This window comes from Bufo bufo, chromosome 1, assembly GCF_905171765.1.
Source record: "Bufo bufo chromosome 1, aBufBuf1.1, whole genome shotgun sequence".
Taxonomy (NCBI): domain Eukaryota; kingdom Metazoa; phylum Chordata; class Amphibia; order Anura; family Bufonidae; genus Bufo; species Bufo bufo.
Genome location: NC_053389.1, coordinates 68,962,474 through 69,034,562, shown reverse-complemented (window position 1 = coordinate 69,034,562; position 72,089 = coordinate 68,962,474). Strand labels below are relative to the sequence as shown.

Sequence of the window (72,089 nt, the reverse complement as noted above, 5' to 3'; positions counted from 1 at the left end):
GGGCGCAGACAGGGGGGGGGGGGGCAGACAGGGGCCGGGGGGGCGCAGATAAGGGCCAGGGAGGCGCACACAGGGGCACAGAAAAGGGCCGGGGGAGGGGTGCAGAAAAGGGGGGGGGGGGGCACAGATAAGGGCCAGGGGCGCAGACAAGGGTCAGGGTGGTGCACACAGGGGCCAAGGGGGCACAGACAAGGGCCAGGGAAGTGCACACAGGGGCCACAGGCCAGGGCAGACCCAGACAGCAGACCGGGCCCAGATGGGCGCAGATAAGGGTTAGGCCAGGGATGTGCTGAAAGAGCCAGGGGTGCAGGGGCCAGGGAGGTGCACACAGGGGGCCACAGGCTTGCGCTGTCTGACAGTAAGATGCACGGGGGGGTTGCCGCACTGTATGTGAAGGGCCTGGACAATAAAATCCTGGACAACTCCTTTAAAGGGAACCTGTCACCAGGATTTTGTGCATAGAGCTGAGGACATGGGTTGCTAGATGTCCGCTAGCACATCCGCAATACCCAGTCCCCATAGCTCTCTGCGCTTTTATTGTGTAAAAATAAAGTTTTTATCCATATGCAAATGAACCTGATATGTGTCCTGTATCCAGAGATGAGTCAAGCGTCAAGGAGCCCAGCACCGCCCCGCGTCCTCCGAATCTCCTCCTTGCTGGCTGACATCACAGAGCTGGAGCGCCGAAATCTCGCGATGCGCGAGCTAGCGAATGCGCAGTGTCGGCATCATGTTCATTCCCTGTGCTGGCATCAGCACAGGGAACGAACTACGCATGCGCTAACTCGTGCATCGCGAGATTTCGGCGCTCCAGCTCTGTGACGTCAGCCAGCAAGGAGGAGATTCGGAGGACGCGGGGCGGTGCTGGGCTCCTTTCCGCTGGACTCATCTGCGGATACAGGACACATATCAGGTTCATTTGCATATGGATCAAAAAGGTTTTTTTACACAATAAAAGCGCAGAGAGCTATGGGGACTGGGTATTGCAGATGTGCTAGCGGCCATCTAGCAGCCCATGTCCCCAGCTCTATACACAAAATCCTGGTGACAGGTTTCCTTTAAGGGTCACACACGGCAGAATTTTCACAGGAACTGGATTTGTTGCAGCGGAATTAACCCTTCAATATACACAGTGGAAATCCACAGCATAATTTGATACGTAGGTTTTGTATATGCAGTTTTTTTTTTTTCCTGCAGCGTGTGGATGACAGTTTCTAAAATCTCATCCATTTTGCAGGTTCTGTACAAAACTGCAGACTTGCCACATGTGAGAAATGTGTAACATCCTGAAGTATGTCACTAAAACTTCTGTTTCCCCGCTACAATATGTTAGGTGTGTATGTATTGTCATTCTGTGTAATCTAACTTTGCATTTGCCATTATATGTATTTTTAGGCCTGTATTATATATTTGCTGTAATTTCAATGTACACCAGCAGGTGGCAGCAGTATGTAGCAGACCATAGTCAGTTAGTATCTAGCCTGGAATAGTCCATTCCAGCCTAGGCTCCCCTGTGTGAGCAGAAGTGGGCTGGCCCCATGCCCTGTCTCATGAGGAGGAGAAGGAAGTTAGGGAGTGTGTACCAGCCCCCTCCTTGGGGTGGCTGTGTTGGTAGGAGCTCCCAGTTACAGGAATCCCAACCTAGGATCCAGCCTCGGCTGAGGCCCAGGATCACCCTTCCCAGCCTGAGTCATCTACCTCAGTGCTGGTGACAAGCAAGCAGCCACCTCCAGATCTACAGATCTCCAGGAAGCCATTCCCTGCGAGCAGTCCTGTGAGTACTTATCCAAAGACCAGGAGAAGCCAATTTCCTCCTTCAGCTAGTCAGGCCCAAACTAAGCAGACTACAGACAGAGCAGAAGACAGACACCTGCCAGATCTACTAGGCATATGATAAGAAGCAGAATACATATAGATTCCTGCCACATATTGCCAATACCTGCTGGGACCCAAGACTATTGCTGTATCTTGTATGGATTCAAAGCTGCATTAAGTAAAGAGGAGTTGGATTATATTTCCTGTCTGGATTTCAATCATTCCTCAATTACTCCTACTGACCACACTCAATTTTATTGCATGTGAGCCAGGATTCAGGAGTCCAGCCGTATCAAGGTAGGAGACACTATTCCCCCTCTGGCATTCCTCACCTGGTACGTGAGCTATAACATCTTAAAGGGCCCTGTTACAGTACCTGCGAAAGCTGCAATTGGCGTCACGAACTACTACACATATATCCTGACCCACTGCATAACTGACCCACTGACCCAGTGTTCTGCTCATTGCAAATGGACAACAATTCTCATAAAGGTACTTTCACATTAGCGTTATTCTTTTCCGGCACTGAGTTCCGTCCTAGGGGCTCTATACCGGAAAAGAACTGATCAGTTTTAACCCCATGCATTCTGAATGGAGAGCAGTCCGTTCAGGATGTCTTCACTTCAGTCTTTTTGCCTTTTCAGGACGGAGATAATACCGCAGCATGCTACGGTTTTATCTCCGTCCAAAATCCCGGAACACATGCATTTCCGGAACACATGCCGGATCCATTTTTGCGGTCTGTGCATGCTCAGATCGCAAAAAAAAAAGTGAAAAAAATAAATGCCGGATGCGTTTTTCCGGATGACACCAGACAGACGGATCCGGCATTTCAATGCATTTGTCAGACAGATCAGGATCCTGATCCGTCTGACAAATGCCATTAGTTTTCATACGTTTTGACGGAATCCTCTGCTGCAAGTGTGAAAGTACTATTATCTGTGTATGTTTTATATCTGCCCTGTGATCATTGTATTCCACGTGATGTGGGCATCGTAGGGGGGTCTAAACATCCCATCCCTGACCACCAGCATTCCCACATAACCAGTATCTAAGCTTCTGGGACAACCACATCGGCCATGTGTGGTATCAAAATGATCAGCAGGATATAATATACATTTTTAAACCATGTTGGCTCCCGAATATCCATTAGTGTGGCCAGGAAGCCATGTTTTAATAATATTTCATGTCTGCCAGCCGAGTAAGAGAAATTGGAGCAGGCACAGGCAAGGCCGGACTGGGGATAAAAACCAGCCCTGGAAACAGTTGCACACCAGCCCCACAGCATTGCGTCATTATTTACTTGTTTATAAAAGGGGAAAGCGTTCATTTTAAAACACGTGTGTAAACACGAATATGAACTTTGCCCCACGATAGCTCTTTTGTAGAACCCCCATTGTTCATATTCTCACAGTGTTTTCCCAACCAGGATGCCTCCAACTGTTGCAAAACTACAACTCTCAGCATGCTCAGACAGTGTTTTACCACGCCCTTTGACCCGCCCCTTTTTTGTTGGCCACCTATTTAATGATTGTTGCATGCAACATTTTACTTGACCAGCTATTTTAGATATTCTACGGCAGTCCTGTTACAATCCCCCCAATGGGCCTTTCGGCCAAATAATAAAAATATTTATAAAATCTCACCCATATGCTGCAAAAAAAATAAAAATCTGCCATGTAAAATCGATAATAAAGATCAACCACAAACATAAACATATTTCACATGAAAACTTACCGTTACTTGGCTTGGCCCTTGGGGATCTTGGACGCTACTTTAACACTTTGGCCGGGGGCTCGGCGGAGCTGATGTTGTGCTTTATCCTAATGAGAAAGATTTCATAATAAGGATTTGGACAAGGGGCAGAGGGATAGCAGAGCAGGGAGAGGCTGGTGATGCTACTAGGGGGTCATACCATGGGGGAGTAATAAAGCCCACCATAATGCCCCCCCCCCCAGTAGAAATAATTCTCCTTATAATGTGCAAAACATACCCCCTTGTAATGCCCCCAGTTGAGCTAATGTTACCATAATGTGCCAATATAAAATATCCCTTCTCAGTGCCCCCGTAGATGACCCCATAGTGCTCCCCCCCTTCCCCCACCATAATATGTCCTAGTATAAAATGCCCCTATACAGAGCCCCCCATATAAAATACCCCTTCTTTTTAGCCTCAGTAGATGCCCCTATAGTGCCCCTCAATCATGTGCCAGTAAGATGTGCCCCAATAGATGCCCCCCAATCATGTGCCAGTAAGGTGTGCCCCCATAGATGCCCCCAATCATGTGCCAGTAAGATGTGCCCCCATAGATGCCCCCAATCATGTGCCAGTAATAAGAGCCCCCCACCATCATGTGCCAGCAGCCAGATCCCCCCCATATCATGTGCCAATAGCCCCCATATCATGTGCCAATAGCCCCCATATCATGTGCCAATAGTCCCCATATCATGTGCCAGTAGCCCCCATATAATGTGCCAATAGCCCCCTTATCATGTGCCAGTAGCCCCCCCCCCCATCATGATCCAGTATTGTACCTATATTAAAAAAATAAAAAAATAAACACTTATACTTACCTCCAGCGATGCGATGCAGGCCTCTTCCGGCCTGTGTCCCTCGCTATACGGCTCAGGCGGCGCGATGACGTCATCGCGCCGCCTGCACCGTCCTCTGATAGGCTGCCAGCACTAGGCCGGCAGCCTATCAGAAGAACAGGAGGGGACAAACCTCTCCCTCCCCTACCGCAACATAGACATCTGTATCGCCGTCCTCTATGGAGATGAGCGCTTCCACAATGGAAGCGCTCATCTCCTGCTGCTGTGCCCTGCCGCCGGCCGCCCCCACTTGCCACCAGAGCCGCGGCCTTGCGGCAATCAGGCCTGCCGGCCTATCGGGAAATTTCCCGATATCCCGGCAGGCCAGTCCGGCCCTGAGCACAGGTAGTGAGGGCCATGCCAGATGGCTGGGACACAATAGGAGGGAGACTCCTCTCAGCTCCAGCCTCTGCCGAACGGGGATAAAAATGAACTATTGGGAACATTTCTTTGACACAATTTGGGGATCCGATCAACAGTGGGTTGCGCTCCACTTTCCTCCTGTCCCCGGAAACCAGAAGGAACTCTGACCGCACAATTCGTTGAGTAAGAACCTTTCTGCTTTTTATCCTTTTATTTTTATACTGTTTTGTGCAGGTTTATGTATGTCTTATCTCTTAACTTTTTGTAACTAAGCACTGTACCTTTTTAGTACATTAAAGCACATCTTTATGGTTTTGCCTTGTGCCCTGAACGAGTCCAGTAACCTCCATTTTTTTTTAAGTGTATGAGTGCGGTTTGCGTTACCGTGTATTTGCTATAAGTGTGGCCTGTGGTACTGTGAGCCTGCTTGCGAGTGGGGCGCTGTGGGGTTTTTCTATGAGCCTTTAATTAATCAGTGTATTGATTTACAGGTGCAAGAAAAAGTATGTGAACCCTTTGAAATGATATGGATTTCTGCACAAATTGGTCATAAAATGTGATCTGATCTTCATCTAAGTCACAACAGTAGACATTCACAGTCTGCTTAAAACTAATAACACACACAGAATTAAATGTTACCATGTTTTTATTGAACACACCATGTAAACATTCACAGTGCAGGTGGAAAAAGTATGTGAACCCCTAGACTAATGACATCTCCAAAAGCTAATTGGAGTCCAATCAATGAGATGAGATTGGAGGTGTTGGTTACAGCTGCCCTGCCCTATAAAAAACACACACCAGTTCTAGGTTTGCTTTTCACAAGAAGCATTGCCTGATGTGAATGATGCCTCACACAAAAGAGCTCTCAGAAGACCTACAATTAAGAATTGTTGACTTGCATAAAGCTGGAAAGTGTTATAAAAGTATCTCCAAAAGCCTTGCTGTTCATCAGTCCACGGTAAGACAAATTGTCTATAAAATTTTCCAATATAATCAATTTTTTTCCAGGAACAAAGTAAGGGTTAACTGCCAAACAAAACTCAAGATGGGTTGCCCTGATTCTGTAGTTTGCAGAAACACCCCATATGTGGTCCTAAACTACTGTTTGGCCAAACTGGAGGACATAGAAGGAGGGGAACGCCATATGGGTTTTGGAAGGCAGATTTTGCAGGACTGGTTTTGTTTATACCATGTCCCATTTCAAGCCCCCCGTTGCACCCCTAGAATAGAAATTCCAAAAAAGTGACTCCATCTAAGAAAGTACACCCCTCAAGGTATTCAAAACTGGGTTTACAAACTTTGTTAACCCTTTAGGTGTTCCACAAGAGTTAATGGCAGATGGAGAAACAATTTTGGAATTTCTATTTTTTGGAAAATTTTCCATTTTAACCCATTTTTCCCAGTAATAAAGTAAGGGTTAACTGCCAAACAAAACTCAATATGGGTTGCCCTGATTCTGTAGTTTGTAAAAACACCCCATATGTGGTCGTAAACTACTATTTGGCTAAACGGCAGGACATAGAAGAAGGGGAACGCCATATGGTTTTTGAAAGGCAGATTTTGCTGGACTGGTTTATTTACACCATGTACCCTTTCAAGCCCCCTGATGCACCCCTAGAGTAGAAACTCCATAAAAGTGACCCCATCTAGGAAACTACGGGATAAGGTGGTTGTTGTTTTGGGACTATTTTAGGGTAAATATGATTTTTGGTTGCTCTATTTTAATTTTTTTTGAGGCAAGGTAACAAAAAATTTAATTCTAAAATTGTTTCTACATTCGCTATTTAGTTTTGTGGAACACCTAAAGGGTTAACAACGTTTGTAAAGTAACCTTTAAATACCTTGAGGGGTGTAGTTTCTTAGGTGGGGTCACTTTTTTGGAGTTTTTAGTCTAGGCTACATCAGGGGGGCTTCTAATGGGACATGGTGTAAATAAACCAGTCCATCAAAATCTGCCTTCCAGAAACCATATGGCGTTCCCTTCGTTCTATTCTCTGCCGTGTGGCTATATAGCCATTTACGACCACATATGGGGTGTTTCTGCAAACTACAGAATCAGGGCAATAAATATTTCGTTTTATTTGGCTGTTAACCCTTGCTTTATTACCGGAAAAAAAGGATTCAAATGAAAATATTGCCAAAAAATGGGTGTTTTGGCACCGTTTTTATTTAATATTTTTAACACTGTTCAGGGGTTTGGTAAAATGTTATTTTTGTAGGGCAGAGTCTTATGGACGCAGCGATACCTAATATGTCTACATTTTAAAATTTATTTAGATTTTACACTATATTATCATTTTAGGAACAAAAAAAAATATTTTAGTATCTCCATAGCCTGGGAGCTACAGTTTTTATTTTTTTTGGGCAACTATCTAATGTAGGGGCTCATTTTGTGTGGAATGAGATGGCGGTTTTATTGGCACTAATTGGGGGTGCATATGACATTTTGATCGCTCGCTATTACACTTTTTGTGATGTTAGGTGACAAAAAATGGCTTTTTTTACACGTTTTTTATTTTATTTTTTACGGTGTTCATCCGGGGGGTTGGGTTAAATGTTATTTTTATAGAGAAGATTTTTACGGACGCGGCAATGCCCAATATGCATGGCTCTCAGACTTTGGAGACACTAAGCAGGCATCCTCAAACTGCGGCCCTCCAGATGTTGTAAAACTACAATTCCCACCATGCCCTGCTGATGGCTGTAGGTTGTCTGGGCATGCTGGGAGTTATAGTTTTACAACATCTGGAGGGCCGCAGTTTGAGGATGCCTGCACTAAACTGTTTCCGTGTCTCCAAAGTCTGAGAGACATAGTTTTTTATGTTCTCTAGGGGACTGTTGGGGATTATAAAAATGTAGTACTCCATGGAAGTGTGATACTCCCTGAAGCAATCGATAATGCAGAGGCCCGGATGATCGGGGCACGTGTCACATTGAGTAGTGGTGTCCTTCCGTATCCCCCTCCTGTGACACACTCTGCACTTTTTTCCAGTATGGGGGACCACACCTGGAAAGTGTTGGCCAGGGATGATCCAATTCCCTAGGTGCTCCGGCCTGCTCTTTCCCGGTCTGAAAAAATCAGGGCCTTGAGGACTGCCTCCTAGAATTGGAGGAATGTCCCTGTGTTGCCAGCGCTTCGGGATAGTACAAAAGCGTTGTACATGGCAACCTGTACCAAGTAGACCGCAACTTTTTTGTACCATGCCCGGGTTTTGCGCATGGCATTATATGGCTTGAGGACTTGATCAGAGAGATCAACTCCTCCCATATACCGATTGTAGTCGACGATACAATCGGGCTTGAGGACCATTGCCGTGGTACCTCACACAGGGACAGGGGTGATGCCGTTACCGTGGATTGTGGACAGTATAAAGACATCCCTCTTGTCCTTATACCTGACCAGCAACAGGTTTCCACTGGTAAGGGCACGGGTCTCACCCCTGGGGATAGGTACCTGGAGGGGGTAGGCAGGGAAGCCGCGTTGATTTTTCCGCACAGTCCCACAAGTGGACGTGGATCTGGCGGCAAGGGACCTGAACAAGGGAATGCTAGTACAAAAGTTATCCACGTACAAGTGGTAACCCTTATCTAACAGTGGGTACATAAGGTCCCACACGAGTTTCCCGCTAACACCCAGAGTGGGGGGACATTCTGGGGGTTCAATACGGGAATCTCGCCCCTCGTACACACGAAATTTGTAAGTGTACCCTGAGGTACTCTCACAAATTTTGTACATTTTCACGCCATACCTCGCCCGCTTAGTGGGAATGTATTGGCGGAAACGGAGTCTCCCCTTGAACGCAACGAGAGACTCATCAACCGCGACCTCCCTTCCAGGTACGTAGACCTGCGCAAATTTGGCCCTGAAGTGATCGATGACCGGCCGTATCTTATACAGACGGTCATGGGCAGGATCACCTCGGGGGGGACATGCTGCATTATCTGAATAATGCAGACATTTCCGGGTGGCCTCAAACCGGGGACATGTCATGGCCATACTGTAGAGTGGGGTCTGGTAGAGGACGTCCCCACTCCATTAATGCCTGACACTGGGTTTTTGCACTAGACCCATGTGCAGCACGAGGCCCCAAAACGTCCTCATCTCGGCTGCACTGACCGGCGTCCAGCCACCGGGTCTAGCCAAAATGGAGCCTGGGTGCTGAGCAACGAACTGTTGGGCGTACAGGTTCGTCTGCTCCACCATCAGATTCACAAATGGGTCACTGAAAAAAAAACTAAAAAAGTCCATTTCAGTGAAGCCCATTGTGGGAATCTGGATTCCTGGATTGCCAACAAAATCCGGAATCTCAGGCTCAAAACACCAGCTAAGTTCACCGGTAGGGGGCTCCGGTGGGCTTATTTGGTGGGCCAGGAAACCAGTACGAGCCCCAGGGCGGCTCGTACTAGGGTGGGCCACAGGGTCCCTAGCATGTGGGGCCCCTGTCTCCACCGCCTTGGTCGGCTCGTCATCAGATGATGATGAGGAGGATGCGGATGACAAGAGGAACGTGGGGTCATAGTCATCCTCATCCTCACTGGGGCTCTCTGAGTCGGAGGCAAGCTGGGTGTATGCCTCCTCCACAGAGAACATCCGGCGGGCCATGGGTATGTGCGTGTGTATGTGCGTGCGTGTAAAACTCTTGTGGGGGGGGGGGGGGGGGGGTCAAGTGGCAGTGGTGGGTCTAGGGTCTCACAGCTAAGTGCTGTGGACCCCAACCACCAGAGACAATAAATCAGATAAAGTTTTTTTTCCCCTACCTAACTTTTCCCTTCTATCCCTGCCTAATCGTGCCTCTCCCTCACTGACCCTAACCTACCTGGAGGGTGATGGGTGCCGACAGGGGGTTTGCAGGAGCTGGTGCTGGACGGTGCAGGTGCAGCAGCAGGAAGAGGAGGGGAGAGAGGAGCGCCGGGAGTTTGAATCTCCCGCCTCTCTCCAGCACCAATCAGCACCAAGGACAGCACCAATCAGCACAGAATCCCCCAAATGCTCGGACTGTGATTGGTGGTGTGTAATCACACCACCGATCACCGTCCTTTTCTGGTTCATCGGGTCACCGGAGACCCGAATGGACCGGAAACGCAGCAAACCGCAGGTCCTTAAGGACTCGGCAATCGTGGCATACCGGTACGTCCTAAGTCCTTAAGGGGTTAAAATAAATATTTTTTTATGTAATTTTTGCCATTATTATTATTTATTATTAAAGCACCATTCATTCCATACATATGATAAGGGGTGCACATACATAATACAGACAATTGCACTAAGCATGAACAAGACGAGGTATAAACTGGTACAGAAGGAGAGAGGGCCCTGCCCGTGAGGGCTTACAATCTACATGGTATGGGAGAAGGACACAGTAGGTGTGGGTGAAGTTGGTCATGGCGGTATAGAGGCAGCAGGGTCACTGTTTGTAGGCTTGTCTGAAGAGGTGGGTTTTCAGGTTTCTTTTGAAGGATTCCACTGTAGGTGAGAGTCTGATATGTTGGGGTAGCGAGTTCCAGAGTATGGGGGATGCACGGGAGAAATCTTGGAGGTGATAGGACGAGAGAAGGAGGTCTTGGAGGATCGGAGATTGCGTGTGGGGATGTATCGGGAAAGTAGCTCAGAGATGTAGGGAGGGGACAGGTTATGGACGGCCTTGTATGTATTTGTTAGTACTTTGAAGTGAATTCGCTGGGCAATGGGGAGCCAGTGAAGGGATTGGCAGAGGGGAGAGGCAGAGGAGTAATAGGATGAGAGGTGGATTAGTTGGGCAGCAGAGTTGAGGATAGATTGGAGGGGTGCGAGAGTGCTAGATGGAAGGCCACAGAGGAGAGTGTTGCAGTAGTCTAGGCGGGAGATGATGAGGGCATGTACAAGCATTTTCGCAGATTCAAAGTTAAGGAAAGCGCGGATGGGGGAGATGTTTTTAAGTTGGAGGCGGCAGGTGGTGGATAGGGCTTGGATGTGCGGTCGGAAGGAAAGGGCAGAATCCAAGGTCACTCCAAGGTAGCGGACTTGGTTGACCGGGGAGAGTGTGCAGCCATTGATCGTGATAGATATGTCTGTTGGGGGGGTTGAGCAAGATGGCGCAAAGATGTTGAGTTTTAGAAAGCGAAAGGCAAAAAAGGACGATATAGAAGATAGACATTGTGGGATTCTTGATAGTAAAGTGGTGATGTCTGGACCAGAGGGGTAGATTTGTGTGTCGGCAGCATAAGAGTGATACTGAAAGCCATGGGACTCTATGAGCTGTTCCAGGCCAAAAGTGTAGATAGAGAAGAGCAGGGGTCCTAGGACAGAGCATTGCGGGACACCAACAGAGAGGGAATGAGACGAGGAGGTGGTGCGGGAGTGGGAGACGCTAAACGTACAGTCTGTGAGGTATGATGTGATCCAGGAGAGGGCCAGGTCAGTGATGCCAAGAGATGAGAGAGTTTGCAACAGAAGGGAGTGGTCAACAGTGTTGAAGGCAGAGGACAGGTCAAGGAGGACAGGTCCCCCTCTGGTATATCACTGTCCATGTTGTGGGACTATTTGTGCACTTCTAGTAAGTATTTGGTGGCTGCAAATATGACCTGAAGGTTTTTTAGTTTCGCCTCCCATTAAAGCGAACTTGCGGTTCGCGAACATTTGATCGCGAGTGTGCGATCGCGAATCATCCCGGCCGATGTTCGTCCATCACTACTTGGGGCATCGTGTGAGAGGTGGTACCCTCCAGCCAGAACATGAGAAAGTGGAGGGCATTATTGCTTGGCCAAACCCCAAAACCTGGCGATCGCAAGATATTACCGAAAATTTGTGCCAAGCTATAGTGCAAACGACTTCTCTGCCCTAAAAGCTGCCCTAGCCAGCTCCCCGGTGCTACAGGCCCCTGACTTTACTCGCCGGTTTGTGGTGCAAACAGACCCTAGCACCTATGGCCTAGGTGCGGTCCTCAGCCAAGCGAATCAGAGGTGAAGAACTGAAGAACATCCGGTCGTTCACCTAAGGGCTCTTTCACACTTGCGTTGTTGTGTTCCGCCATAGAGTTCCGTCGTCGGGGCTCTATGCCGGAAGAATCCTGATCAGGATTATCCCCATGCATTCTGAATGGAGAGAAATCCGTTCAGGATGCATCAGGATGTCTTCAGTTCAGGACCGGAACGTTTTTTGTCCGGAGAAAATACCGGAGCATGCTGCGCTTTTTGCTCCGGTCAAAAATCCTGAACACTTGCCGCAAGGCCGGATCTGGAATTAATGCCAATTAAAGTCCTGGCAGCCATGGTAAAGTGTAGTGGGGAGCGGAGGAGCAGTATACTTACCGTCCGTGCGGCTCCCGGGGCGCTTCAGAGTGACGTCAGGGCGCCCCAAGAGCATGGATCATGTGATCACATGGACACGTCATCCATGTGCATGGGGCGCTCTGACGTCATTCTGGAGCGCCCCAGGAGCCGCACGGACTGTAAGTATACTGCTCCCCCGCTCCCCACTACTACTATGGCAACCAGGACTTTAATAGCGTCCTGGGTGCCATAGTAACACTGAACGCATTTGAAGACGGATCAGTCTTCAAATGCTTTCAGTTCACTTGCGGTGTTACGGATCCGGCGGGCACCTCCGGCAAATGGAGTGCACGACGGATCCGGACAACGCAAGTGTGAAAGAGCCCTAAGCCGGAAGCTGCTGCCCAGAGAGGTGGAATATGCCACCATGGAAAAGGAGTGCCCTGCGATTTTATGGGCGCTGCAGAAGCTGCAACCTTATCTCTATGGGCGCAACTTCACAGTGATCACGGACCATAATCCCCTGAGTTGGTTGAACAGAGTATCAGGGGACAATAGGAAACTGCTCCAATGGAGCCTAGCCCTGCAACAATATGACTTCTCCATTCAGCACCGGAAGGGCAGTGACCATAGCAACACGGATAGGTTGTCACGACAAGGAAAACCTGCTGCACCGATGTGCTTGGGAACAGACTTGTAGTCAGTTCCCGTGGCACATCATAAAGGGGGGAGGTGTGAGAAATGGACAATTCTCATAACTTTTATTATCTGTGTATGTTTTATATCTGCCCTGTGATCATTGTATTCCACGTGATGTGGGCATCGTAGGGGGGTCTAAACATCCCATCCCTGACCACCAGCATTTACACATAACCAGTATCTCAGCTTCTGGGACAACCACATCGGTCATGTGTGGTATCAAAATGATCAGCCGGATATAATATACATTTTTAAAATATGTGGGGTCCCGAATATAATATTTCATGTCTGAGTAAAAGAGGTGGAGCATGCACAGGTGGGACACAATAGGAGGGGGACTCCTCTCAGCTCCAGCCTCTGCCGAACGGGGATAAAAATGAACTATTGGGAACATTTCTTTGACACAATTTGGGGATCCGAACAACATTGGGTTGTGCTCCACTTTCCTCCTGTCCCCGGAAACCAGAAAGAACTCTGACCGCACAATTCGTTGAGTAAGAACCTTTCTGCTTTTTATCCTTTTATTTTTATACTGTTTTGTGCAGGTTTATGTATGTCTTATTTCTTAACTTTTTGTAACCAAGCACTGTACCTTTTTAGTACATTAAAGCACATCTTTAATGGTTTTGCCTTGTGCCCTGAACGAGTCCAGTAACCTCCATTTTTTTTTTAAGTGTATGAGTGCGGTTTGCGTTACCGTGTATTTGCTATAAGTGTGGCCTGTGGTACTGTGGGCAGGCTTGCGAGTGGGGCGCTGTGGGGTTTTCTGAGCCCTTAATTAATCAGTGTATCGATTTAAATGTCAGATGGTGGCAGCGTGTTGGGCTGCATGAGAGGCTGTGTCTGTCAGGGTGTGATCGAGGCTCAATCTGAGGCCTGTGTGTAGGGGCGTAAGAGATTGAATGCGTGAAATAGATCGACCATTGGCAGTCGCACCTGGGTCACGTGACAAGGCGGTTCCCGTACCTGACACCACATTACAAGCTGGTGGCAGTAGTGGATCCAAAGCATATCTGTCCTGTGTGGACGTACCCCATGCATCACGTGACCCGACACATAGGTGGCACGTCACTGTTGCGGCCAGTCATTGGCTGCAGCAGTCACGTGACCTGCGGGGCAGCGATGGAGCCAGAACCCAGCAGCAGGGTTCAGGTATGTATAATTACTGCCACAGTGCTGGCCATGCTGAGGGGTCTGTAGAAAAGGTCCACGGGGTGAACAACCTTTATAAAAGGTTATGTTCCCACACAGCAGATCTGCAGCAGAAAATCTGCAGCGTAACTACACACACAAAATCTGCAGCATATGACAGGACCAGTGGAGATTTTAAAAAATGTCATCCACACGATGCACAAATAATATGCAGCATAAGTCAATCCATGGTGCGAAGTTTACATTTATTCCATGGATTTCTACTGCACATTTAACCCTTTGCAAAAGGTGCAATCTGCACGTAAAACACAGGCAGATTTTGCCACGGTTGCATCACTGATTTTAGGGTACCTGCACAAGGGCGCAGGTCAACGTGCGGATTTGTATACATTTATGCACGCAAACTACAATACAGAATAACGGTTTTTGGTGCAGATTAGATGTGGATTTTCCGCAGATCTCAACCTTCCATTGAAAAGGGTGAAATTTGCACCAAATATTGCACAAACAATTGACAGGCAGAGGATTTCTAAATCCGCACGGCAGGTCAGTTTCCACACTGGCGTTAGCCGTGCCGCGGCCGGATCTCCGCCGGTCCCCATTATAGTGAATGGGGCGGGCGGACTTCAGGCAGCGCATGGTTGTACACGGTAGTTCCAGATCCGGTAGGCGGTTCCCCTGCCAGAACGAGTAACGCCAGTGTAAAACAGGCCTCAGAAAAAAAAAATAATATGTCTAATCTCATACACTTTGCTGATACAGTTTATGACGCTGCATTTTTTTCCACGCGAGAATCCACGTGGAAAAAACGCATGTAATCTGCACCGCATGCAGGTGGCCTTGGTTACCTGTTAGAAAACCCAAAACTCCAACATTCCTAACTTGGAGAAATACAAAGTGTTATCCACAGGAAATAAGAATATTGGCCCAAACCCAGCACAGAAATGTCACGCCCGAGTCTTAAACATAGAAACTAAATTCCATTTTATTCCAAAAGAAAGTTAAATTACATTTCTCTCTTTACTGAAAAATAACCACCAAGCATTAAACACTGTCGCAGTAATAAATTCCTCATCCGGGGCAGGACCCTGGAACTACACGCATTAAATAAAGCTTTAATGTCTCTTTTCAGGGAGTTTTGAACCCAATTTATTTTCTTGAGGCAAGGCCTAAGCACAAATGTCTTCTTCTAGATCTTGCCGATATCTGCTTTCCATGCGACATGGATCATCTAAAGATCCTACTAAACAAACGCAACAAAAACATAAGAACCAATAGTAATTTGGGAAGTTAGCAGCAGAATTTGACAGGGGACAAGCTCTCTCCTACACTATACTTGGCCGATTGTAAGAAGAAAAAGTGCAAAAAGTCCCCAAATGCTGTCTGAAGGATGCTTAAAGGGGGGATCCAGTCCTATAAAGTGGTGGCGTAGTGCTAGGATATTCCATCCCTTTATGATCAGTGGGGTTCTGACTACCAGTGGTCAGATACAAGGAGCTGCAGAACTGGGGCAGCGCCGCGTCCTCCTGGCCATCAACATCCCGGCCACCTGCTGTGCAGGGAACTGCAGCTCGGCTGCATACAACTGAATGGGAATGGCTGCAGTTCTCTGCAAAGTTGGGTGCTAGAAAGAGAGAGAGTGCAGGGAGAATGAGGAGCGCAGTGGTGAACCAGAGCTGCAGCCCCTTCTTTTTCAGGATCTCTGCAGGTCCCAGAGGTCGGAAGTTTATAAAGTGATGGCAAATACTAAGCAAAAATGCCATCATGTTACAGGATGACAAGTGTGTGGCGACCGCAGCTCGGTGGACCTGAAGTCAGTGGAAGCAGTGATTTCTGATGCTGTAAGTTCTGGCCCGGTCATGGGTCTCCTTGTCCCATTATTAGATGAAGCAGCGAGTTTTGGGTCAGCTGAGACGTGGTCAGTCCGGGAAATGTGTCCATCACGGACCACGATTCATGGTTTGTGCACGCAGTCTAATAAGACAGTCCTGGCACCCACTGCTGTTAGAGTCACATATCTATGACCTATGTGACCCCCTACAGTTTTTAGCCTCGGAAAAAGCCTTGTGGACCTAGCAAAATATAAAAGGGGTGTGCAGTGCTTTCCAATCGCCAATGCCACTTTGTTCTTGCAATTATGTTAAAGGTGTTTCTGAGATCTAAAAAACTTGAAGGGTGCCCGAGGATGAAAAAAAAAAAAATAATACTTACAGAAGGGGGGGGGCCTTGGGGGAGAACTAAAAGCGTCCCCAAATTGTTTCCAGGTCAAATTAACAAAAGGTGGGACAACATGAGTAGGCGAGGCCAGCTACCATAGTGCAGAACAAAATACCGCTGCCTCATCGCAGTATTCACCTGTATCACTCATTAGGATGGTGATGTAGTTGAATTCAGGAGGACACCTGTGGCCACCAGCCAGGTGCAAAAGTCCCTGAAGCTCCTACAGTAATTAGTGCTGAGCATTAGATCGCCATGTACCTGGCTGGTGGCCATGAGGAGGGCTTGAACGGCCTCCTGAGCATTTCCCCTCCCAGAAATTTCCCTGTAGGGTCTATGGCCAGTCCGTCCCTGAATACTCACCTCGTCTGGTTCCAGCGCTGTGCCTCCTGTTCCCACCGGAAGTGTGACACGCCGTCTACATGCACGTCACTGCAGCCGACCAATCCATGGCTTTAGCTGTGACGTATGCAGGAAAAGTATGTGACTGCTGAGGCCATTGACTGGCTGGAAGCAATGAGGTGAATATAGAGGACATGTCAGTATGGCAGGAACAGGAGGTGCAGCAATGGTTTTTATTTTTTATTTTTTTCAGCCCATATCCAGCCACCACTAAAATTTTTAGATCTTGGACAACCCCTTTAAAACACAGCTGTTGGACATTGGTGTCTAACTTTAGTGCTACATTATGCCACCAGAACCTATGAAGAGACAACCCCTTTAAGAATGTTCTTCCCCCCCTTTCAGTTTACACATTCTTGTCTCTACACCATTACACTGCTCCGGTTAGTCTCACATTACAAGAATTTTCTGATGTATGGATAAAAAAAAAATGCATCCATATATTTATCGGTTTATCAACTTTTAATATTGATGACCTATCCTCAGGATAGGTCATCAATATCAGATCGGTGGGGGTCCGACGCACCTGGAACCCCCGCCGATCAGCTGTTTGAAGAGGAGGCCCGCGCCGAGCCAGCGCTGCCTCCTCTTCACTGCTTGCCTTTTTGCCGTCGGTGAGCAGGTGTAATTACACCCAAGCCGTCCGATTAATTTCAATAGGACGGATCGCTCCTATACAAGTATATGGGAGCGATCCGTCCCATTGAAATGAATGGGACGGTTAGGTGTAATTACACCTGCTCACCGCTGCAGAGGTGACGGCGAGAAGGCAAACAGTGAAGAGGAGTCAGCGCCGTCATGGCGCGCGCCTCCTCTTCAAACAGCTGATCGCCGAGGGTGTCGGACCGCCGCCAATCTGATATTGATGACCTATCCTGAGGATAGGTCATCAATATTAAAAGCCCGGAGAACCCCTTTAACTTAAAATACTGGTATTCTGCAAACCGAACCTCTCCCAGCATCCTGGGTATCTTAGATTTCAAGTCCACGATTTCCATCTAAAGTTAAAAAAAAAAAAGGAGATGAAAAAGCTCCGAAAAAAAATGGTGCCCTCATCCTGGGAACGCTCTAGTGGATGCACAGGATAATACTATACAATGGTCGCCAATAGCTCTCAGATTCATGCTGTTCCTCCTCACATCCAGCACCAGGAGAGTTAGTTGTTGGACCTTTGCCATAGGAAGTATCAATGACCTTTTGCTTTTTCCCCGCCATTGAGCGAAGCTGGGATCAGACTGCTAACAGCTAGCCGACGTCTGTTCTTCATAACCCTCCGTTTTCATGTCATTGAGTCCCAGGTCCTCATTCTGTTCATACGATCGCTCGTACTTCTCCACCTTCATTTCGGGATCCTCCTCTGGTGCATAAACATTCTGCAGAAAATGATCAGGCTGTGGGTGAGATACAGACAGCAGTGCCGAGATACGTGGCTTTTTACACTTGGGAACATGGGGGATACCTGGAGATAGCTGTTCCCTGCTGGATCGTCCAGAACAAAATGAGCCTTCATCTGTCCCTCTATGATCTACAGGGGAAAAAAAAAATATAAAAAAAATGATAAGGAATTACAAAGTCTAATAAGCAGATGAAGTAATGAAAGGGCATCTGTCAGCAGTTTTGTACCTATGACACCGGCTGACCTGTTACATGTGCACTTGGCAGCTGACGGCATCTGTGTTGGTCCCATGTTCATATGTGCCCGCATTGCTGAGAAAAATGATGTTTTAATATATGCAAATGAGCCTCTAGGAGCAACGGGGGTGTTGCCGTTACACCTGGAGACTCTGCAACTGCCCCGCCCCCTGCACTTTGATTGACAGGGCCAGGTGTGACAATATTTTCACTGCCTGGTTCTGTCAAAATGCAGAGGGCGAGGCAGTTGCAGAGAGAGCAGAGCATCTAGGTGTAATGGCAACGCCCCCGTTGCTCCTAGAGGCTCTTGCATATATCAAAACTTCATTTTGATATATGCAAACGAGGGCTTCAGTGCACTGAGGGGGGCTAGCACTGGAAAGCCGGGTTGCGCTGAAGCCCCCCATTTGTATAAAGAATAAAAGTCTTTTTTTTTTTCAGGAACACCGCAACTAATTTTCACAGGACAGGTATCATTGTAATCTGCAGGATCAACTCTACTGGGCTGAGTTTGGTTTAGTAGGGTTGATCCTGCAGTCAGCTGCTCTTTAATCCCTCAGGTTATTACAGTTGCATGGATACTCAAAAGTTTTTTTTTTTGCCTGTGTGTAATGTACAGTATGCAAAGAAAATATATTTTATGCTAAACCACTTTAAAAAAAAAAATGTTTTAGGACTTTTCTATTGCATCTTTTAAAGGGGTTGTACAGGAGTAAAACATTGATTGCCTATCATCAGGAGAGGTCATTGATATCTCATCAGTAGGAGTCTGACTTATGGTGCCCTCGGTGATCAGCTGTTTGAAGAGGCGTTGCAGCCCCTTCCTAGCTCAGTCCTATCCAAGTGAATGGGTGTGGGCTGCAATACCAAGTACAGCCGCTATACAGTGTATACACCGTGCCTGATGAGCTGTGAGGAAGCCACAGCCTCTTCGACCAGCAGTTTTTGCGATACATGCGGATAAAATAAAAATAAGTCTATATGCAGACTATCACTCCTGAGTTCCATCAGCTGACGGCTCATGTGAAGCCTTATCTCTCATTTCCTGACCTCAAACACTCATAGCTAAACACTAAGAATATGGCTTGAATGAGGTCAGGAGATCAGAGATCAGGCTTCACATGAGCCATCAGCTGATGGAACTCAGGAGGGACAGTCTGCACAAAGATAGATTTTTTACTGTATGTGTCACAAAAACTGACGAAAATGTTTAATAAACTATTAAAAAAACGATGTTCAGCCCAAAATGAATAAAATGCAATTGTTAAAAGCTATATTACATCATCCACATTCTTTTGCATTATAATTAGGGATGAGCGAATCGACTTCGGATCGATTCGCATAAAACTTTGTTTCAATACTGTATGGTGCGGCCGCTCAGTACAGTATTAGAATGTATTGGCTCCAATGAGCCGAAGTCATTACTTCGCGAAGTCTCATGAGGCTGTAAAAAACCTTTTCGGATGAAGGGCAGCACTTGGCGTGTACTGAGCAGACCTTGAACGGACTGCAGAGTGGGTCTCCCATCACCTCACTGGGAAACCTGGCGACCAGATCAAAGGAGGAGTCCCCTTTGGTCATGTCACCACTATGGCTTAAACACACAGAGTTTCCTTCTGTAAGAGGCCACTTTAGGGGAGGTTAACAGGTTAAAAAAAAAAAAACACAAAGGCGCCTCCAATCTATCTCAAAACTGAAGCACAACTAGGGTTTCTAAATGTTTTTCCGACTTGCCCGACAAGTAGGTGGGCTTAGTGGAACGGGGTGGGACATAACTAGGAAGGGTGTGTGGTGTAATATGCAACATTAGAAAGCCAACTAATACTTGGTATAGAGTCAGACAACGTATCTATTAGAGTGATAAAAATGTATGGGCTCTGATGAGTCGAAATAAGTTATTCGCAAAGTCATGCGTGACTTTGTTAAATAACTTCGGTAGTTGATTTTTAAAGTGGCATCCGAAGCTCGCTTCGCTCAACACTAGTATCTATCCCTGCACCAGATCCATCCTCCAGCCTGAGCCCCTGTGATAAATCCGGTGCAGGTCTAGACACCGTTCTGAGCTTATGCCATGAAGACATATTGTACATGATCAGTACTTATTTACCTGGTCAATTTTTTTGCCAAATTCCTGCAGTTTCCCCTTCCTGTCGGACATAGAGCTGTCACCAAGAGTGAAGGGATTTTTGTCAACCACCTGTAAAAGGAGAACACGAGCAAAGTCAGAGGCTGCAAACTCATATTATGCCTTCTACATGGCCTGCTAGGACCAGTGCATTTTGACCTTCTCTATTCCCTACTCGGAATATGGCTAAGGCCTGTTTCACATCTGCATTAAGCAGATCCAGCAGGCTGTTCCCGGCCCGTCACAGCCTTATTCACTATAATGGGGACTGGCGGAGATCCGACCGCAACCCGGAAAATATGCCAAGCAGTGGTCCGGACAAATACCACTGCGCCATTACAATGAATGGGGCCGGACGGAATTCCGGCAGCGGACAGCAGTGACGGATCCGGCAGGTTGTTCCCGGAACAGCCTGCTGGATCTGCTTAACGCACACGTGAAACGGACGTTAGAATATTTTCTGATTATTTTAAATCGCCTGCGTCTGCTTTTACACCGGTTTCACAAGAGTATTACGGAGTGAAATCCCAACCCAACAGTATAAACAGCCCCTTCAAAAATCAGCATTATACAGCTAAACTGCGTGAACACGTACCAGTGTAGTGACTCAAGTACCTTTACATCATATAGCGATTCAGAAGTTAACCAACCCATGGTGGGGTCCATACTTACTAGGTTTGTGCCGCTGGGTTTCCACTCTATTGCTCCCCGGCCATCTCTGCAGCTCCGCTATGCTCGGGCATCAACATCCTGTTGATGGACGCCTGATGTCCGCTGCAGGCCATCAATGGCTGCGACTCCTGATGCATGGGTCACCGCTGCGGCCAGTGATTGGCTGCAGCGGTCACGTGGCACCAATCAACAGAATGTTGAGGCAGGAGCATTGCGGCCGGGGAGCAATGGAGCCAGAAAGAAGCGGCAGGGTCCAGGTAAAGTACGAACCCCACCATGGGTTGGCCACTCTCTGAGGTCTTTTTCACTCTTGGATAACACCTTTAACTGGTGGCTTTCTTACATAAATAGCACTATGCCAGCCCACGGGTTGTGTCTGGTATTGTATATAGCTCAGCTCCACTGAATGGGATTTAGTTGCAATACCACATACAACCTGTGGAAGATGAGGCACTGTTTTTGGAAGAAAGCAGACTTTTTTTTTTTCCCAAGATGCTATTTCATATAAACTCTAGATCTCACATATGAATGAAAACCGTACAGTATTACAGATAGACTCGTCCATTACCAGTTCTCTGATGTCCTTCAAGAGTCCCTCCACAGTGGTAAACTTCCCTCCCAGCGCTCCCATCCCCAACTCAAACTCCAGCTCCGGAACGCTTACATTGCAGGTCTCGGACTGTCGGATAAAAAGAAGTAAAGTTATGTACGGATTTCTATGGAACTGTGGTACAGGAAACCCTACAACTGCACGCAGTACACCCAGAACAAGTGTGCAAAACATCTTAAAACAGGCTTGGGTATACTAAAGGGTGCCTATGAATTTAGTGACAGGTTAGACGTTTTGACTGGTGAGGGTGCGGGTGCCGAGACCCCCACGGATGGATAAAATGACTGCACAGAAGTGCTCATCTTAGAGCATTGCCCCTTTGTTTCTAACTGTCTCTCCTTGGAGGGTGCAGCAAGTGGAGTATAAATTCATAGAAAATCCATGGGGGGAGTTTTATCAAGCCCCTGTTCCAGAATAGTGGCATCAAGAACGTGCACTTTTTTTTTTTTTGTAAAAACTTGCGACTTCCCTTTTACACCGCGATTGAAACTTTTTAAAAACGTGTGGGGCTTATAGAGCGTGACACAGTTAAAATGACTTTTACGGGTTTTCTACCTCAAGTAACCCCCCGAAATGTATTCTGGGGATTCGATTTCAGATTCTGGCGCATGACCCTGATGAAATCCACCGAAACTATTAAAGGGGTGGGCCCATCTCAGACACCGAAGGTATAGCGCTAGGATCAATGTCAGACAGAAGCAGGTCTCAGAGGTGGAGCCCCCTCCCTAAGTGAAGAAAGTAATACCGCACATGAGCAGCGTGCTCTCCCTTCATCGCTGTGTGACTTCCAAAAATAGCGCACTCAGCTATTTTCGGAAGTCCCATAGCTGTGAATGAAGAGCGCACAACTGCAGCCGTCACTCCATTCACTGCTATGGGAATGCCAGAAACAGCTGAGCCCTGGCCGGCGCGGCTTGCTCTGTCCTCTTGATAGGAGTGGGTCCCGCACCTATCTGACATTGTTGGCACACCCTAGCGATATGCCATGAATGTCCCAGACAGGCCAAACCCTTTAAGAGGCATAACTCTCTCCCCTCTCCATCTGAGTCTGTACACCACTTCGGTCGGCTACGGAGAAGCGCCAACCAGGAAGGTAAGTGCTCAGCGGAGCCTTGCTGACCCTTCTTTTTAGCAATCGGGTGGGGTCTCAGCACCGGTCAAAATGTCTCACGTGAAAAGTCTTTTCAAGTGATAAGTACCTTTTCACTATTGCATACAGATAAAATGCTATGAGAACAAAAGTACTTACCTTGAGGAGATCTCTGGTAAGATCAGACGGATCTGTTATGTGGAGTGTTATTTTAGTACCAAGAGCTTCAATAGCGCCTCCAGATTTGACCTAGAAGAAGAAGCATGCTGCACAATTATATGGGGCGACAGGTCACCGCTCCTAGAAGATCACTGCTCGGGCTGGTCGGTGTCGCCACTACAGGTCCCTCCACAGACAGAGAACGGAAGAGCTTACAGGATGTTCATACCTCGTCCAGTCCCCCTTCCCCCTTCTCCCTGCCAGACTTCGGCGTATATACTATGTCGAAATTGATGAGATGTCTACATCTCATGAATGTGAATCCAATGTGTGACCATAACCTTATATAATAATTTAGTGTGTGGCATTAAAAAAGGCACCGTTGAAATGATACAAAATAAAAATTCCACCAAAAGTATTAATAAAATGTGCCTTTAAAATGGGGTTCTGTCATCAGATACGTAGTAATCAAACCGTCTCACCTGAGACATGCGTTTGACTTGATGTTCTATAATATGCAAACGAGCCCCTAAGAGCAATGAGGGAGATGCCGTTGCACCTTGTTGTTCCCACAAGACCTCAGGGCGAGGCGCGAGTAGGTCTTCACTGCCTGGCCCCGTCAGTCACTGGTGGAGGCATGGCATAAGGGGGAGAGAGAGCAGAGCCTTTCAGGAGCAATGAGGTGCAACGGCACCTCCCTTGTTGCACTTAGTGGCTCATTTGCATATTATAAATCAAAAATTCTCTCAAGAATGCGGGCAACTAGGAAGATGGGACCAAGACCCCAACGTTTAACTGTCAAGCGCGCATGTATCAGGTGACACGGTTTTACTGCGACGTATCTGCCGACAGAACACCTTTCAAGCACAGAAGAAAATGTGCGTGAACAAGCCCTAAAGGAGTTTTCCAACACATTTTACTAAACTAATTGGATTACAATCCGCCAACTTGGTGTAATGTGAATTGAGCCAAAGACACCTCATGCTTACAAGAGTCCTGAGGCCCTTCTGTTGTATCGATAAGTACAAGTCCCCGCGGTCAGACTCACACTAATCACACCTTTATGGCAGATCATTTTTTGGTAAAATTAAATATATACAGACACAAAAAAGGTGTAAAATGTTCTCATCCTTGGTCTGGAAGTCTTTAGATTAATGGAATCCTTGATTTTTATCCATGAATATCTATAATAGTTTGAGATCCCCAGTGAAGAGGTGGCGTCTTCATTTCCTGAAGGATGCCAAGTTATCATCTTCCTGACCAGCTTATTCCTATAAGGCCAAGCCTCTGGTATATAAATTAGTACGGAATAGATGTTTAATTTCATAACTGCAATAAAACCAGAAATGCAGGATAACTTTTCTATATCTCTTCATACTTCCAATGAGAAGCAGAACTGACCTCATTGGTCCTGTGGCCGCAGGCATCGCAGTTCGTGGCCATGATAATGACGTCTTTGAAGTGAGGGATTTCTGAGAACCAGTTAAGGAAGTTATCCAAAAGGTATAAGTACGGTATAAGCTAGTTAATTCCTACCGTGCACACAGCAGTACAACAAAGCTGTAATCACACTGCAATCCCAGTTCTCTAAAGATAATGAGATAACCCTGATGTTCCATTCTACACAGCAAAGCTCAAAAGTGCGCAGGAAGTTTCAGCCCATTATACGCTCCATACCCCTTCCGTAGCGGTCAACCAAATTCTCGTTTGGCTGAGATATATTTAGCGAGTCTGCTGAGGATTCTCCAGAGTGGAAAATTTGGGGTGGATCTGGGCAAAAGCCGCCATCACAAAATTTGCCAGGCTCGCGGCAGGTCTTCCGTTGCTTTAAGCCTTTGAATTGCAAAGGTTATAAGCCACAGGTAGAACCTGCAGCGCAAAACCGACATGCTAAGAACTGAAAACCCGATCAACCACTTCACTGCTACAGTAAACGCTGTGGATTTTCCGCATGCAATCCCACTGCAGTGCTGTTTCTGGAAGGACGACATGAAGGATACGCACTAATTTCATATTGGTTGCCGCAGGAGCATTGCACTCAGGACAGTTCGTTTGGAACTGAAGAACCTGTAAGAAAGAATAAAAGCATCGGCAAATATAGTGTATACTCTCATAACATAAAATACAAACCACATATATATGATGTCCTAAGAACTATAAGGATTAAAGGGCTTGTCTCACTTCAGTAAGTTGCATTTATCATGTAGAGAAAGTTAATACAAGGCACTTACTAATGTATTGTGATTGTCCATATTGCCTCCTTTGCTGGCTGGATTCATTTTTCCATCACATTATACACTGCTCGTTTCCAGGAGTTGTAGCCACCGCTGCAGTGCAGATACCGGGTGGCCAGGATGGGAGCTGCTGCAGGTGCGTGTCTATGTGCATTCCCACAGAGAGGCCAGCGCCTTTTCCAATAGTGTGCAAGCACAACCACCTCTGCTGGATTGGAGGGTGGTCGTAACGCCTGGATATTAGTAGTGTATTATGTGATAGAAAAGGCCGCGGTGCTACTGCCAGCGCCGCTGCCTTTTCAAACAGCTGATCGGCAGGGGTCCAGGGTGTCGGATCCCCGTCGATCAGATGCTGATGATCTATCCGGAGGCTTGATCATCAGTTAAAAAAAAACTGCAGAACCCCTTTAACTAAAGGTCCCTTTACATGGGATGACAGAGCAGCAGATTATCGGGAAGGAAGCGTTCCTCCGCGATGATATGCTGCTCGCTGGTGAAGGAGACCGATGCATTTACACGCAGCGATCTCTTCCAGAGTATGGGGAGAAGCGATCGCTAATGCCATCGCTCTTTCCCATACAGACTCATTGTTTGCCGACAGATCGTGTTCACACGGCACAATCTGCTGCCGGCAAAGGACAATATTTGTGTACACACGAAATCGGATTACCTGATGTAGGAGTGCTGCTCTGCCGAAAACCACCAATACAAATGTGTGTGTAGGGACCATAAAGGAAACATCTGTACTACTAATAAACTACATGCGAGTATTCTGCACTGCCCTGACTACTCCTCCTACCTCTACCCAGTCTTACCTCATCCTTCAGATCTTCTGGCTTCTCCTCACCATCCTTCTGGCCATCCAAGCTCTAGAATCAGTAATGCAATAAATCCTTACTCTCATAGGACACACAGAAAGGAAAACGCAAAATCCTAATAAGATGCAGCTTTATAGCCATGGGGTAAAACCATCCATGACTGGACGTAGTGTCTCACCTCTATTCCTAGTAAGGAGTTCTGCTCTCCGCTCCTCCTGTAGTGTGTAACTGTAAGGGCGTCATCTTTCTGGGGGACAAATGGATTTTCTACAAAACTGTTCCCAGAGGGGTCATCTATGATCTAGGAAAGGAACAATGTACCGTATATCAGACGTGATCCCTGTACAGTATACAACAGCGGTACCGATCCTCTTCTTATCACAAATGGTGAAATAAAAAATCTCTGTTGTAGTATACTTTATAGTGGTTGGCCCATATCGCTAGGCTGAGCCCCCAATGTCTGATAGGTGTGGGTCCCACTTCTTAGAACAGAGCCCGCAAAGTGACAGGGTAACACCGCGCATGCGCAGCCACCCTCCACTCATTTCTATGGGAGTGCCAAAAATAGCTGAGATACATGCTTGGCTATTTTCGGAAGTCCCACTGAAATGGATGAGATGCGCACTGCGCAAGCGCGGCAACCATTCCATTCACTTTTATGGGACTTACAGAAATAGCCGAGCCAGTGCTCAGCTATTTTCGACACTCCCATAGAAATGATTGGAGGGCGGTGTGCCCTCCGTCTCCTTGCAGGCTCTGTTCTCAGGATAGGTGCGGGTCCCAGAGGCGGGACCTGCACCGATCAGACATTGGGGTGTATATACTAACGATATGCCACCGATGTGCAAGATTGGACAATCCCTTAAATGGACAACAGGATTGTTCTTTTTGATTACTGGGACTTCACCAATCCAGAAACGCATGGTTCTTTGGATCCCGCTGGTAGCCGGAAAAATGTCAGCCCGTGTGTGGTCAGCCGTTTTCATTTCACCATGGAAAGCTATGGACAGCAGCAGAGTTCTCCTATGGTGGCCCTCCACTTTTGAGACCCCCTTTCCCCACTTATAAAGTCCATATGCCCTGGACATATTGACATGGATTGCTCTAATGCTTAATAAAAAATACCCATTAAAAACGCAAAAAAATGGACAGTGTGTGCAGCCAGGGTCAAATATCAATATACAAGTAGCAAAGTCACAAAGGGGATACCACCTGCACTATACACATATTAAAGGGGTTATCTGCGATTCCTTTATTGATGGCCTATCCTCCAGACTCAGACCTCTGCTGATCACTCCTGTGAGAGCTGCTGCCTCTTCCTAGGCCATCGGTCACATAGCCTATGTGCCATTCAGTCCCATTCCAGTGAATGGGCCCAGCGCTGTGCTCGCCATGCTGTGAGAAGGCCGCAATGCTCGCAATAACATCTTCAAACGGCTGATCGGTGAGGGTGCCAGGAGTTAGACCTCCAACGATCAGCTACTGATGACCCAACATCAATATCGAACTCTCGGAAAACCACGTTAACTTACCCAAACTCACAGGATTAAATCCGGCCAGATAAAGTGCGTATATTTTTATAAGTATCAGAGTACATGGATAGTTATTTATCTATATGCGGTGTTGAGCATTTAGGATAAATTGTAGGTTCGATTGGATTATGCCTGGTTTAAAGGGGTTATCCGAGAATTTCATACTGATGACCTATCCTCAGGACGTCATCGTACATGGGTCACATGGCCTTGGAGCAGCTCAGGCCACAGTGCTTGGAGGAGCTCCAGTAAGGGCCGCGGCTTTCTCTGCGGGCTGATCTGCGGGAGCCCCCCCATCACATATTGATGTCCTATCCTGAGGAGAGAACATCAATATGAAAATCCCAGATAACCCCTTTAAATACTACAGGTGGTGCTGCCTTATATCCTAGATTTCTTGTTTTTTTACCCCTGTAAACACATCTGATTGTTCACCGACACTTGAATCCACTTACAATTGTGAAGGGAGTCTCCCCATTCTTAAGGCTCTGAAGTTTGGAGATGAACTCCTCAATCTTTTTCGCAACTTGTGCGTTCTCAGCCTAGAAGAAAAGCATATTCAACGTGACACACTTACACACTGATCAACTCGGTGGCAGCGGAGGGATCATTAATTGCGTTTGTTTTCACCTCTTATGTATGCCATCGTACAAAATGCATCGCCCACAGGGTCCCATTGTATACATTTATGATCTATAAGGGCCTATTGACACAAATATATTTCACACCCATGTGGAGTCCCTTTAAACAACAGAACGCTCACAAACCCTCACATGCGGTTCTTTAAGGGACCTGATCTGAGGCGCTCACTGCATGTCTTATTCTGCTCCGTTTTTGCAGACCAGACTAGCCCATCAGAGTGAGAAAGAAAAAAACGGACAGCACATGAGCATCATCTGCTATACATTTTATCACACATCCATCTCTATGCAATACTAAAAAAGCCAAACCAGGAAACTTTTTTTTTTTTTTTTTACATCATGAGAAAAAGAAATAAAAGGATATAAAAAAAGAAGCGCACAGATGTTCATCCGGATGCAAAAGATGTTTTTTATGGACTGAAATCAAATAAGTTCATGTAAATAAGGACTGAAGCTTTCAGCGGTTTAAGGTTTGCTCATCTTTGTGGTGTTTTGTCCGACTTGTGTGCAAAAAAAAAAACAGCTCTAGATGTTAGCTGAAAGACTATGGGAATTTCAAAAACACACGCGCCATGCGTTTTTTGTTAGGGGTGTGGTTTTTTTTTTTTTTTATGAAGTACGTTTAAGTAATTTTTTTGCAAGTGTTCCTCCATATCCTTCTCTACAAGGAAAAAGCAAAAAAATAAAAAACACAATTCAAGCATGAGACGGTAATCGTTTTTTCATGAGCCCATGACAGCACCCTTGAGAGACCGCTTCCATCCAGGACAGGAAACAAGAACTTTCGTGGAGAGCTCTTAAGGAGGGGCTCTGCCCCTGTAGCACCAGTTAATTGTGAGAACTTGTCCTAAACATATTAAAACACATTTTCTTTTTCCTTTTTTTTTACTCTGTACATATATACCGTATATATATTTACATAAGTATTTCATAGATATGAAACTGAAAGCCTAGGGTGGGAATAAATCCCGGGTGCCGTCATGGGCTAAAAACGATTACCGGTAAGTAATCCTGAATTTCCCCTACGCCCATGACAGCACCCTTGAGAGAAGACTAGAATAGAATAGCTGAGGGGGGCTACCGCTTGTAACGCTTTCCTACCGAAGGATAAACGATCATTGGAGTCTAAATCTAATTTGTAGTGTGGAAAAAAGAGATTTCCATGTAGCTGCCCCACAGATTTGCTCTAAGGATGCATTGGCTCTTTCTGCCCATGGAGTAGAAATAGATCTGGTTGAATGAGCACCGAAACCAAAAGGTGGTTTCCCCTGCCGAGGAATAGGCCAAAAGGATAGCCTTTACTATCCATCTAGCTAGTGTTCTAGAAGACACCTTGTTTTTTCCCCCCAAACTGCACAAACAGTGTGGATGATTTCCTCCACTGACTGGTGATATTCAGATATTGAGACAGGCATCAACACTGATCTAGACAATGGAGCCTCCTTTCCTTCTCATTCTTAGGGGACTGACACAAAGATGGGAGAACAATATGTTGGGACCTATGAAAAAGAGAGACCACTTTGGGCAAAAAGAATGGTCCGGTTTACAGAGCACTCTATCCTCCAGGATGTTAGTATAAGGAGAAGCTACTGTAAATAGGCAGAAATCTCACCCAATCTCCTAGCTGAGGTGATGGCCACCATGGCAGTTTTGAAGGATAATGTTTTAATAGATAAATCGTGAAGCGGTTCAAAAGGAGGCTCCATCATCGTGGACAAAACTAGATTCAGATCCCAAGGGGGAACTGACGACCTGACTACAGGCTTAATTCTACTGACTGCTTTAAAAAACCTCCTAATCCAAGGATGATTGGCAATGGGGAAAATCAAAAAATGCACCCCGAGCAGACACCTGTACTCTAAGAGTGCCAAGTCTCAGGTTCTTATTAAGACCTTCTTGAAGGAAATCCAAAATCTTTAGGTATAGGAGGAAGACTTAAAGGATCAATCGGGACGCTAGTGAACTTTAAGAAAGTCTTCAAGACCCTAAGGTAAATAGTGGAGGTTACTTCCGACAAGACAAAATGGTAGAAATAACCTCTTTGGATAGACCGCTACGCTCTAAGATTTCCCCTTCAAATACCAGGCTGCCAGATGAAGGTTCTTTACTTCCGGATGAAAGACAGACCCCTGGAATAACAGATACCGCCAGTCCGGAAGAATCCATGGATCTGACAGGGACAGCTTTCTCAGCCAAGTGAACCAGGTTCTTCTCGGCCAGAAAGGAGCAATTAGAATGAGCCTCGTCTGTTCCTGCCTCAGCTTCTGCAATACCCTCGGAAGAAGTCTTAGAGGAGGAAAGGCATACAGGCTGATCCGGCCAAGGAAAGGAGAAGGCGTCTATCCCTAGCGGAGGAGTGTCTCTTGGATTTAGGGAAAAGAAGAGACTGCACTTTTTGTTTTGTCTGGTTGCGAAAAGGTCTACCCGAGGACGACACCAAAGCTGAACTGATTGAAAACCTCTTGATTCAAACACCATTCTCCCTGATCCAAATGGTTTCTGCTTAGATAATCCACCACCTTGTTTTCTCTACCTTTTAAATGTACTGCCTTGATAAAAGGAATATAAGGAATGATTAGTGAGAACATTTCTGCAGTTAAGGACATAAGACATTCTAATTTTGTCCCTCCTTGTCTGTTTAGGTAAGATACTAATGTAGCGTTGTCCGAGAATATTTTTACTCCTTTTCCCTGCAATCTGGACAGGAAAGCTCTTAAGGCTAGCAGCACCGCTCTTAATTCCCTCACATTTTGGGAGTCCTGGATTTCTGTTGGATTCCACACCCCCTGCAGAACCCCCCCCCCTGACAAAATGCCCCTCACCCGGTCGGACAGGCATCCATGGTGATGGTTACTTGTTTCTGTAGAATCCATGGGAAGCCCAGAGTCCGATTTGAAGGCTTTAGCCACCAGGTTAAGGACTGTATGACCTGAGGGGTGAGAGACAGAGGGGCCTCCAGCGGGGACAATGATCCCTGCCATTCTTTTAGGATCTGCCACTGAAGCGAAACAGGGACCAACTTACAGCTGGTATTGTGGAGGTCATTCTGCCTAGTACTGCCATCCCTTGCCTGATAGTTCCATCGTTTAAGGCTATTAGGACTTTCACGTCTTTCATTATCCTGGCTATCTTGTGCTGAGGGAGGATGCACCGTAGATTCACAGAATCCAGGATCAGCCCTAGAAAAACACATTCTTGTGAGGGGGTCAAGTTTGATTTGTCCCAGTTTATCTGCCACCCAAGATTTACTAGAACGTCTACTACTTCTAGGAGACGAAAGGTTAGAAGATCTACAGATTCTGCCACCACCAGAAGATCGTCCAAGTAAGGAATGTCTTTTTCTCTTATGGGGCTATAACCTCTGCCATTAACTTTGTAAAAAGCCTCGTGGCCTGGGATATTCCAAATGGAAGGGCTCTGTATTGTAAATGATGAACCTGTCCTTCCATAGACACTGCCACTCTGAGGTATTTTTGAAAGTCAACATGAATTGGGATGTGATAATAGGCATCCTTTATGTCTATGGTAGCCATGACACAGTCTTTGAAAAGATGTTTTATTGCAGACTGTACGGATTCCATTCTGAACTTCTTGTATTTGAGGTACTGATTTAAGTCTCTCAAGTTTATAATCATTCTGAAAGATCCGTCTGGCTTGGGTACGAGAAACAGGGACGAATAAAACTCCCTCCCTTTTTCTGGGACGGGAATTAGTACATTTTTCTTTAAAAGAGAAAAAACCTCTTTTAGTGCTAAGTCTTTCACCAAATTTTGAGCTAGATTTGTAATTTTTAGCCTTTTTCTGGTGGGGGAGAGAGAAACTCTAGACGAGTTTTTCGATACCATTTATCCGGGGGCTTGCTGAGTCTTCTTCCCAAGCCCGAGAAAAAAAATAAAAAATAAAATATGAGATAGTCTTCCCCCCCACGGGACAGTAACCGTCATTGCTGACCAGACTGAAGCGGACTGGATAATAAAGAGGAACCCCTTATCCCTTCTACCTCTGTTTTCTCTCCAATTATTTCGCTTTTTATCTGTTTTGTTGAAGACTCTCCTGTTTATGTGAAAAAACTGCTGCCTCCTAGGTGGTTTGGAAACGGGAAACCCTTTCTCATTGTCAGAGGCCTTCTCTAAAAGGTCATCCAAAACCAACCCAAAAAGTAAGTCTCCCTGGCACGGGATAGAGCAAAGCTTATTTTTTTAACCCGTATCAGCAGACCACCCCTTAAAGGGGTTCTCTGGGAATCAAGAAAATGAAAATACTTAAAGGGGTTCTGCACTTTGTTTAAACTGATGATCTATACTCTGGATAGATCATCAGCTTCTGATCGGCGGGGGTCCGACACCCGGGACCCCCGCCAATCAGCTGCTTGAGAAGGCAGTGGCGCTCCAGCAGCGCCGCGGCCTTCTCACTCTTTACTGCTGGCCCAGTGACGTCACAACTAGTATCAACTAGCCTGGGCGGGGCTAAGCTCCATTCAAGTGAACAGAGCTTAGCCCCGCCCAGGCTAGTTGATACTAGTCGTGACGTCACTGGGCTGGCGGTAAACAGTGAGAAGACTGCGCCGCTGCCTTCTCAAACACCTAATCGGCGGGGGTCCCGGGTGTCGGACCCCCGCCGATTAGAAGCTGATGATCTATCCAGAGGATAGATCAGTTAAAACAAAGTGCAGAACCCCTTTAAATATTCCTTTATTATAAATATATCCCCAAATACCTTTCATTAGCTATAATTGGTTCATTTTGTCTAGGGAGCAATCATTAGGTGAAATAAAATGGCCGCCGTCCTATTAGCACACACAAAACCTGTCCTAATCACACAGGAGGACAAGTTACTTTACAACATTGAGGTAAAGAGCCGCCTCATCCTCCTCTCTGCGCTGCTTGTCAGGGATTATAATCCTGAATACATCTATGTACGAATGGAGTTCATGAGGAGACATGAAGTACAGACTGTGGTAATGGAGACTGCATACAAGAGCTGCTGCTCATTATCTACACCCCCCACTATCCTCTCTATACTTCATGTCTCCTAATGAAAATAAATAAAATAAAAGAATAAGCCCCATTACTGAAGGGAGGAATAAAAAGGTGGGAATTGACCCCCTTACCCCACCAGGAATACCGGTCTGCCATCATGACCCTCCTGTACATCAGCGCGCTGACTGCTCTCTTCCTCCATACTTCCAGATAAGGATAGAGCGTTATCCATAGGCACATCCACGGATGCCTGCATGCTGATAAGGGTTAAATACCCTAGGGAGGGTCCCTGCCGGCATCCCCATGCGGCCCTTTATGAAAGAGGATGTTCCTATCCTCATTTCCGGAACGCTGGCCATCTGGAACCACATGCGCTCCAAATACCGGAAGTTGCGTCCCGCAACTTCCAGTTTGCGCATGTAGCGTGCACAGAAAATTCTCAGCCCTCCCTCTGCCTCTGTAAACTTGCTGGAGGCCAGGAGGAAGAAAGAGACCAGGCCCTGGACCGCCTAAACACTGCCAGGAGGGTCCGGCATGCTGGCATTACCTCCCAGTAACACCAGGACTGCCCAGGAACTCCGGCACAACATAGTCCAAGACCCAGAAGGATGGCCCCAGACTTGGCAGGCGGCTCCTAATGGAGTCTTACACCACACCAGGTAACCCCCATCTCTGATGCACATGCGGGGCTCCTGCAGCCTAATCTTCTAGCTCTCCACTCTAGGTCCTATTCCTAGGACAGGAAACAGGAACTGGTGCAACAGGGGCAGAGCCCCTCCTTAAGAGCTCTCCACAAAAGTTCCCGTTTCCTGTCCTGGATGGAGGTGGTCTCTCAAGGGTGCCTTCATGGCCGTAGGGGAAAAAGCAACTAAAACGCATGTCATGTGCAAAAACAAACACCAGGCCAAATCATGTGTGTAGGAGCCCTAAAGAGGTTCTCTCATAACCAACACATAATCCACAGGATGGGAGGCACAGCAGTGCACATGTGCGACCACCGCTCCATTTGAACGGCAGTACCAGTGATCCTTGGAGGTCCCAGCCATCCTGTGGACCATCAGCACAATTACATTACTAGACCCTTACCCGCCGGAGAGGCTGCTCCTGCTGCAATCCTGCAATGGTCCTTTCTAAGATGCCTTCAATGGTCGTGAGCGCTGGTAGAAAATAAACACACCATAAGCCACGGCACGTGGTCTATACTGCACCCTATAGGCAGACTGTACACCTATATACACACCTCCTTTCTGGGTACAGGCAGGAATCTCAAAATCAATCTCTGGGATATGTGTGGAGGCAAAGTCGGTTTTTACCACCTCGCGATTCACATCCTGGACAGAAAGAAAAAAAGAGTCATCAAGAACAGGGCACCGTCTCGGGAAACCAACAGCCTCCATATTATGGCCGGAGGCTCCCCCTAAACTGTTCTACGGCGACTGAAATGTCTGACTGGTGGTTGTTCGACCACTGGGACCCCCACCAGTCATGAGATTTGGGGTTCCCTGTCCCCAGTTTCAATGGCACTTCTCAGCAGTCACATCAGCTTTCCATGGAGCGGCAGTGTACGTGCTCGACCACTGCACTATTCAAACATGGGACACAGCACAGCGCCCCGGTTCTCATGACTGGTGGGGGTCCCACTGGCCTGACTCCCTCCGATCAGAGACTTACCAACTATCCTGTGGACTGCTGATAAGGTGTCATACCGGTTCAACCCCCATCATTTACTTTTACTGCAGATCCTCACCCTTTTGTTTCTGACGCTCAGGGAGTATCGGACCCCTTGGTCCTGGATGCGGCCGGCGGACTGGATCTCCGTGTTGGTCCAATCACAAGCATCGCATGTGAACGAGCTGACGATGATCTCCTTGAAGAAAGGCACTTTGGTGAGCAGAAGTCTTGTCATACCCTGCAGAGAGAGGTCACGGCGCGTGATTATTACCCACGACAAGCCAAAAAAAAAAAACAGTACGTAAAATATCACGAAAGTATTAGGTATCTTTCACACGAACGGATCCCGTTCGTAAAATCCACTGTGTGAAAGAGAGCCAAGCGCCGTTCCGGACAGCAGAGACTCGGAGCAGTAACATGATTGATAATGCTCCGCGCCTCTCTGTGATTTTATAGTAAAAAGATCACAGAGAGACACGGAGCATAATCAATCATATTACTGCTCCGTGTCTCTGCTGTCCGGAACGGGGCTTGGCTCTCTTTTACGCAGCAGATTACCCGCACGGGATCCGCTCGTGTGAAAGGGCCCTTAAAGTCTAGGAATCTGACCTCACAGAAGCGGCTACACGCCGACATCCTGTATATGGGAGGGGGAGGCAGCTCGTTGGTACCAACTACCAAGTGCTTTAAGCCTTATGCACACAACTGTATTTTGAGTCCGCGCCTGATCCGCATGTTTTGCGCATTGCACACGGACCCATTCGTTGCTATGGGTCAGCAAAAGGGCCACCTGTGCGCTGTACGCATCCGTTCCACAGATTATAGAACGTGTCCTATTCTTGGCCATTTTGCAACCAAGAGTAGGCAGTTCTATTAGGAAAATGCGGCATGCACGTGGCCGGTATCCGCGGTTTGTGGACCGCAAAATACATATGGTCACGAGGTGCATGCACACAGCCGTTCCGTGCATTGGGGACCGCAACCACGGGCCACATCCGTGCAGCGGGCAGGACCCATTCATGGTCTGTCCGCACCGCAAAAAAATATGAAAATATGACATGTCATATTTATTTGCGATGCGGAACAACGGAAAGAAACGCCACGGAAGCACTCCGTAGTGCTTCTGGTGTTTCGTTCCGTGACTCCGTTCCGCATCTCCGGAATTGCGGACCCATTCAAGTGAATGGGTCCGCAACCGTGATGCGTAGTGCACATGGCCGGCGGCAGTGGATTGCCGACCAGCCGTTTGCGGGCCGCATTATAGCCACGGCAGCCCAACAGCCGTGTGCATGAGGTCTGACTCTTAGGGCTCATGCACACAAACTTTTTTTTTTTTTTTCCGGGTCCGTTCCGTTTTTTGTGGACCATATGCGGAATCATTCATTTGAATGAGTCCGCAAAAGAACGGGAAGTTACTCCGTGTGCATTCCGTCTCCGTATGTCCGTTCCACAAGAAGATAGAACATGTCCTATTATTGTCCGCATAGGATAGGACTGTTCTATTAGGGGCCACAAAATACGGAATGCACACGGACGTCATCCGTATTTTTTTGCGGACCGCAAAATACATACGGTTGTGGGCATGAGCCCTTAGAGTACATCCATAAAGGTCGTAAAACACAAAGGAAAGGTCCAATGCGGGTTTTCTGTGGAAATGGCTGTGGATTCCACTCTGCAGAGGGTTAAATCTGCGGTGGAGATCCACAGCATAAACTGTTGATTTCAATGGGGTCCTCCTCGCTGTGAAAACGGACAAAAATAGAAAATGTCCTATTTTTGACGGCCGCTGTTCACTGGCTGTAAAAATAAAATAAAATAAATGGCAATGTAAATAGTCCTATAGACTTTAATTAGTTCGAAAAACGGTTTTGTAACGAACATTTACAAAGACATCCACAGCAAAAAATAAAACCCTCCTTGTGAGCCTAAAATGCCCTGTTCACACAGAGTTTTTTTTTCCTTTGACACAGATTCTGCGGCAAAAAGCTGCGAGCAGCCACATAAAATCCTCCTCCTATTGTTTTCTATGGGGAACCACGCTGCACTTCATGTGGCCTTGTTTTAGAGCCACAGCCAGAAAGGCCACGCTGCTGGAAACCACAACAGGTGAGATCCATGCAATGAGGCAAAACCGCCAGCGGCTCCGTTCTATGTGGATTTTACAAATACAATTCCACAGCAGAAAAAAAGTTTTTTTTTACCTCTTCCTCAAGAAAAAACAACCAAAAAAATTAGCTAATTGGTTAACACCTGTGGAAGTCTAGAACCTCCTGGCCAGGCTCCACAATACTCTAGAACGTCCAGGCACTGCTCTACAACCTCCTGGCCAGGCTCCACACTGCTCTAGAGCCTCCCGTCCAGGCTCCACACTGCTCTAGAGCCTCCCGTCCAGGCTCCACACTGCTCTAGAGCCTCCCGTCCAGGCTCCACACTGCTCTAGAGCCTCCCGTCCAGGCTCCACACTGCTCTAGAGCCTCCCGTCCAGGCTCCACACTGCTCTAGAGCCTCCCGGCCAGGCTCCACACTGCTCTAGAGACTCCCGGCCAGGCTCCACACTGCTCTAGAGACTCCCGTCCAGGCTCCACACTGCTCTAGGGCCTCCCGGCCAGGCTCCACACTGCTCTAGGGCCTCCCGGCCAGGCTCCACACTGCTCTAGGGCCTCCCGGCCAGGCTCCACACTGCTCTAGGGCCTCCCGGCCAGGCTCCACACTGCTCTAGGGCCTCCCGGCCAGGCTCCACACTGCTCTAGGGCCTCCCGGCCAGGCTCCACACTGCTCTAGGGCCTCCCGGCCAGGCTCCACACTGCTCTAGGGCCTCCCGGCCAGGCTCCACACTGCTCTAGAGACTCCCGTCCAGCCTCCACACTGCTCTAGAGACTCCCGTCCAGCCTCCACACTGCTCTAGAGACTCCCGTCCAGGCTCCACACTGCTCTAGGGCCTCCCGGCCAGGCTCCACACTGCTCTAGAGACTCCCATCCAGGCTCCACACTGCTCTAGAGACTCCCGTCCAGGCTCCACACTGCTCTAGAGACTCCCGTCCAGCCTCCACACTGCTCTAGAGACTCCCGTCCAGCCTCCACACTGCTCTAGGGCCTCCCGTCCAGCCTCCACACTGCTCTAGGGCCTCCCGTCCAGGCTCCACACTGCTCTAGGGCCTCCCGTCCAGCCTCCACACTGCTCTAGGGCCTCCCGTCCAGCCTCCACACTGCTCTAGGGCCTCCCGTCCAGGCTCCACACTGCTCTAGGGCCTCCCGTCCAGGCTCCACACTGCTCTAGGGCCTCCCGTCCAGGCTCCACACTGCTCTAGGGCCTCCCGTCCAGGCTCCACACTGCTCTAGGGCCTCCCGTCCAGGCTCCACACTGCTCTAGGGCCTCCCGTCCAGGCTCCACACTGCTCTAGGGCCTCCCGTCCAGGCTCCACACTGCTCTAGGGCCTCCCGTCCAGGCTCCACACTGCTCTAGGGCCTCCCGTCCAGGCTCCACACTGCTCTAGGGCCTCCCGGCCAGGCTCCACACTGCTCTAGGGCCTCCCGTCCAGGCTCCACACTGCTCTAGGGCCTCCCGTCCAGGCTCCACACTGCTCTAGGGCCTCCCGTCCAGGCTCCACACTGCTCTAGGGCCTCCCGTCCAGGCTCCACACTGCTCTAGGGCCTCCCGTCCAGGCTCCACACTGCTCTAGGGCCTCCCGTCCAGGCTCCACACTGCTCTAGGGCCTCCCGTCCAGGCTCCACACTGCTCTAAGGCCTCCCGTCCAGGCTCCACACTGCTCTAGGGCCTCCCGTCCAGGCTCCACACTGCTCTAGGGCCTCCCGTCCCGGCTCCACACTGCTCTAGGGCCTCCCGGCCCGGCTCCACACTGCTCTAGAGCCTCCCGTCCCGGCTCCACACTGCTCTAGAGCCTCCCGTCCCGGCTCCACACTGCTCTAGAGACTCCCGTCCAGGCTCCACACTGCTCTAGAGACTCCCGTCCAGGCTCCACACTGCTCTAGAGACTCCCGTCCAGGCTCCACACTGCTCTAGAGACTCCCGTCCAGGCTCCACACTGCTCTAGAGACTCCCGTCCAGGCTCCACACTGCTCTAGAGACTCCCGTCCAGGCTCCACACTGCTCTAGAGACTCCCGTCCAGGCTCCACACTGCTCTAGAGACTCCCGTCCAGGCTCCACACTGCTCTAGAGACTCCCGTCCAGGCTCCACACTGCTCTAGAGACTCCCGTCCAGGCTCCACACTGCTCTAGAGACTCCCGTCCAGGCTCCACACTGCTCTAGAGACTCCCGTCCAGGCTCCACACTGCTCTAGAGACTCCCGTCCAGGCTCCACACTGCTCTAGAGACTCCCGTCCAGGCTCCACACTGCTCTAGAGACTCCCGTCCAGGCTCCACACTGCTCTAGAGACTCCCGTCCAGGCTCCACACTGCTCTAGAGACTCCCGTCCAGGCTCCACACTGCTCTAGAGACTCCCGTCCAGGCTCCACACTGCTCTAGAGACTCCCGTCCAGGCTCCACACTGCTCTAGGGCCTCCCGGCCAGGCTCCACACTGCTCTAGAGACTCCCGGCCAGGCTCCACACTGCTCTAGGGCCTCCCGGCCAGGCTCCACACTGCTCTAGGGCCTCCCGGCCAGGCTCCACACTGCTCTAGGGCCTCCCGGCCAGGCTCCACACTGCTCTAGGGCCTCCCGGCCAGGCTCCACACTGCTCTAGGGCCTCCCGGCCAGGCTCCACACTGCTCTAGGGCCTCCCGGCCAGGCTCCACACTGCTCTAGAGCCTCCCGGCCAGGCTCCACACTGCTCTAGAGCCTCCCGGCCAGGCTCCACACTGCTCTAGAGACTCCCATCCAGGCTCCACACTGCTCTAGAGACTCCCGTCCAGGCTCCACACTGCTCTAGGGCCTCCCGTCCAGCCTCCACACTGCTCTAGGGCCTCCCGTCCAGGCTCCACACTGCTCTAGAGCCTCCCGTCCAGGCTCCACACTGCTCTAGAGCCTCCCGTCCAGGCTCCACACTGCTCTAGAGCCTCCCGTCCAGGCTCCACACTGCTCTAGAGCCTCCCGTCCAGGCTCCACACTGCTCTAGAGACTCCCGTCCAGGCTCCACACTGCTCTAGAGACTCCTGTCCTGGCTCCACACTGCTCTAGAGCCTCCTGTCCGGGCTCCACACTGCTCTAGAGCCTCCTGTCCAGGCTCCACACTGCTCTAGAGCCTCCACAACCCCCCCGGGGCCCCCACCACCCACATTCTGGTAGCAGTTCATGCACAGGGACTCGATCTCCATCGGCTGCTGCTCCTCATCGTCGGCGCTGATCTCCCGAAACACCGGAGCGGAGGAGGGCACTTCAGTAGCTTGGAGAAGCGACATGCTTTACGGCTCCCTGCTATCCCAGGCACAGCACAGGAACGTGGCGGAGAGGACGCGTTCTCCGGTGATCACATGACCCGGAACTAGCTGTCAGCCAGACGTGTGCCGCGGGGCTCAGCAGCGCCTTTGGTGGTGACAGTGGGAAATGCTCCGTCCTGTAGAGGATTATGGAACCACGTGTGGTGCTCTCCATATCTGGTACTGCAGCTGCGTCCTATTCACCAGGCTTGTAGATCTGTCATGTGCTGTGCTCTGAGCTCTCATCTGGGCTTGTCTCACCTCTGTAAGTGGCATTTATCAAGTAGAAAAAGTTAATACAAGGCACTTACTAATGCAGACATCCCAACCTGCAAAACCTCATTTCAGGGAGGTTTTCTTTTTTTTTTCTTTCACGAACTTTTTATTACATTTTCCAGACATATGCAGTATCTGCACACTGTGCTCTATGGTGCGGAGGACTGGGCTCATTACCCTGCCCCAAATTATCATATTTATGTATAAGATTAAAGGGATTCTGTCACCACCTATAAGTCCTGTGAGCTAAACATCTGCTCATGTCCAGGGCAGCATTCCGATTTCTAAGGTGGCCTTATAAAAGCTATTTGTGGCTTTATTCTGCGGAAAAACAGGTTTTACTAACCTGTCAATCATTGAATTAAGGTGCCCAAGCAGGGGAGGTCTGTGGATGCATGGTGCCCGGCCGCACTCATCGCCGTTCGTGCCCAGCGCTGCCTTCTACTCCTCAGTGCCGCCTCTCCCTCCCTCCCCCTCCTCTCGCTTTGAGACCCCGCGCGTGCGCACAGGATCAGCCTGATGCGCCGTGGCAGACTGCTGGCATCGGCTTCTTCTTGCACTGTGCGCACGCGCCGAGAAGGGGACACTGCTACAGGTTGCTGGAAAGGTTTACTGCGAGTAAACTAGAGATGGGAAGTTCGGATCTTTCACATGAATCGGTTCATGAATCTATTCTTCTGTTCATTCGCTGAGCTGACAAGAAGCAAGTGAACCCTGTGTGTAATTATCTACCCCACTGTAGGAAGAAAAAAAAAAACATCGGGGGGGGGGGGGATTTAACACTGGGGTAAATAATATAATTAAAATGGAGGGTTAAATGTGTAAATGTATTTAAAAAAAATACATCTCTCTCAATAGTTCTATAGCTACTGAATGAGACAGAAGAAGGGATGCCTTTAACATATATATCTCCTTGAGAAGCCAATTTGACCCTAAAGGGTTAATTCAACCTGTAATGTAAACTGTGTCCTGTCACTTCTCTTATCTCTCTGCTCTGCTATCAGTGAACCTTTCCGGGATATATTGTCTTATTGTCTCACATGCGGGTGTCAGGGAGCCGCTATCTAATAGCGGGAGACCCCCTGAACTTCAGGGAGACTTGAGATCCCTACTAATGTATTGTTATTGTCCATATTGCCTCCTTTGTTGGCTGGATTCATTTTTCCATCACATTATACGCTGCTTGTTTCCATGGTTACGACCACCCTGCAATCCATCAGTGGTGGTCGTGCTTGCACACTATAGGAAAAAAGCATGAGCTTCTCTGGTGGCCGAATCCATGGGAGCGCACATAGACTAGTGCTTTATCCTATATTGTGCAAGCACCAGGGCGGTCGTCACCATGGAAACAAGCAACGTATAATGTGATGGAAAAATGAATCCAGCCAGAAAAGGAAGCAATATGGATAATAACAGTATATTAGTAAGTGGTTTGTATAAACTGTATCTACATGATAAGGCTCCATTCACTTGTCCGTGGTGTGTTGCGGATCCGCAACACACCCGCCCGGCACCCCTATAGAAATGCCTATCCTTGTCCGCAGCTGTAGACAAGAATAGGACATGTTCTATCTTTTGCAGAGCTGCGGACCCGAAGATCGGGGCCGCGCTCCGATCTTGCGGACAGCACACTGTGTGCTGTCCGCATCCATTCCGTCCCCATAGAAAATAAATGGGTCCGCACCCGTTCCGCAAAATTGCGGAGCGGATGCGGACCCATTTGCGGACGTGTGAATGGAGCCTAAATGCCACTTACTGAAGTGAGACAACCCCTTCAGGTCCGTCATTTTTTATTTATTTTTTTTTTGTACATTTTACACCAAACAAAGCACCTGTCATGCGCCTCGTCATAAATTAGGTGCATTTTTGGTAGTCCTTGCTCCTGCCGGAAAATCTACGCCCGCCCCTAGCTGGAGTTGTTTTTTGGCAACTTTTACACCTTTTCTCTAGCGTGAAATTTGTAAATTTGCTGAGGGCCCAAGTCTCGGCCCGCCTCCAGCTTTGCCCCTGCCACTCCCTCGACACTCCTTTGTGTCAACTGCGCCAAATATTGTCACACAAAAAGGGCTCGTGCAAGAATTTTACCCCAAAAAGAGGCATATAACTCTTTGTAAATGCCCCCCTTTATGTACTAAGGTGTAATGGGTGCTACCCTGGCGCAGTAACTGGGCAGCAGGGACGGTAATTTCCCAGGGTGGCAGGAGGAGGTGTCACCATATGCTAGAGTTGCCACCTGTCCCAACAAAAAATAACAGATGAGTTTACTTGGGTAAAAAATTGGTGTGGTTTTGAGGCGTACTTTAACACGGGAAGCTATTTAACACCAATGGTTTGATCATATTTTTTTTAAATAAAACAAAAAAAATTTCATGTCATTTTTAATTTAAAACATAGCCTAGTGTGTGAACAGGTGTAACAAATGACGTATTTTTCGCCCCATAAGACGCACTTTTTCCTCCCCAAAAATGGGAGGAAAATGCCCCTGCGTCTTATGGGGCGAATGCTGGCAGTTTTACATCGCTGGATGCGATGTACGGAGCGGGGGCCGCGGGAGGGACTGGGAGGAGGAGCTGGGGGCCGGCAATAGCGGCGGGGCGGTGCGGTCACTGTACTATAGCCCCGCCCCACCGCTCCGGTATACTAATATAAAATGTATTATTGAATTAAAAGTTATTAAACATGCCCTCCTCACTCCTAATAGTACTGTATATGCGAATTTCTTCTGTATAATGCCGGCAGGCAGGACGGGCGGGCGGCAGCGTAACTCCCTGATGTCACGTGCCTGCGCCGCCTCCTTTATGAATGAAGCAGGCGGCGCAGACAAGAGGGGGGGGGGGGCACACCGAATCTGTGGATGGCACAGTTAAGGGGTGGGGGTCTGTGGATGGCACTGTTATGGGCTGGGGGGTCTGTGGATGGCACATATATAACAGTGCCATCCACAGATCCCCCCCCCTGTAACAGTGCCAGCCACAGATCCCCCCCTGTAACAGTGTCCGTCATCCACAGATCCCCCCCATAAGTGTCCGTCATCCACAGATCCCCCCCATAAGTGTCCGTCATCCACAGATCCCCCCCATAAGTGTCCGTCATCCACAGATCCCCCCATAAGTGTCCGTCATCCACAGATCCCCCCATAAGTGTCCGTCATCCACAGATCCCCCCATAAGTGTCCGTCATCCACAGATCCCCCCATAAGTGTCCGTCATCCACAGATCCCCCCATAAGTGTCCGTCATCCACAGATCCCCCCATAAGTGTCCGTCATCCACAGATCCCCCCATAAGTGTCCGTCATCCACAGATCCCCCCATAAGTGTCCGTCATCCACAGATCCCCCCATAAGTGTCTGTCATCCACAGATCCCCCCATAAGTGTCTGTCATCCACAGATCCCCCCATAAGTGTCTGTCATCCACAGATCCCCCCCATAAGTGTCCGTCATCCACAGATCCCCCCATAAGTGTCCGTCATCCACAGATCCCCCCCATAACAGTGTCCGTCATCCACAGATCCCCCCATAACAGTGTCCGTCATCCACAGATCCCCCCATAACAGTGTCCGTCATCCACAGATCCCCTCATAACAGTGTCCGTCATCCACAGACCACCATTAGTTCCAAACCCACCAAAAGCACACCTTTTGGTTAAAACATTTTTTTTTCTTGTTTTCCACCCTAAAAACCTAGGTGCGTCTTATGGGCCGGTGCGTCTTATAGTGCGAAAAATACGGTATCTTATGGAGAAGCAAAGCACCACAAAGCCAGAAGATCCATGCCCTCCAACTGTTTCACTGGTGCCCCTGAACTGTATGACCCTATGCAAGAGCCCAGTTTGCCCTGGCTTGTCATGCTGATTTGTTCTCTAAAACTAATAGAAGATTTCCATCTGCCATAAATCTGTCTTTTTCACCAGTGATACTCGCCATTACACCAGTGTGTAACGGATATAGCTAGAGAAGCGCTCCACAGGTTTTATGCTAAAGATCCAGTATAGACAGGAGGACAGTGTAACGTGACGACCGTACTGATGCCTGTGTGTCTGCTGCAACTAATCTGACCCAGTGATCTGGACGCTGGAAAATGTCTGGTTTGTAGCATCAATAAAATGGTCTGATTAGGACCAGAGGTTGTCTTCTCAAGCCTTTTCTGAAAAAAAGACCCCAATGTGCGACGATCAGAGAGAAAGTATGCTGTGACTGATTGGGGGATTGATTACATGCACTGAAGTCCATGTTAGGTTTCGCCCTCATCTGTATTAGGCTACGTCTACACGACGACATTTGTTGCACTAATGTCGCGCGACAATTTTTATAATGGCAGTCTATGGTGTCGCACTGCAACATGCTGCGACTGCGACGCAACAGTCGCAGAAAATCCATTCGAGATGGATTTTTCTGCGACTGTTGCGTCGCAGTCGCAGCATGTTGCATGTTGCAGTGCGACATCATAGACTGCCATTATAAAAATTGTCGCGCGACATTAGTGCAACAAAATGTTGCGCTACAAATGTTGCAGTGTAGTTGTGCCCTATCTGTCGCGCGACTTATTGTCGTCGTGTAGACGTAGCCTTAAAGGATGTGGCAAGATCCTCCTTTGCAGATTCTGTCAAAATACAGGGCAGAGTAGCAGCATTTTCTTGTCCATTAGAATGCCGGGTTTTCTAAAGGATACCAGAGCCCATTATAGCAACTGGGGTCCGGCAGGTGGTGGTGAATTCCATCATTCTATGGAGATAGCAGTTCTATTATTTTAATTATTCTCCTCCTATAATGGATGGTTTTGTGATTCATTTATTGCGTGCCATTTCATGTTTTTTACTGAATTACTGAAAAAATTATAAAATTATAATTTTTATTTTATCTTCTTAAAATAAACAACTATACAATGAATGTATGTGTGTGTGTGTGTATATATATAGATATATATATATAGATATATATATATATACACACATTATCCTTGAGACTATATTATACATGGAGAAAATACTGCTGAGGTTTTGTCAGAGAAAATCCACCTAGTAATAGCAGTGGGCTCTCTGGCTCTCTGCTTAGAATGTCTGTCTCCCATGCAGAAGGTCCTGAGATTCAAGACACAGCGGTAACAATGTAAAGTAGAGACATAGATAATAGGTATGTGTGATCGCGTCAAACTTAATGTCTATCCAAATATGTCTTTAGCATTGGGGGTTAGGCCCTGAATCTTTTGAAACCCTAGCAACCCCCAATAGGTTGACATCTATCTCCCCAGACCCCCTCATACATATATACACTTGTCTCAGCTGAGAATACATGTGCCCTGAATGGGCAGAGGAGAAAAAGCTAACGCCGGACACCTCTGGCAGTTGCTTTTCTCCCTGAGAACCAAATGATCGGGCATGTTGAAATACAGCTGCCTGATCTTTATGTTCCCCAACATCTGCCATCGGAGGAGACTTGAGAGGTCCTCATACACATTAGCCAGTCCCAGTGAAAACAGCCAACATTTATTCAACGTTTATGGCAAGCTGTCCCATTACAAACACTTATTCTGTGAGCACAGATGTCAGCCATTTCAAGCAGAGTGTCAGCAATGTGCTGACACTCTGCTAACCGCTCGGCCATCCTGAGAGAGGGGGCGGGCGGATGTACCGGTACGTCATGTGTCCCCAAGAGGTTAAAATTAGAATTTTGTGAAAAGATTCAATATTCTAGGCTCAAAGTGTCAGACTCTAGTCAGATAATGAATCCATACCCCCTGAGCAAAGGGGACCTCAAAATTGAGACTTTGGGGTTTCATAAGCTGTAAGCCATAATCATCCAAATTATAACAAATAAAGGCTTGGAATATCTCGCTTTGCATGTAATGAGTCTCTCATATGTTAGTTTCACTTTTTAAGTTGCATTACTGAAATAAATGAACTTTGCACAATATTCTAATTTTTCGAGTTTCACCTGTATATGCCGGAAAGAGGCTGGATCCCTTTATAGTGAATGGGGATCCAGAAGTGCACGGTGGTATCTAGCAATGCTGGATACAGTGAGCTTCTGGAACAGAAGGCTAGAGTCACAGCGCAGATGTGAACATGGACTTAGGGGACTTAAATATATGATTTTCAGATTGCTTTTTCTTATACAATGCAATGAATTATCACTATGTTCCTATGGAACCCTGCCTCTTCCAGGCCTCTAAGAACTACAGCTGTACAGGGGCGTAGCTTAATTCTCATGGACCCTGGTGCAAGAGTTTAGCTTGGGCCCTCCATCCCTCATTGCTTTGTAGCCAGGGGCAGGGAAGCACATTGCCTTCCTGCTGCCTGAGGCAAAAATTTAAACTGCACCCCCCACCATGCCAAATTCTTAACCTAACACCTTCCCTCTAGCCAGAGGTGTAACTTGACCAGCATGCACGTTCTATAAAACAGGTGTCTTCTCATGTGGTACAAGGGTCTTTGGGGCCCCTCAGGCTCCTGGGCCCGGTAGCGACTGCTACCTCTGCACCCCCTATAGCTACGACCCTGCAGCTGTAATACACTGCGTGCAGAATTATTAGGCAAATGAGTATTTTGACCACATCATCCTCTTTATGCATGTTGTCTTACTCCAAGCTGTATAGGCTCGAAAGCCTACTACCAATTAAGCATATTAGGTGATGTGCATCTCTGTAATGAGAAGGGGTGTGGTCTAATGACATCAACACCCTATATCAGGTGTGCATAATTATTAGGCAACTTCCTTTCCTTTGGCAAAATGGGTCAAAAGAAGGACTTGACAGGCTCAGAAAATTCAAAAATAGTGAGATATCTTGCAGAGGGATGCAGCACTCTTAAAATTGCAAAGCTTCTGAAGCGTGATCATCGAACAATCAAGCGTTTCATTCAAAATAGTCAACAGGGTCGCAAGAAGCGTGTGAAAAAACCAAGGTGCAAAATAACTGCCCATGAACTGAGAAAAGTCAAGCGTGCAGCTGCCAAGATGCCACTTGCCACCAGTTTGGCCATATTTCAGAGCTGCAACATCACTGGAGTGCCCAAAAGCACAAGGTGTGCAATACTCAGAGACATGGCCAAGGTAAGAAAGGCTGAAAGATGACCACCACTGAACAAGACACACAAGCTGAAACGTCAAGACTGGGCCAAGAAATATCTCAAGACTGATTTTTCTAAGGTTTTATGGACTGATGAAATGAGAGTGAGTCTTGATGGGCCAGATGGATGGGCCCGTGGCTGGATTGGTAAAGGGCAGAGAGCTCCAGTCCGACTCAGACGCCAGCAAGGTGGAGGTGGAGTACTGTTTTGGGCTGGTATCATCAAAGATGAGCTTGTGGGGCCTTTTCGGGTTGAGGATGGAGTCAAGCTCAACTCCCAGTCCTACTGCCAGTTTCTGGAAGACACCTTCTTCAAGCAGTGGTACAGGAAGAAGTCTGCATCCTTCAAGAAAAACATGATTTTCATGCAGGACAATGCTCCATCACACGCGTCCAAGTACTCCACAGCGTGGCTGGCAAGAAAGGGTATAAAAGAAGAAAATCTAATGACATGGCCTCCTTGTTCACCTGATCTGAACCCCATTGAGAACCTGTGGTCCATCATCAAATGTGAGATTTACAAGGAGGGAAAACAGTACACCTCTCTGAACAGTGTCTGGGAGGCTGTGGTTGCTGCTGCACGCAATGTTGATGGTGAACAGATCAAAAGACTGACAGAATCCATGGATGGCAGGCTTTTGAGTGTCCTTGCAAAGAAAGGTGGCTATATTGGTCACTGATTTGTTTTTGTTTTGTTTTTGAATGTCAGAAATGTATATTTGTGAATGTTGAGATGTTATATTGGTTTCACTGGTAAAAATAAATAATTGAAATGGGTATATATTTGTTTTTTGTTAAGTTGCCTAATAATTATGCACAGTAATAGTCACCTGCACACACAGATATCCCCCTAAAATAGCTAAAACTAAAAACAAACTAAAAACTACTTCCAAAAATATTCAGCTTTGATATTAATGAGTTTTTTGGGTTCATTGAGAACATGGTTGTTGTTCAATAATAAAATTAATCCTCAAAAATACAACTTGCCTAATAATTCTGCACTCCCTGTAGTCTTGGATTCTACAGAAAAACCAATGTTATTACAGAGAAGGAACGGCTTCCCCGATCTCCACGCAGGTTATCCTGAGAGAGAAAGCCGCTTCAGATGGCATGGTCACAAATGACCACAGCATCTGAGGGCTTAAATTAATTATTGCTTCCAGCGGCTATGGTGCCCGCTCTGCTCCAATGTATATAGTCATACATCGGTAGGGAAGCGGTTAAGGCAAGTGGTGAGATCAGAGGCCAGATTGTAGCTGGTCAAAAGGTAAGGTAATGCACTAACGGCATTTTACTACTGTGTACAAGCACAGGGGACATAACTACTGAGTGGGTGGAGGGGTTGTATGGCGAGTGTTAGCGCAATTCATGCGCTTCTCCCTCTTCTTTGTGTGGCACCACACAAAGAAGAAGGAGAAGCGCATGAATTGCGCTATCAAATCGTGGGTGGTCTCAACTAGCTGTCAGAGGGGATTTGCAAGGAAATTGCTTGGAGGGGGAGTTCAAAAATTTCCTGTGAGACCCAGCTTCTTTTAGCTACATCCTTGATAGTGGAGACTGTAGGTTAAAGCTCTCTCTAAGCGGCTATTCACTCTTTTGACTATATTTCCAGGAGGGATTTACTTTTATCCAAAAATGACCCAACAAAATGCCTGGTTGGTTAGCATGAGTACACACCCAGATAGAAATCTTTATTTACAAAGATATTACAATTTAAAGGAAATATCTACTTTAAACAACAATGACCATAGTGCAGGTTGCTTGAAGAGAGCATGGTCATAGAGGCTGTCCATACTTTACACCTTCAATAATCTTGACCAAACATTAATTCAGCCAACAGCTATCTCTCCTGATTTCCCCATGCACATGCACTTTCGGCCCAGCAGAGAATGCATGTGTTCTGAATGGGGCAAGGGCAGGAAGCCACTGCCAGATACCTTAGGTGGTGGCTTACCTTCCCTTAGAAGAAAAGGGTTGGGCATGTTGAAGCCCAACTACTTGATCCTTCTCTCTCCCAATATCTGCCATATATTATAGGGTTGGCCTATTATAGGGTTGCCAGTCTCACTGAAGTTGACATGTTTGGCCGACATGAAAAGGGCTTTCCAGGAGTACAGTTCTGATGACCTACCCTCACTGGAACATGCATGGCCTCTTTAAATGGTTAATCAGTGAGCATGGTGGGCGGATAGACCATCAGTATGGGATCAATGGGTTTCAACTCCTGGTACCCCTTCCAATCAATTGTTTGAAGAGGCCATCCAATGAGCGCTGTGTTCTCCTCACAGCATACCAAGTACAGCACCATACATTGTATAGTGGCCGTGCTTGGTATTGCTGCCCATGGTCATTCACTTGAACAGGACTAAGCTGCACCTACTGTAGGCCACCTAAACGATGAATGTGACGTCACTAACCTAGGAAGAGGCTGTGTTGCTGACCAGAGCACTGCGGCCTCTTGAAACAGCTTATCGGTGGGGGAGCTAAGAGTCTGACCCCCACTGATCCCCATCCCGAGGATAGATCTTCAATATTTTTCTCCCAGAAAACTCCTTTAATTTAATATGATAATATGATTTAAAATGCAGTGCAGGAACATTTCCTAGCATTTTACACAAACTTCTTTTTTGGTCCCGAGAGCTGGAGATGTCCCACATATCACATATGGAAAACAGAACAGTATATACAGTATATTAAAGTCCAAGTGGAAATTTAAGGTAAGTGCTTTCATTTTCTTCCAATGGATTCACATTGTATCATTTCCCGATTTTTGTCAATAGACCCAGAGTTCATGTCAGACTATTTTAAGTTCTGAGATATCTCTGTCCACAAGGACTCCAGTTTCTCCTGTATGTTCTCTATTGAAGTCACTGTGTCATGCAGGTCTGTTGCGGCTGGAGACAATTTGTACTTCATCTCCTCCATTTCCATGTTAATAGTATGGGTAAAGTGTTCAATCTGCATCTGAGTATTCCTCTGAAACTCCTCTACTTCTTTGTACACCTGAGCGGTCATCTCTTCCACGTAGGGCGCTACCGGTTCATCGGACTGACTGCCTGGAAACCTGTCTCTAAAATTTTGGGGATACGTCACGAGCTGTTCTTTCAGTGCATCCAAGTTTTTATGGATCTTCTTATGCAGATTGTTTGCGTTCTGAGACAGTTTACGAGAAAGTTCTTGGACCTGAGCGTTCAACTTTTCCTGCGAGGTCAGAGCATGAGGAGATAGGTTTCCATGGAGTTCTTCAACTGCATGATGGATCTCTGCCAATAGTTTATCACCCAGTGGTAGCATCAGTTTTTTAACCTTCTCCGTCTGCAATACGATTTGGTCTTGTAAGTTTTCCGCTAGCTTGTGTGGTATCCCGTTGCTCATATGAACCTTGTTCAGACTGAACTGCGCCTTGAGCTCCTGTGCTCCCCACTGCATGTGGTATTTCAGCTCATCCGTGTAAGGCACCAAGCGGTTCTGGACTTGCTCTAGGTTCTGGCTTATCTTTTGGTGGGCGTCATCGATATAAGGGTAAATCTTCCTTTGGATCTCGTGCAGTTCTCTACGTATCAGCCTGCGCAAGCCCTCTGAGTCTTTATACAAGCGATTATGGAGCCCACTCTTCCACGGACTAAAGATGTTGCCAACGTAATTTACTCCATTTTGAAAGCTGTTTCTGAAACCACTGTAGAAGAACAAAAGAGATGATCTGTATTAATGGGACTTTGTCATGTTTCTATCACATAGAAATTCAGTAATGTGTATGTGATACAATTTATTTTAAAGGGGTTTACCAGGAGAAGAATATTGATGACCTATCCTCAGAATAGGTCATCAATATCATATTGGTAGGAGTCTGACTCCTGGCACCCCTGCTGATCAGCTGCTTAAAAGGGTTTGTAAGTGTGGCAGCCTTTTTTTTAGGCCTTGTGATATCACGTTCATCAGTCGCATGGCCTATTTGCAGCTTAGTCTCATTCAAGTGAATGGCCCTGGGGTGCAATACCAAGAAACACCACTGTGCAATGTATGGTGCTGTGCTTGGTAAACTGTGAGGAGGCCAAAGCACCATGGCCTCTTCAAACAGCTGACCGGTAGTCAGACCTCCACCGATCAGCTATTGATGGCCTACCCTAAGTCATATTTGGTGTAAGGAACTTGTGGAGCTCAGCAGATGTAGCCACTGCTTCATGATAAAGGAGGTATCTATTTATCATCATTGCTTCACAAGCAATGTATCAGCAAAGATTTGGATTAAAGGGAGTCTGTCAGTAGTTGTGACCATGCTAAACTGCTGACAGCACTAGGTAGGGGCTGTTTAGAGCAGTACAACCATACATTTTTTGGAGCGTTTCTTATCAGGAGTAGCGAGTATTTTAAGTTTTATTATGCCAGTTTCTGCTCTTGCAAGTGCCCAGGAGACAGAGCTTCTCTGTGAAGTGCTCTCTACTTTGAGCTGCTTCACAGCCCCTCCTTTCTGACAGATGTCCTGGTCCTCTGCTTGGATGCTACAGCTGTCAATCAGAGAGGAGGGCCTGTAAACCAGCTCAATGCAGAGAGCAGTGCACAGTGAAGCTTCACCTCCTGGCACTTGCAGAAGCAGAATCTGGTAGAATAAAGTTCCATATTCACACACTCCTGATAATAAAAGCTCTGCTCCACAAAAGACATGTTTGTCCTGCACTCTCAATCCCCTACCTAGTGCTGTCAGCAGTTTTGACCACCATGGTAGACTCCATTTATAAAGTCACAGAAAATAATGCACTATAGCAAACATAACATATGGACTAAGCCCTCACTCTAATGATAAAATCTGAGACTCTTAGCCAATATATTTTGATCAAAACACATCTGTGCCCGCCTACCCGCGCCACGGTGGTCTCAGTCAGGCAGGTCCTGCTCTAAACCTACTTATGCCGTTATGCATCTATGTTCAGGAGCGCAGACCCCGCACATATAGTGTGCTGCTCCTAGTCACCTCTGTGTGCATCAGCAACCAATGAGAGGAGGAGCACATACAGCTATATGTACCACCCTAATCAAGGTCGCCTATTAGATAGGTGGGGCAAAAGTGCACATGAATACTACTCCCAAAATAGGAGCGTATTCACAAATGAAGGTGCCACTCCTTCAAGACAAGTTAAACAAATCACAGAAAAAAGATACAAAACATCCTGCATGATACGATGGTAAATATGTGGATGTGCATGGCTACATTTATAAAGTCACAGAAAATAATGCACTATAGCAATAGATGCGAACATAACATATGGACTAAGCCCTCACTCTAATGATAAAATCTGAGACTCTCAGCCCATATATTTTGATCAAAACACATCTGTGCCCACCTACCCAGCGGCACGGTGGTCTCAGGCAGGTCCTGCTCTAAACCTACTTATGCTGTTATGCATCCCTGACTCTCTCATTGGCTGTTGATGCACACAGAGGTGACTAGGAGCAGCAAACTATATGTGCAGGTTCTGCTCTCCTGAATATAGATACATAACGGCATAAGTAGGTCTAGAGCAGGACCTGCCTGACTGAGACCACCGTGACGCGGGTAGGCGGGTAAAGATGTGTTTTGATCAAAATATATTGGCTAAGAGTCTCAGAATTTATCATTAGAGTGAGGACTTAGTCCATATGTTATGTTTGCTGTAGTGCATTATTTTCTGTGACTTTATAAATGGAGTCTACCATGGTGGTCAAAACTGCTGACAGCACTAGGTAGGGGATTGAGAGTGCAGGACAAACATGTCTTTTGTGGAGCAGAGATTTTATTATCAGGAGTGTGTGAATATGGAACTTTATTCTACCAGATTCTGCTTCTGCAAGTGCCAGGAGGTGAAGCTTCACTGTGCACTGCTCTCTGCATTGAGCTAGAGCAGGACCTGCCTGACTGAGACCACCGTGGCGCGGGTAGGCGGGTACAGATGTGTTTTGATCAAAATATATTGGCTGAGAGTCTCCGATTTTTTCATTAGAGTGAGGGATTAGTCCACATGCTATAGTGAATTATTTTCCATGACTTCACCATGGTAGACTCCCTTTAAAACTGGTCACCATAGATAGTTTTTATTTTAACCACCTAACTATACACATCATATGGTATGTTTGTTTGGTCCCATTAGTTCTGTACAGATTCACAGATTTTGAGATAAATCTACCTGACTTCTGTTGCAAGATTCTTAGGTAGGCTCTGTTCATTCTTCTCAGTGGTCACCTGGCTGAAATAATCCCAGAATCCATTTCTAGTGGAATCGGCCTGGCAGCCTGGCAAGGAAGAAGTCACATTAGGAAGCAGTCTTATGGACATGAACGCAAAAATTATTATAGCTAAAAGGCTATGGACACCTTTTGGGCAATTTTTTTTTATTGTTGCATTTTACTCATTTTGGGCTAAACATCATTTTTCAATTGGTCTTTATCATGGGCAGCGCAGTGGCTCAGTGGTTAGCACTGGCGCAGTAGATTCGAATCCAACCAAACATCTGCATGGAGTTTACTCGAGTGTCCTCTGGGCACTTTGGTTTCCTCCTACACTCCAAAGACACACTGAACTTAGATTGTGGGGACAGCTTGATGCTAATGTAAAGCACTGAGGAATATAGCAGCGCTATATCAGTTCTTGTACTACAGGGGTTAATTGAGAGTGTGCCTCAATAGTGCTTCTGTTTGAGTCCTCAGTCTGTAGCCCTGTTCTTTGAACTCTTGACAGCTCATAAATACTAATTATAGCTCAATTCTTGACATACTGATAAGAATATGGCTTAAAGGGTTTCTGTCATCAGAAAAATCGTTATGTAGCTGGCTGATATTAGCGATGTGCTAATGTCAGCAGAACATAACTGTATGACTTACATCTCCCTGCCTGCCGCCTGCCGTGCTAATGAATGACTTTTATAATATGCAAATGAGCCTCTAGGTGCTAGTGGGGCGTTGCTGCAGCACCTAGAGGCTCCATCCTCTCACCGTTTGGCACGCCCTTGTAAAGGTGATTGACATCCCCGGTCTCCTCCGTGCCCCGCAAATCCCGCGCCTGCGCCGTCCATTTTAGTATTGGGCGCAGTGAGTGAAGGACGGCAATCTGCCCGTGTAAATGTGCCGCACTCATTAATGGGGTGATCCTGTCGTTCTTGTAGGCACCACTGATCATAGTTTCTGGACAGCAGATCATGTGGTCTAACAGTGATCTGCTGCTCAGAAACCATGAATCTGTATGAGGACAAGGGATCGCAATAGCAATCGGTCATCCTCATACTGTGGAGGTGATCGCTGGATGTGAATGCAGTAGTCTCCTCAACTGAGCAAGCAGCCGACTGTTGGGAAGGAACACTTCCTTCCCAACAATCGGATGCAGAATCATCTCGTGTAAAACCACCTTAACATAAGGCCTCATGCACACGACTGTTTCCGCGTCCGTTACGCTGATTTTAGCGTATCTGATGCGGACCCATTCATTTCTTTGGAGCCGGATAGTCCACTGTTTGTTATCCGCGTCCATGGTCCGTGGTTCCAGTCCGTCCAAAAAATATAACCTGTCCTATTTTTCTCTGCAAAAAACGGTTAGCGGACCCTTTCAAGTCAATAGGACCGCCAAAAATGCGGGTGCACAACCGTCTGTCATCCGCGTCCGCTTCCGTTTTTGTAGAATCAGTTGCCTGGTGACCAGCATATATACCAGTATCCTGGGTGGGGATAATAAAATTACACTTTTTTCACCTTCCGGAAACAAAAACGGACAACGGAACAACGGATCCCCAATTTGCGGACCGCAAAAAAAAACTGTCGTGTGCATGAGGCCTAAATCTGAGCTTCAGGAGATCAGAGATAAAGGATTAAATGTAAACACAGAACCCTGCTGCTCTGCAAGTGCACGGTTATACTGGGAAAGTGGCTGAACATTTTTAATAAAAATGAAATTAAAACATTATTTTTAGCCCAAAATAAGTAGAATGCAGTAATAATTTTTTTTTAAATGCCCCCGAAGGTGTCCCTAGCCTTTAACCCCCTCTACCCCGGGCCAGTTTTCGCCCTCCTGCCCAGGCCATTTTTTGCTAATCTGACATGTAACTTTATGTGGTAATAGCTTTGGAACACTTTTACTTATCCAAGCCATTCTGAGATTGTTTTCTCATGACACATTGTACTTCATGATAGTCATAAATCAGAGTCCATATATTTCACCTTTATGAAAAAATCCCAAATTTACAAAAAATTTGGAAAAATTTGCAATTTTCAAAATTTCTATTTCTCTAATTTTAAAACAAAAAGTGATACCTTATAAAATATTTATTACTTAACATTCCCCACTTTATGTTGGCATCATTTTGGATATGTCATTTTATTTTTTTTAGGACATTAGAAGGCTTAGAATTTTAGAAGCAAATCTTAAAATTTTTAAGAAAATTTCCAAAACCCACTTTTTAAGGACCAGTTCAGGTCTGAAGTCACTTTGTGGGGCTTACATAGTGGACCCCCCCATAAATGACCCCATTGTAGAAGCTACACCCCTCAAGTTACTCAAAACTGATTTTACAAACTTTGTTAACCCTTTAGGTGTTCCACAAGAATTAAAGGAGAATGGAGATTAAATTTCTAAATTTCACTTTTTTGGCCGATTTTTCCATTTTAATCCATTTTTTTCTTTAACATATCGAGGGTTAACAGCCAAGCAAAACTTAATATTAATTACCCTGATTCTGCGGTTTGCAGAAACACCCCACATGTGGTGGTAAACTGATGTAAGGGCACACGGCAGGGCGCAGAAGAAAAGGAGCACCATATGGTTTTTGGAAGGCAGATTTTGCTGGACTGGTTTTTAGACACCATGTCCCATTTGAAGCCCCCCTGATGCACCCTTACAGTAGAAACTCCCAAAAAGTGACCCTATTTTGGAAACTAGGTGATAAGGTGCCAGTTTTATTGGTGCTATTTTGGGGTACATATGATTTTTAATTGCTCTATATTATGTTTTTGTGAGGCAAGGTAACCAAAAAATGGCTGTTTTGGCACCGTTTTTATTTTTTATAACATTCATCTGACAGGGTAGATCATGCGCTATTTTTATAGAGCAGGTTGTTACGGATGCAATGATATCAAATATGTCTACTTTACTTTGTTTCAGTTTTACATAATAAAGCATTATTATTTTTTTTATTATGTTTTTCTGAATGCCATATATTTTTTATTTTTCTGCCGATCGTCTTGTGCCGGGGCTTGTTTTTTGCAGGAAGAGTTGGTTTTTATTGTTACCATTTTTGGGTACATATGATTTTTTGATCATTCATTATTACACTTTATGGGGTAAAGTGACCAAAAAATTGGTTGTTTTGGCACAGTTTTTATTTATAAATTTTTCAGCGTTCATCTGAGGGGTTAAGTCATGTGTTATAGAGCAGGTCTTTACAGACATGTAAATACCTAATATGTATACTTTTTATTATTTATATAAGTTTTACACAATAATAGCATTTTTTAAACCAAAAAATTATGTTTTAGTGTCTCCATAGTCTGAGAACCATAGCATTTTTATTTTTTGACCGATTTTCTTAGGTAGGGTCTCATTTTTTGCAGGATGAGGTGATCCCTCCTATGACAGAGGTTAGAAGATCTGAGAGACTGGCTGCACGTTAGGTTATCTGACAGCCTATCTGTTTTCACTTGTTGCAGTGTTGTTGTTGGTAATGACCACACCTCTTGTCTCAGGTGTAGCTTGTAGTCATTACTGCTGCTCTATTTAGTCTCGACTCACACTTCATACCATGCGGTTGATATTATCTGCCTGGAATTGGAAGAGCTGGTGTGTGGTCCTCATCTGAGTTCCTGCTCATCCATTTTCTATTGAAGATAAATGTGCTTCCCTTTGTATTTTGTTGTTCCCATTTGCTCATTGTTTACTGGGCCTTCAGGGAGACGCTGGTTTATCTGGGAAGGAACCAGTGGTTTCATACCCTGTCACTACTCCTAGGGCTATTCAAGATTACTAGGGCCTAGGTTACCAGTGTATGTATTCCCACCTTCAGGGTCTACTCATACTGACAGGAGTCAGGGCTAGATTTAGGGTTTCCTAGATGGTGACCTTTTCCCTTTCCCTAGCCGTGAGGCCTAGTTTCTGGTCATTTTCCTTCTGTTGTCATTCTATGTACCTCCCTCTACATTGTGACACCTACTTGCTGTTTTTTGGACTATAAGATGCACTTTTTCCCCCAAAAGTGAGAGGCAATGGCTATTATGGAAGTGGTCATTAGCATGTGGGAGGTGTACGGTGAGGGACAGCGTCAGTACGTAGTGTACGCAGGAGTGATCTATGACCTGACACTGTGCAATATCAGGTCACAGTGCAGCGTGGACTGGAAGAAGGAGGGAGCGGTGAGTGGCAACGCTGTCCGGAGTAAGTGAGGTAAGTTTATTTTTTTTTAAATATCTGATGAGGGTCTGATCTCAGTCTGATGGGGCCTGTTCTGAGGCCGATGGGGGTCTGATCTGAGGCTGATGAAGCTTGGGGGTCTGATCTGAGGTCTGATGATAAATATATTTTTTCTTATTTTCCTCCTCCAAATCAAAGGTACGTCTTATAGTCCAGTGCATTCTATAGTCTGAAAAATACAGTACATTATTATTGAGGTACTAATTTTAAAGGGGTTTTTGTGACTAAAATACTGATGATCTAATGGGGTCAGAATCCTTTCATCCCCACTGATCAGCTGTTTGAATAAGTGCTGCGAGATCTTCAAAGTATGCCAAGCACAGCGCCAAACATTGTATGGCGGTTGTGCTTGGTATCGCAGCTCAAACCCATTCTCTTCAATGAGGCTGAACTGCATCTAGGCCATGTGACCAATGAACGTGACATCACATGGCCTAGGCAAAGTTACAAGATGGCCGTGGCGCTACTGTGAGCACCTGTGCCTTCTCAAACAGCTTATCGGCGGGGGTCCCAGGTGTCAGACCCCCAGTAAAAAATCTTGGAAAACCCCTTAAAAAATCTATATTCTCATACTTTATTGCCGATTTTGAGTTTAGGTGTCAATACTTATTGACTGTCTGCCAAGTCAGTGGAGGAGGAAGCAGAAGGGAGGGTACTTCAAAAGTGAGTAGTGATGAGCAAAGTTCTCAAAAATTCGATTCAGCGGCTTCGCCGAATTTCACAGAGAAAATTACTTAGTCATGAAGCTCTTTTCTTCAGGGAACAGTGATTGCACCGCCCCCAGTCATTGAACCCCTCAAATGCCGGGTTCATTGCTGATCGTGGCATCTGAGATGAACATTGAGGGCTTTCAGGGTTTAATCCAGTGGGGGGGAAAAATACTGTCCTTATCCACTTGATTACGTAGAGGCCGCCGCGGCCAACTTGTTTGAAGCCATCATGCGAAATTTCTCGTGGTGACATCATATGTCAGCGGGATCTTCAATCAAGATAGCCACGGAGGTCTCTTCGTGTGGCAAATGGATGAGGTGATGTATTATGTATATCTGATATGCCTACTGTATGTCCATGACTCCTTACTGGTGTGATGTATACACAGTTGTACAAAGGAAGAGATTTTGGTATTGTCATAGGTTCAAGGTGGGGGGCAAGCTGACATTGTGCCCGAGGACCCATGAGCTTTTGCCTATGCCGCAGCACAGAGCTATATCCATCTGCACTCTCTAGTGAGCTACGGTATATATTGTTTCATTTAATTACTTACCAATTGAACCTACGATCAGCAACAGACACAGGATCTCCCCGCTTGCCATTTGTGAACCACAGGCTTAAATTTCAGTTTTCAAGAACAGAAAATGTAGAAACCTTGAATAAAGATGGTGCAGTGTTAATACGTTATACTGTAGGAGTGCATGTGCCTGGTGAAAGCAAAATAGTGTAACCCAGAGCAGATGGTACAATACCAAGTGCAGATCCGCAAAATACAGGTCGACCGTGTGCATCCCGCACTTTACTCGGGCCTTATTACAGAAATGCATATTCTTGTCCACAAAACGGACAAGAATAGAATATGTTCTATAAATTGTGGATCGGCTGCACAGATGCAGACAGCACACAGGTGACATCCAAATCATAAATTAATGGGGCCGCGTCCGAACTGCAAAAATGTGGATCAGAAATACGGTCACATGCATGAAACATATGTGAAAAAGACCAAATTTATAGTGTTGTGTAGTTTTAACATAGATAATCCTACACTTTTAGGGCTCATTCACATGACCATGGTTTGGTTCCGCATCCGAGCCGCATTTTTTGCGGCTCGGGTGCGGACCCATTCACTTTAATGGGGCCGCAAAAGATGCGGACAGCACTCCGTGTGCGGTCTACATCCGTTGCTCCGTTCCGTGGCTTGGCCCCGCAAAAATGTCCTATTCTTGAGTCATGAGTCATGTCCTATTCTTGTCTGTTTTGCGGACAAGAATAGGCATTTTTATAAAGGGCCGTCCGTTCCGTTCTGCAAATTGCAGAAGGCACATGGGCAGCATCCGTGTTTTGCGGATCCGCAATTTGCGGACCACAAAACACAGCACGGTCATGTGAACAAGCCCTTAGTTCTACTTGGGGTGTTCTTCTTATAAAAGTAGTTTGGCTTCTTTCATGGGCTCTAGGCGGTTTGGAGGTAGCAACCACACCCGGGCATTGGTGCCTCAGGTAGCCTGGAGGCAGTATTTGGCCTCATCCACATTTCCGTGTTATTTTCTAGTCCGTAAAAAAAATATCCTTGTTTTATCCGTAAAGATGTCGGTGAAGATTTCAGTAAAAGAATCTGTGTGGTTTTTTTTAGGCCTCGGTGTGTCATCTGTAATCCACAGACAAATTAATTTCTAGAGCGTCTCCTATCAGTCTTCAGTGATGTGTCCGAGATTTTCACAGACGCATACACTTCAATGGGCGTGTTTGGTCCATATCACAGACCAAAGTAGTTCATGTCTCCATGATTTATTTTTGCTGACCCATGGTCAGTAAAAAATACTGTTGTGTGAAAAGACACATTAAAATAACTGGGTAAATTTTCCACAGACACCACACGTCAGTGAAAAACGGAAATGTGGCCGAGGCCTTAGGGTGCAGGTTTGCAAACTGAAAATCAGCATACATTTCCATGTGGATTTCAGCATGTTTCTGCACCAAAAACCAAAGGTATTATTTGCATTTTTTTGTTGAGGATTTGATGCAGTTTTACCGCAGATCTCAAACTTCCAAAGGGTGAAATCCGAACAGAGAATCGACATGCTGCAGATTTCTAAATCTGCACGGCGGGTAAATTTTTGCATGGATGAAAAAATCAAAGTGTCCATGAGATCTGTCTAATTTCATAGGCCCCTTTCACACGGGCGAGTATTCCGCGCGGGTGCAATGCGTGAGGTGAACGCATTGCACCCGCACTGAATCCGGACCCATTCCTTTCTATGGGGCTGTGCACACGAGCGGTGATTTTCACGCATCACTTGTGCGTTGCGTGAAAATCGCAGCAAGCTCTATTTTGTGCGTTTTTCATGCAACGCAGGCCCCATAGAAGTGAATGGGGCTGCGTGAAAATCGCAAGCAAGTGCGGATGCGGTGTGATTTTCACGCACCGTTGCTAGGAGACAATCGGGATGGAGACCCGGTCATTATTATTTTCCCTTATAACATGATTATAAGGTAAAATAATAGCATTCTGAATACAGAATGCATAGTACAATAGGGCTGGAGGGGTTAAAAATAAATAAATAAAATAATTTAACTCACTTCATCCACTGCGCTGCCCGGCTTCTCTTCTGTCTTCATCTGTGAGGAAAAGGACCTGTGGTGACGTCACTGCACTCATCACATGGTCCATCACATGATCCATCACCATGGTGATGGATCATGTGATAAATGCAGTGATGTCACCACAGATGAAGACAGAAGAGAAGCCGGGCAGCGCAGTGGATGAAGTGAGTTAAATTATTTTATTTATTTATTTTTATTATTTTTTTAACCCCTCCAGCCCTATTGTACTATGCATTCTGTTTTAAGAATGCTATTATTTTCTAAGAAAAAATAATACAATCTACACAACACCTAACCCAAACATGCCGATTTTTCTCACGCGCGTGCAAAACGCATTAAAATGTTTAAAAAAATTGCACATTTTCCCGCGATGCACCCGCATCTTATCCGGCCCAAAAACATGACGCCCATGTGAAAGAGTCCATACACTTTGCTGGTACTGTATGACGCTGCGTTTTTTTCTGCAGCATAAAGCACAACATGAGCAGGTAAATAGCACATGACAAGGGGGCGCTGTTTCTCATTTGGCACTGGGGCCCAGGAGCTCAAGTTTTTCTTCTGGCTTCTTTCATGTATAACTATGTACACAAATAAGTGATAAAGGCAATCATAGACCAATACCAGTAACATAAGGCACGTCTCAGGCTTGTGGGGTTTCGGGCATGTTTCCACCTATCCTTCCACCTATTGCTTCGGATATTTTTCCATTACATCTTATTTTTTTATTTTTTTAAATGCAGTGCAAATATGAACATAGAATAGTTCTACGTTATTACATTTTCTAAATACACTTAGTGGATCGTCCCAGTCATTGAGCTCACATATTACTATTAGAGATGAGCGAATTTCATATATTGAAATTAGTTCACGCTTTGGTGGTAAAAGGTGAATTGCGTAAGGCTACTTTCACACTTGCATTGCTGGATTCCGGCAGGCAGTTCCGTCGCCAGAACTGGCTGTCGGATCCGGCAATCTGTATGAAAACGAATAGCATTTGTAGACGGATCCGAATGCGGATCCGTCTCACAAATGCATTACAATACCGGATCTGTCCCTCCGGTCGTCATCCGGAAAAACGTATCCAGTATTTATCTTTTTCACATTTTTAAAGGTCTGCGCATGCGCAGACCGCAAAAACGCATCCGTTTTTCCGGAACACTTGGGGACGGATCCGGCATTAATGCATTTCAATGTAAAATAATGCCGGCAAGTGTTCCGGAATTTTGGACGGAGAATATACCGCAGCATGCTGCAGTATTTTCTCCGTCCAAAAACCGTACAGTGACTGAACTGAAGACATCCGGATTACTCTCCATTCAGAATGCATTAGGATAAAACTGATCAGTTTTTTTCCACTATTGAGCCCCTAGGACGGAACTCAATACCGGAAAAGTTTAACGCAAGTGTGAAAGTACCCTTATGGATTCTGTTACCACCATAACGCAATTCTATGAGGCATTCCGTTATTCATTCCGTCATAATAGAAGTCTATGGGCTGCATAACTGATCCTTCTCGTTTCCGTTATGCAGGAGAGGACTCCCCTGCATAACGAAAACGGGACGGATCCGTTATGCAGCCCATAGACTTCTATCATGACAGCATGAATAACGGAATGCCTCTGAAGCCATTCCTTTATGCATTCTGTCATAGAATTGCGTTATGGTCCGTGGTAACGGAATCCATAACGCAATACTGCTTTTACCACCAAACGAAGCGTGAACGAATTTCATAACATGAAATTCGCTCCTCTCTAATTACTATGTACGGTATATACAGTATTTATATATTAACCTTTTGTAGCTACGTAATAAGTGGGGGGGAGTTTTCAAACCGTGGAACTCCAGAATTCTGGCTTCAAAAAGTTTGACTTTTTGGGCAAAAATATGCAACTTTTTTGTGATTTTTCAGTAGCATTTTTTGCACATACAGTTTTTGGTCCCAGCTCCAAATATAACCTAAAAGTTTATGAGAAATATGAAAAGAAGGGCAGGCAAGCAATTTTTTTTTGCCTAATGGCGATTTTTTTTAAACACAGCAGGTTGAGATTTTTGCCATTTTGTCTTGGTATTTTTCCATCTTTATGGGAAAATATCAGGAAGAAATGCCATTAAGCATTGGTTTTGCAAAAAATTCCACTGAATTCCACACGTGCAGAATAATACAGCGCATAAAGTCCGTAGCGTCTTTTGGCACAGTTCCGTGGCAAAAACCGCAACAAAAACTGCTGCAAAAAACGGTATGTATTTAATGCGTTTTGTGATGCGGCGATGGCTGTGGATTTCCAAAGACCGTGAAATCCGTGGTGTAGATCCACAGCGTAAGTAGACAGAATGCAGATATGAAATCTGCTCCGCAGGTCAATCTTCGCTTTGTTTTATTTAAGTAGCGTGTATGTGAGAATTCTGTCTTTGCTGTACCACTTTGCCACACTAAAGTCCACAACAGCAAATGCACGGTGCGTCCACCATGTGTGAACGTACCCTAAAAACAGCATGTAAAAAAACTGCAAGCAAAAAATGCCAAAACCACATTTCTGCAGGTAGGGGCCTTTTAAAAAGCCACTCAATATAGCGGTGGCATAAATACTGGAGTAACATCTTCAAAATGTGCCAAACTTATCAAACAATGTGTGAGGTTTGATAGATTCGGCACAAGGAACAGTATTGCAGACTCTAGCAAACCTGACTCCCCCCCACCCCCATTATAAATTTCCCCCTAAATGTGTATGTTGTCACATGCCAGGTACTACATAACAATGTAATAGTACAAAGGGAAGTTATAGCCGATTCTTACCTGCAGTCCAGTCTCCCCTGGTAGGTGGTAGAGCTGAAAGTGAATCAGGCGTCTTATCGGTGTCATGCTTTCCAAGTCATATTTTAAAGCACTTGTGTAAAGTAACCGGACTGGTGACGCCTCTTCAGCACTGGTGTGAACAAGGTTTCCTTACAAGAGGTGGCGTCAGCACACCTGATCTCACAAAAATATCTATTTCTGTTCTGATGCAAGGTGCAGATTGACCACAAGGGGGCAGTAAATCCTGTGCTGTAAAATATTAGTATTAAATCACAATATATTTTTGCTTCAGCTGTTGAGAAGGAATAAGAAATATTCTACCCAATGTGTGACACTTTCACCTGCCAGACAGAAAACATGTACATGCTCCATCTAATGTCTTATCACATGTGCTTCTAGTGGGTCTCCCTGGAATTTAGTGCAGCGAGCCCCTGAGGAGCCGGCGCAGAGGATTGGAGTGGTAGTGGCTCTGATGAGATGTTGTGTCACGGTGTACCTCCTCAAGGCTGTCGCTCCCTGGGGATCGGTGCAGTCGAAAGCTAGTTTGAAGAATCAGTGATAGTATGGGAGTGATAGTTCACATACGTCACAGTGATATTCCTTAACCACTTCAGCCCCCAGTGCTTAAACACCCTGAAAGACCAGGCCACTTTTTACACTTCTGACCTACACTACTTTCACCGTTTATTGCTCGGTCATGCAACTTACCACCCAAATGAATTTTACCTCCTTTTCTTCTCACTAATAGAGCTTTCATTTGGTGGTATTTCATTGCTGCTGACATTTTTACTTTTTTTGTTATTAATCGAAATTTAACGATTTTTTTGCAAAAAAATGACATTTTTCACTTTCAGTTGTAAAATTTTGCAAAAAAAACGAGATCCATATAGAAATTTTGCTCTAAATTTATAGTTCTACATGTCTTTGATAAAAAAAAAATGTTTGGGTAAAAAAAAATGGTTTGGGTAAAAGTTATAGCGTTTACAAACTATGGTACAAAAATGTGAATTTCCGCTTTTTGAAGCAGCTCTGACTTTCTGAGCACCTGTCATGTTTCCTGAGGTTCTACAATGGCCAGACAGTACAAACACCCCACAAATGACCCCATTTCGGAAAGTACACACCCTAAGGTATTCGCTGATGGGCATAGTGAGTTCATCGAACTTTTTATTTTTTGTCACAAGTTAGCGGAAAATGATGATTTTTTTTTTTTTTTTTTTTTTTCTTACAAAGTCTCATATTCCACTAACTTGTGACAAAAAATAAAAACTTCTATGAACTCACTATGCCCATCAGCGAATACCTTGGGGTCTCTTCTTTCCAAAATGGGGTCACTTGTGGGGTAGTTATACTGCCCTGGCATTCTAGGGGCCCAAATGTGTGGTAAGGAGTTTGAAATCAAATTCTGAAAAAAATGACCTGTCAAATCCGAAAGGTGCTCTTTGGAATATGGGCCCCTTTGCCCACCTAGGCTGCAAAAAAGTGTCACACATCTGGTATCTCCGTACTCAGGAGAAGGTGGGGAATGTGTTTTGGGGTGTCATTTTATATATACCCATGCTGGGTGAGAGAAATATCTTGGCAAAAGACAACTTTTCCCATTTTTTTATACAAAGTTGGCATTTGACCAAGATATTTATCTCACCCAGCATGGGTATATATAAAATGACACCCCAAAACACATTCCCCACCTTCTCCTGAGTACGGAGATACCAGATGTGTGACACTTTTTTGCAGCCTAGGTGGGCAAAGGGGCCCATATTCCAAAGAGCACCTTTCGGATTTGACAGGTCATTTTTTTCAGAATTTGATTTCAAACTCCTTACCACACATTTGGGCCCCTAGAATGCCAGGGCAGTATAACTACCCCACAAGTGACCCCATTTTGGAAAGAAGACACCCCAAGGTATTCCGTGAGGGGCATGGCGAGTTCCTAGAATTTTTTATTTTTTGTCACAAGTTAGTGGAAAATGATGATTTATTTATTTTTTTTTTTTTTTCATACAAAGTCTCATATTCCACTAACTTGTGACAAAAAATAAAAACTTCCATGAACTCACTATGCCCATCAGCGAATACCTTGGGGTCTCTTCTTTCCAAAATGGGGTCACTTGTGGGGTAGTTATACTGCCCTGGCATTCTAGGGGCCCAAATGTGTGGTAAGGAGTTTGAAATCAAATTCAGTAAAAAATGACCTATGAAATCCAAAAGGTGCTCTTTGGAATGTGGGCCCCTTTGCCCACCTAGGCTGCAAAAAAGTGTCACACATCTGGTATCCCCGTACTCAGGAGAAGTTGAGGAATGTGTTTTGGGGTGTCTTTTTACATATACCCATGCTGGGTGAGATAAATATCTTGGTCAAATGCCAACTTTGTATAAAAAAATGGGAAAAGTTGTCTTTTGCCAAGATATTTCTCTCACCCAGCATGGGTATATGTAAAATGACACCCCAAAACACATTCCCCACCTTCTCCTGAGTACAGAGATACCAGATGTGTGACACTTTTTTGCAGCCTAGGTGGGCAAAGGGGCCCATATTCCAAAGAGCACCTTTCGGATTTGACAGGTCATTTTTTTCAGAATTTGATTTCAAACTCCTTACCACACATTTGGGCCCCTAGAATGCCAGGGCAGTATAACTACCCCACAAGTGACCCCATTTTGGAAAGAAGACACCCCAAGGTATTCCGTGAGGGGCATGGCGAGTTCCTAGAATTTTTTATTTTTTGTCACAAGTTAGTGGAAAATGATGATTTTTTTTTATTTTATTTTTTTTCATACAAAGTCTCATATTCCACTAACTTGTGACAAAAAATAAAAACTTCCATGAACTCACTATGCCCATCAGCGAATACCTTGGGGTCTCTTCTTTCCAAAATGGGGTCACTTGTGGGGTAGTTATACTGCCCTGGCATTCTAGGGGCCCAAATGTGTGGTAAGGAGTTTGAAATCAAATTCAGTAAAAAATGACCTATGAAATCCAAAAGGTGCTCTTTGGAATGTGGGCCCCTTTGCCCACCTAGGCTGCAAAAAAGTGTCACACATCTGGTATCCCCGTACTCAGGAGAAGTTGAGGAATGTGTTTTAGGGTGTCTTTTTACATATACCCATGCTGGGTGAGATAAATATCTTGGTCAAATGCCAACTTTGTATAAAAAAATGGGAAAAGTTGTCTTTTGCCAAGATATTTCTCTCACCCAGCATGGGTATATGTAAAATGACACCCCAAAACACATTCCCCACCTTCTCCTGAGTACGGAGATACCAGATGTGTGACACTTTTTTGCAGCCTAGGTGGGCAAAGGGGCCCATATTCCAAAGAGCACCTTTCGGATTTCACAGGTCATTTTTTTCAGAATTTGATTTCAAACTCCTTACCACACATTTGGGCCCCTAGAATGCCAGGGCAGTATAACTACCCCACAAGTGACCCCATTTTGGAAAGAAGAGACCCCAAGGTATTCGCTGATGGGCATAGTGAGTTCATGGAAATTTTTATTTTTTGTCACAAGTTAGTGGAATATGAGACTTTGTATGAAAAAAAAAAAAAAAAAAAAAATCATCATTTTCCACTAACTTGTGACAAAAAATAAAAAATTCTAGGAACTTGCCATGCCCCTCACGGAATACCTTGGGGTGTCTTCTTTCCAAAATGGGGTCACTTGTGGGGTAGTTATACTGCCCTGGCATTTTCCAGGGGCCCTAATGTCTGGTAAGTAGGTAAATGACCTGTGAAATCCGAAAGGTGCTCTTTGGAATGTGGGCCCCTTTGCCCACCTAGGCTGCAAAAAAGTGTCACACATCTGGTATCTCCGTACTCAGGAGAAGGTGGGGAATGTGTTTTGGGGTGTCATTTTACATATACCCATGCTGGGTGAGAGAAATATCTTGGCAAAAGACAACTTTTCCCATTTTTTTTATACAAAGTTGGCATTTGACCAAGATATTTATCTCACCCAGCATGGGTATATGTAAAATGACACCCCAAAACATATTCCCCAACTTCTGCTGAATACGGAGATACCACATGTGTGACACTTTTTTGCAGCCTAGGTGGGCAAAGGTGCCCAAATTCCTTTTAGGAGGGCATTTTTAGACATTTGGATACCAGACTTCTTCTCACGCTTTGGGGCCCCTAAAATGCCAGGGCAGTATAAATACCCCACATGTGACCCCATTTTGGAAAGAGGACACCCCAAGGTATTCAATGAGGGGCATGGCGAGTTCATTGAAAAAAAAAATTTTGGCACAAGTTAGCGGAAATAGATTTTTTTGATTTTGTTCTCACAAAGTCTCCCTTTCCGCTAACTTGGGACAAAAATTTCAATCTTTCATGGACTCAATATGCCCCTCAGCGAATACCTTGGGGTGTCTTCTTTCCAAAATGGTGTTATTTGTGGGGTGTTTGTACTGCCCTGGCATTTGAGGGTCTCCGCAATCATTACATGTATGCCCAGCATTAGGAGTTTCTGCTATTCTCCTTATATTGAGCATACGGGTAATGAGATTTTTTTTTTCCGTTCAGCCTCTGGGCTGAAAGAAAAAAATGAACGGCACAGATTTCTTCATTCGCATCGATCAATGTGGATGAAAAAATCTCTGCCAAAAAAAGAAAAAGGAGGGGAAAGGCGTCTGCCAGGACATAGGAGCTCCGCCCAACATCCATACCCACTTCAGCTCGTATGCCCTGGCAAACCAGATTTCTCCATTCACATCAATCGATGTGGATGAATAAATCATTGCCGGGATTTTTTTTTTTATATATACAAAGTGTTTGCCAAAGTATATGAACACCGCCACCTCCTCAGCTCATATGCCTCGGCAAACGTATCTTTTACTGCAGAGGAGAAATCTCGTCTTGCAGCGCCGCATACACCGACTTGCGTGTAATCTGACAGCAGCGCAATGCTTCTGTCCGAATGCACATCAGTGCTGCAGCTAGTCGATCGGTTGGTCCACCTGAAAGGTAAAAAAAACAAAACAAAAAAGAAAAAACCAGGCCGCAAAGCAATAACTTTATTAACTGTTGAACAGAACATAGAAACTTTTTTTAAACTTTTTTAACTGAACATTTAACTTTTTTACTTACCGGTATTTTTTTTTTTGTTTAGTTTTTTTTACCTTTTATAGAACAAACCTCTCCTTCCCCATGGGACAATGTGCAAAGCGCAAATCGCCCAAAGATGTGGCGAAGTACGTTATGCACTTTATCCCAGGTGAAAGGAGAGGTTTGCAGCAGCTGTGAGTGAATGGGCCCTAATAGCCCTGTGTGCCTGTCCTGGTGAGATGTGATCCCTATGCTAGGTGTACCTGTGTGTGGTACTTCCGGAAACACTCTCCATAGCATAGGGCAGGGTGGTCAGCACAGTCAGGACAGAAATAGCGGGTGTCACGCCTTATTCCACTCCTGCTACAGACACGACATCTTTTTCGGGGTGACGGTTGGGTTGAGGTACCAGGAACGACACTGGGGAAATGTCGCTCGTGTAGACGGCTAACTACACTGGTGGATGGGGCCACGGAACCTCCTGGGTAAAGGAGGTTCTCGATGATCTCTTCCTGGAATTTGAGGAAGGATCCTGTTCTCCCAGCCTTACTGTAGAGAACAAAACTATTGTAGAGCGCCAATTGAATTAAATATACAGACACCTTCTTATACCAGCGTCTGGTTCTGCGGGAAACTAAATACGGAGACAACATCTGGTCATTGAAGTCCACCCCTCCCATGAGCGCATTATAGTCGTGGACACAGAGGGGCTTTTCAATGACACGGGTTGCTCGCTCAATTTGGATTGTCGTGTCTGCGTGAATGGAGGAGAGCATGTAAACGTCACGCTTGTCTCTCCATTTCACCGCGAGCAGTTCTTCGTTACACAAGGCAGCCCTCTGCCCCCTTGCAAGACGGGTGGTTACAAGCCGTTGGGGGAAGCCCACGCGACTAGTTCGCGCGGTGCCACAGGCGCAAATCCGTTCTATAAACAAATGCCTAAAGAGGGCCACACTTGTGTAGAAATTGTCCACATAAAGATGGTACCCCTTGCCGAATAAGGGTGACACCAAGTCCCAGACTGTCTTCCCACTGCTCCCCAGGTAGTCAGGGCAACCGACCGGCTCCAGGGTCTGATCTTTTCCCTCATAGATCCGAAATTTGTGGGTATAGCCTGTGGCCCTTTCACAGAGCTTATACAATTTGACCCCATACCGGGCACGCTTGCTTGGGATGTATTGTTTGAAGCCAAGGCGCCCGGTAAAATGTATTAGGGACTCGTCTACGCAGATGTTTTGCTCAGGGGTATACAAATCTGCAAATTTCAGGTTGAAATGGTCTATGAGGGGCCGAATTTTGTGGAGCCGGTCAAAAGCAGGGTGGCCTCTGGGACGGGAGGTGGTATTGTCGCTAAAATGCAGAAAACGTAGGATGGTCTCAAATCGTGTCCTGGACATAGCAGCAGAGAACATGGGCATGTGATGAATTGGGTGCGTTGACCAATATGACCGCAATTCATGCTTTTTTGTCAGGCCCATGTTGAGGAGAAGGCCCAAAAAAATTTTAAGTTCGGAAACTTGGACTGGTTTCCACCGGAAAGGCTGGGCATAATAGCTTCCCGGGTTAGCGGTTATAAATTGTGTGGCATATTGGTTGGTCTCTGCCACGACTAAGTCCAAGAGCTCCGCAGTCAAGAACAGCTCAAAAAATCCCAGGGCCGAACCGATTTGAGCCGTCTCAACCCGAACTCCAGACTGGGCGGTGAAAGGGGGAACTACTGGTGCGGCTGAAGTTGGTGACTGCCAATCAGGATTTGCCAGCACCTCAGGGACTCTAGGGGCTCTACGGGCCTGTCTTTGCGGTGGCTGCGACGGGGTAACTATTGCACGTGCCACCGTACCAGCTTCAACTGCCCTTCTGGTGCTCGCTACTTCACCATGTTGTACGGCAGTGCTGGTACTAGGTCCAGGAAGGGCTGCGCTGCTGGTGTATGCCTCACCACGTGATCCGGCAGCGACAGCCCCACTCTGCTGCTCTTGAAGCGGATCCTGCGTAACCTGTGGTCTAGCGACATGGGGCCGGGTACGCCTGGTGCTGCCAGGGACCTCCACCTCCTCGTCCGAACTTTGGGTCAGAGAGCCACTGCTTTCCACAGGTTCATATTCTGACCCGCTAGATTCGTCAGATGAGGGTTCCCACTCCTCATCCGACTGGGTCAGAATCCTGTAGGCCTCTTCAGAAGAATACCCCCTGTTTGACATTTTGGACTACTAAATTTAGGGGTATTCCCTGAGACTACCCAAGAAAAAAAGCAAACCTGTCTTACAAAGGGGAGGCTAGCGAAGTACCGGAGGCTGCTGCGGTTGATAAAAAATATCAAAACTGATTTTTTTATCGCCGCAGTGCGTGTAAAATGAATGTGCAGTGATCAAAAAATAATAATTTTTTGTCACTGCGGTGGGGCGGGCGTGGGTGAACGCACGTGTGGGCGACCGATCAGGCCTGATCGGGCAAACACTGCGTTTTGGGTGGAGGGCAAACTAAAGTGACACTAATACTATTATAGATCTGACCGTGATCAGTTTTGATCACTTACAGATACTATAAAAGTACAAATGCTGATTAGCGATACGCTAAACAGCGAATAAAAGTGATTGTGGTGCGGTGGGGTGGGCGCTAACTGACGCTAACTACCTAACCAAGGGGCCTAAACTATCCCTAAAACCTAACAGCCAATACCAGTGAAAAAAAAAAAGTGACAGTTTACACTGATCACTTTTTTTCCTTTCACTAGTGATTGACAGGGGCGATCAAAGGGGTGATCAAAGGGTTAATTGGGGTGCAGGTGGGTGATCTGGGGCTAAGGTGTAGTGTTGGTGCTACTCACAGTTCAGTCTGCTCCTGTGCTGGATCCAACCGACGAAAAGGACCAGCACAGGAGCAGACAAGCCATATAACAGATCATATTTACTAATATGATCTGTTATATGACTTTGGATTGGATTTTTTGAAAATCGCCAGCCTGCCAGCCAATGATCGTTGCTGGCAGGCTGGTGACGAAATACTTCTTTTAATTTTGCCGGCCCGCGATGCGCATGCGCGGGCCGGCTTTGAGCGAAATCTCGCGTCTCGCGAGATGACGCGTATATGCGTGACTCTGCGCAGCGCTGCCACCTCCGGAACGCAATCCTGCGTTAGGCGGTCC

At 46.4% G+C, this 72,089-nt stretch overlaps 2 protein-coding genes across 2 annotated transcripts; both read right to left on the bottom strand.

Moving 5' to 3' along the window:
• Window positions 1–17,325: 17,325 nt before the first annotated feature.
• Window positions 17,326–40,115, bottom strand: ZPR1 (ZPR1 zinc finger). The gene is made up of 14 exons (XM_040426124.1): window positions 39,889–40,115; window positions 34,730–34,891; window positions 34,223–34,313; window positions 34,069–34,139; window positions 27,818–27,904; window positions 26,009–26,131; window positions 25,828–25,881; window positions 24,779–24,845; window positions 24,180–24,250; window positions 22,779–22,868; window positions 21,488–21,598; window positions 20,230–20,319; window positions 17,950–18,015; window positions 17,326–17,863 (listed from the first exon to the last, which is right to left on the bottom strand). The coding sequence occupies exons 1-14, from the start codon at window positions 40,009–40,011 to the stop codon at window positions 17,729–17,731; spliced, it is 1,341 nt and encodes a 446-aa protein (XP_040282058.1). The 5' UTR covers window positions 40,012–40,115; the 3' UTR covers window positions 17,326–17,728.
• Window positions 40,116–48,816: 8,701 nt separating this feature from the next.
• Window positions 48,817–64,054, bottom strand: APOA5 (apolipoprotein A5). Its single transcript, XM_040426111.1, has 4 exons — window positions 63,898–64,054; window positions 59,053–59,153; window positions 53,527–53,632; window positions 48,817–51,044 (listed from the first exon to the last, which is right to left on the bottom strand). The coding sequence occupies exons 2-4, from the start codon at window positions 59,099–59,101 to the stop codon at window positions 50,168–50,170; spliced, it is 1,032 nt and encodes a 343-aa protein (XP_040282045.1). The 5' UTR covers window positions 59,102–59,153; window positions 63,898–64,054; the 3' UTR covers window positions 48,817–50,167.
• Window positions 64,055–72,089: the final 8,035 nt, after the last annotated feature.

Excerpts from the sequence above, each read along its gene's own strand:
- ZPR1 (XM_040426124.1), bottom strand. The coding sequence starts at position 40,011 with ATGTCGCTTCTCCAAGCTACTGAAGTGCCCTCCTCCGCTCCGGTGTTT. Across the intron at positions 27,905-34,068 it reads AGGAGCAGCCTCTCCGGCGG|GCTGAGAACGCACAAGTTGC; the intron begins GTAAGGGTCTAG and ends CTTTTCTTCTAG. Across the intron at positions 20,320-21,487 it reads TGAAGGACATCAGAGAACTG|GTGGTTGACAAAAATCCCTT; the intron begins GTAATGGACGAG and ends CTCCTTTTACAG.
- APOA5 (XM_040426111.1), bottom strand. The coding sequence starts at position 59,101 with ATGGCAAGCGGGGAGATCCTGTGTCTGTTGCTGATCGTAGGTTCAATT. Across the intron at positions 53,633-59,052 it reads GCTGATCGTAGGTTCAATTG|GCTGCCAGGCCGATTCCACT; the intron begins GTAAGTAATTAA and ends CTTCCTTGCCAG. Across the intron at positions 51,045-53,526 it reads AATCTTGCAACAGAAGTCAG|TGGTTTCAGAAACAGCTTTC; the intron begins GTAGATTTATCT and ends GTTCTTCTACAG.